At 32.8% G+C, this 72,089-nt stretch overlaps 5 protein-coding genes and 1 pseudogene across 6 annotated transcripts; 3 read left to right on the top strand and 3 right to left on the bottom strand.

The window, feature by feature from the left end:
• The first annotated feature begins 6,115 nt into the window (after positions 1-6,115).
• LOC120159762 lies at positions 6,116-8,016 on the top strand (annotated as a pseudogene).
• A 12,295-nt stretch (positions 8,017-20,311) lies between these two features.
• Positions 20,312-23,529, top strand: LOC120159691 (sulfate transporter 2.1-like). Its single transcript, XM_039170258.1, has 12 exons — positions 20,312-20,689; positions 20,777-20,825; positions 20,908-21,115; positions 21,196-21,370; positions 21,463-21,528; positions 21,608-21,838; positions 21,918-22,044; positions 22,143-22,429; positions 22,670-22,863; positions 22,968-23,056; positions 23,150-23,226; positions 23,332-23,529. Exons 1-12 carry the CDS (start codon positions 20,366-20,368, stop codon positions 23,452-23,454), a joined length of 1,950 nt encoding a protein of 649 aa, XP_039026189.1. The 5' UTR covers positions 20,312-20,365; the 3' UTR covers positions 23,455-23,529.
• A 10,167-nt stretch (positions 23,530-33,696) lies between these two features.
• Positions 33,697-36,498, bottom strand: LOC120159710 (prostatic spermine-binding protein-like). Of its 2 annotated transcripts, none has more exons than XM_039170278.1 (3): positions 36,160-36,498; positions 35,618-35,777; positions 33,697-34,313 (listed from the first exon to the last, which is right to left on the bottom strand). In XM_039170278.1, exons 2-3 carry the CDS (start codon positions 35,714-35,716, stop codon positions 33,855-33,857), a joined length of 558 nt encoding a protein of 185 aa, XP_039026209.1. In that variant the 5' UTR covers positions 35,717-35,777; positions 36,160-36,498; the 3' UTR covers positions 33,697-33,854. The 2 variants fall into 2 exon arrangements, with proteins under 2 accessions (XP_039026209.1, XP_039026208.1); XM_039170277.1 differs by having other exon boundaries at positions 35,618-35,761; positions 36,162-36,498.
• A 16,045-nt stretch (positions 36,499-52,543) lies between these two features.
• LOC120159761 (serine/arginine-rich splicing factor SC35-like) lies at positions 52,544-52,945 on the bottom strand. Its single transcript, XM_039170321.1, has one exon. The coding sequence runs from the start codon at positions 52,943-52,945 to the stop codon at positions 52,544-52,546; it is 402 nt and encodes a 133-aa protein (XP_039026252.1).
• A 5,697-nt stretch (positions 52,946-58,642) lies between these two features.
• Positions 58,643-63,528, top strand: LOC120159654 (transcription factor TGA1-like). Its single transcript, XM_039170224.1, has 9 exons — positions 58,643-58,754; positions 60,023-60,228; positions 60,310-60,384; positions 61,107-61,166; positions 61,259-61,336; positions 61,426-61,489; positions 61,984-62,255; positions 62,597-62,824; positions 63,145-63,528. Exons 2-9 carry the CDS (start codon positions 60,079-60,081, stop codon positions 63,286-63,288), a joined length of 1,071 nt encoding a protein of 356 aa, XP_039026155.1. The 5' UTR covers positions 58,643-58,754; positions 60,023-60,078; the 3' UTR covers positions 63,289-63,528.
• A 781-nt stretch (positions 63,529-64,309) lies between these two features.
• On the bottom strand, positions 64,310-68,730 carry LOC120159780 (alanine--glyoxylate aminotransferase 2 homolog 1, mitochondrial-like). The gene is made up of 9 exons (XM_039170333.1): positions 68,332-68,730; positions 67,996-68,226; positions 67,305-67,475; positions 65,996-66,139; positions 65,726-65,905; positions 65,360-65,585; positions 64,957-65,070; positions 64,666-64,752; positions 64,310-64,354 (listed from the first exon to the last, which is right to left on the bottom strand). The coding sequence occupies exons 1-9, from the start codon at positions 68,608-68,610 to the stop codon at positions 64,311-64,313; spliced, it is 1,476 nt and encodes a 491-aa protein (XP_039026264.1). The 5' UTR covers positions 68,611-68,730; the 3' UTR covers position 64,310.
• Positions 68,731-72,089: the final 3,359 nt, after the last annotated feature.

Below are 72,089 nucleotides of genomic sequence, written 5' to 3'. Positions count from 1 at the left end.
GCCTATTTTTCATTCAATATTCATTTTGCTTTCAAGAACACTACTTGTACTCAATTGTATTCATTCTTGAGTGTTCTTTTCTTTGTTCTAGAATTGTGCAAACACATTTACCTTGTGAGGTTTTTCATTAAGTTTGCAAATTTGTAATCTTCTTTTTGAGAAAGAGTGTTCTCAAGAATTGGGGTATATTCTTTAGAGAATTGTAAGGTTATCTCTTTGGCCTCAAAAGAAAGAACAAATTAGTGATTTTGTTGGAAAATCCTTAGTGTGGATAGCTAAGGTAGTGGACGTAGACTTTGGTTAAGAAAGTCGAACCACTCTAAATCGCTATGCAAATCTTTTCAATTTTCTGCAAAAGCTTCCACCGAATTTTTAATTGCCAATTCACCACCCTCTTGGCCGATTCCATCGATCGATTAACTCAACACACTTATTTTTGTATTAAGCCAAAATATAAACATGGCACGTGTCACTTAATATTTTTTAATGGTCGTTACTACGTAGGCACCTAAAAGTGTAATAGAGAAAACGTTAGGCACCTAAAAGTGTAACATCGGAAATGTTAGACACATATGTTTAATGAAAAATTCTTTAGGCACCTAAAGTTAACTTAGGATATAGTTTTGGCACTTATTTTTGCATTAAACCTTAAAAAATTAACGGTTGTATGAGATGGACGTTAACATGTTAATTAAGATATGATAGTCATTTGAGATTATGAGATCATATTTTATAATATCTCAGTCGAGTGACCATTTTGTAACTTGTAATAGTTAGGGGACTTTGTAAAGCAATATCTTATAATAAGGGGACCGTTTGTGTACTTTACCGAAAAACAATTACATTTCATGACCGTACTATATAAATATCAATAAATCAAACAATATTATTTATTAAAAGTAAGTTTATTTACATTATTCAATATATAAAGCATTCACATAGTGAGTTTCTCATAATCTAACTAATATACAAAGCATCAAATATAAGTTATTTGAAATATTAAATAAATTTTTCACGAACCAGCTTATCTTAGTAGTTAAATGAATCATTGTTGTTCCTGGAGGTTACGGGTTCGAGTACTAGCAACTGCAATAGTGACTGAACATTCATTGTTAAATGGTTGAGAGTACTTAGAACATATACTACTTTGTAATCACATTTAGCTTAATAAAGAAAATATTAAATTACTTTTTATTAAAAAAAAACTCTTATATGTATTGTTTAAAATTTTATTATGCTAAATGGTTAGGTAACTTAGATTTAATAATTTGGGGGGGGGGGAGTAAGTATAGTGTTTCAACCTATTTCTTTACTTTTTATTTGGTATAACTAACAAATTAATAAAACATAAAAAATTAAAAGTTTCTTAGCTACGGCCTTTGACTAGGTCATGGATTAAATTTCAAGGAAAATAAATAAATGATATTCAAATGTTAAATATAAATAAAGGATGCATCCATAATAAGTCAAAAACTTTAACAATATAAGCATTAAAATTTCTACTAAATGTTAAAATAAAATAATATATATAAGGTAATTAAAAATGAAAAATCAGAATAGGTTGGTCTGGACCTGCTATAGGCCCAACCAGAACATGTCCTGGTCCATTTGATTTGGGTTAAGATTAATAAGTTTGTACATGACAATTTTGATAATATTTTGTCACAAGTAAAATTTTAATTGCTTGAATAAAATAATAATGATAAATTTAATTTAAAAATAATTTTTAAAAAAATCTTGAATGAAAGTTTATATAATGAATCCTTTTCAAATTAATGAAAAGTATTAATTTTATTTCAGCAATTTGAATTAAGTTTGAGTAACTGTTAAATTATAGACTAAATAAACATAAAATAAGAGTTAATTGCATCATATGTCCTCAAATTATAATCTTCATTTTCAATTGATCCTTAAACTTTTGAATATTTTAATTTAATCCCCAAACTACGACTCTCATTTTAAATTGGTCCTTAAAGTTTTGAACATTCTAATTTCATCCCTTTACAATGACCCTCTTTCTAAATTGGTCCCCAAACTTTTGAATGTTCCAATTTCATTCATAAATTCATCCAAATATATAATTGGTTTCAACCATAATTTAATCTAAATTTTGTTTTTTTTTCAAACATATAATAATATAACTTGGTCTAACGATTTTATTAACAATGGATGTGATTAATATATACGTATAGTTTGGGATGAAATTGGAATGCTTAAAAAGTTTAGGGACCAATTTAGAATGATGTTTATAGTTTGGGGATGAAATATCCAAACGTTCTTGAACGCTCTTTGTCGCAATATCCAGAATCCGAGTATGAACTAGTAATAATACTTCCATAGCTACATTGGCCGACAAGGGTAAAGAACCTCTCTATTTGATTCATAATTGTCTAGGCCAAGTATTTTTCATTCGAACAACAATTTGTGGATGCCTTCGATTGACTACTACTAATATGACTAGAAATCATCTTTCTTTTAATCTGTGCATGACAGCATGATGTTTAAATCTTATTAAGAAAGTCTCAAATCATGTTGTTCGTTTACCAAGGACAACATTGGAACCATATGAAAGTTGACACTCTTCGACCCTCTAACTCTGAAATTATAATCTTTTAGTACATCGGTTTCCTTCAGACAATACAACTTAACATGTCTTGTTGACTACGTTGGTACGACAATCAATTGATACAACATACCTTATTACAGCCTCACCTGACTTGTTTACGTATCTTAATCCTGATTATATGTCAATCCACTAATACCACATGGTCCAAAAGACACCAAATATATGAGGAACTCCTCATCCCTGCTAAAACTGCCCTCCTCAGAATACTCGGACCTTTTCTTTTTCTTTCTTCTATTCTCTCTTAAACTTAAACCATATAACGTACGGATACACTCTGATTTTATCTCCAACAACTGTAAATTACAATTTTTCGTTAAAAAAAATCGCCGTCCACAACTTTATCATCATCCTCAAATATTGTACATCAACAAAAATCCTAACCGAAAATCCAAAACAAAGTAGTGGCCAATATGAAATATACACATATGTTGTTTTAGATTTGCTTTATGGATTAAGGAAAAAGATAAAACTTTTGTACATTTAGTTTTGAAAAATAATTTTTTTTTTTTTGGATTTGAATCGAGAAAGAATTGTATTTTAACGAAATCTGTTTTTAAAACTCAAAGATTTCCAAACATGATTTATTTTTCGAATGAATTGAAAAAAGCAAAAAAAATATGAAAACTTTAAATTTTAAAGTATAATATTAAAAAATATCTTTAATGTTTGATTAAATAATTATTTTGATCCTAGTTTCAATGTTTTATTTTTTCAAAGAGTACTTTAGCTTTAATGTTCAAAGTAATGATGTGGTACATGTCACATACCTAAAATATTGATGTGGTACATGTTATGTGTCTAAAGTATTAATATGAAACATATCACATACCTAAAGTGATATTATCATATGTATAAAGTGATGATGTAAAATATACAATATTATTATTTTAAACACATAAAATTTATAAGATTTATTGCAACAATAATAAATATTAATCAATATTATGTTTTAGAAAATAAGAGCTTGGAGATGACTATTACGTAAAAGGACATTCACGTCGTTGGGACCACCTTAAAATACCCCTGGCCCTGGTGGACCAAAGACAATGAAGTCTTAACACCGCTACTCTGCCCAAAAGCTTTATTCATTCGGTGTATTCAAATCTAAATTCAAAGGGTGTGTTTGGTTGGGGGAATGTGAGATTCCTATGAAAATGAAATCGATATTCTCCCGTTTAGTTGGCCGGGAATGACAATTACCAATAGTGGATTTTTTGGAGTATATTATCGGGAATGTCATTACTTCCATTTCCTTAAGTATTGTTGGATTACCAACGTTTTGGACTAAAATGCCCTTAAAAAAAATTTCTTTCAAAAATATCTTTATTCTTTCATTGAATTATAAAAATTCTACGAATGTTAAATTACAAGTTTATCCTTAAACTATTTTAGATTTACAAAAAAAAAATCTATAATTAAAATTTTATATGAAGTTCAAGGGTTAAAATAAAATTTTACCATTTCATTAAACCTTTTTATATTTTCAATTTTGTAAAAAAATTATATAAATTTTATGAATTTAATTTTTTTAAAGAAAATATATAAATATTTTCCAACTTGTTAAAAAAATAAATATATAATAAGAACAATTTGGTCAAATATACATTCCAATAATATTTTATTCCTTTAACCAAAACACAGTAATCTTACATTCCTGCTAAACCAACCAAACACAAAATACAACATTCCCAGTAATCATATTCCCTGATAATCTTTTATTCCCACTGGTAATATTACATTCTGTGAACCAAACGCATCCAAAAGATCAAATCCCACACTTAATCTCAAAACCTACCACGTCCTCACTTATCCATTTCCCGCGACAACTTAACGACTTTTCTTGTTGCCAATTATTAAGTGTCACGTCATCTAAATTACTCAGTCCTCTCTATTTCCCCAAGTAAAGAAGACAAACCACCGCCCAAAATCCCTCCTTTTTTTAGGAAATGAATCCAAATCATACTGTCGAGGATGAATCACATCCATCCATCACCACCATGACCCTCCGTATCTAGCGGTTGTCCCTCCATCTGACTCCACTTCCACCCCTTCAACTATCACCCCAGCTCCACATGCTCACATGCGCCAAGGCGGTCAATAAACTCGAGGTTGACAACATAGTATCAAATAGCATTTCGAAAACGCTATAGCGGCCGTGATATTGCGATCGCGCCACCGTCCAAAACCGTTATTCATGGTTTTTGCGGTGGGTCACAGATTCACACCGTTCGCGGTCTGTTGCGCCCGTAATTTAATGAGAAACAGACGATTGTGTCGATCACGAGATGCAATAAGCGTTATTTCAACCGTGATTTCAATTTTCAACGGTAATTTTTTCTTTGTTTCAGAAAATGAGAGATCGGGGAGGAGGAAAGGGGAGTTGAAAATGAAAACAGATTTTTGTTCTGTTTTAGAAAATGAAATCGGGGAGAAAGGGGAGGAGTATAAGAAATTTGAGAGTATCGACCAATATAAGGAAGCGACTCGAAGGAAAGCAACTGAGCTAGACTGCTGATCTTTTGGAGTAATCTTCTCCTGGAAAACATAGTGTAATCGCCGACAAGAATAAATATGCAGGAGAAAGGGGGAAGAGGGAGAGTAAAAACATAAAGGTGAAGGGGGAAGAGGAAGGTGGAGGGTCAAAGAAGAAAGATCGAGGGGAAGGGGTTTAATTTCTTTTTTTTTTAAATAATTTTTAAAATATAATTTTAAATGATATATTTATTTGACATCCTCTAACTTTTAGAATTTATAATTGAATTTCTACATTAAAATGTAAACTTTATTTTTTATTTAATTTAGTCTTAATTTCAGTAATCTAAATTTCTGTAAATTTTACAATTTTATTTTAACTATATTTAATTTAGTCATTTTAGGATAAGTTGTGCGACATTTTAAAAAAATCACAACCGTAATATCCACAATGACATCCGTTATGTCAACAACCGTAATAAATGCGACGCGATCGAAAACATGACCGCGAACGTTATTTAAAACCCGGGTCGACAAAGCCTCTCTCGAGAGCTACATGAGGGGGGGAAAACAGAGAAATACAAGGGAAAATCGTTGAATTTTTCGAGTCAACGCCCGATTTGCAATCCCCGGTTGGGATTTCGTTGGATGAACACAGGGAGCTTTGCATGAGACAGCTTGTTGCTTTGGTTAGAGTAGAAAAGATCAGGCCTTTTAGATACGTCGTTGACGATCCCGCTAAGTATTTCGCCATTACTGAAGTTGTTGGGAGTATTGATGTTTCTTTTTCGAGTTTGGGTATCTGACTTTATCAAGTTCCTTCAAATTTTGGATTGAATTTTAAGTTTCAGAATCTGGGTACTAAAGCTTTTTTGGAGTGGTGATAATGATATTCATCTTTCTGTGATCAAATTTGGTGTCCGTTTTAAGCTCTTTTGGCATCAAAGATACAATCTTGGTCGCTTGTTTTGGTTGAACTTTAAGTTTTGAAATCTGTGTTTATGATTGACAAAGAACATGATGTTAGCCTTTGAACGATGCATAATGATTTATGTTTTCTAGATAAACGATTTATTAGTTTTTGATTTAATGGTGAGTTGACTTTGAATACTTAAAATTATGCAGTCTTTGGGGAGGTTCAGTGCTGAAATTAGGAACCAAGAAGCACAGGGATAAGTATTTTAAGGGAATCGACAATGTGGATTATCCTGGGTGTTGCGCCATGACTGAACTACATCATGGTAAGTTCTCTGTTTCGAGGATCTGAATGCGGACATGTCTGTTTTCTACCGCCTGTTTATTTTAATTGTCAGTGCCGGATAAGATGATTATATTCCCGGTTGGATCAGAGTTGAATGATGATAATACCATACATATTTATGTCCAGAAAACTATCAATTTTTTGTGCTTTTTGAAGTCTCAAATGTTCAAGGTCTTCAAACCACGGCTACATTTGATCCAGTTACAGATGAATTCATCCTTGACACGCCAAATGATGGGGCTATCAAATGGTGGATTGGCAATGCTTCCGTTCACGGTAAGTTCGCAACAGTCTTTGCTAAGTTCGTATTACTGACTCATGACTCTCAAAAGTGTCCGACAAGGGAGTCCATGCCTTCATTGTCCCGATAAGGGATTTAAAAACTCACCAGACGCTTCCCGGAATCGAAATCCAAGATTGTGGCCACAAAATTGGCTTGAATGGGGTTGATAATGGAGCTCTGCGATTTCGTTCAGTTCGATTTCCCAGAGATAATCTTCTTAACAGGTTCGGTGATGTTTCTCGAGATGGAAAATACACAAGTAGTCTCCCTACAATAAACAAACGTTTTGCTGCTATGCTGGGTGAACTTGTAGGTGGGAGGGTTGGTCTTGCGTATTCTTCAGTTGGTTTCCTCAAGATTTCGGTTACTATTGCGGTTTGGTACTCGTTACTACGCCAGCAATTCAGTCCTCCGAAACAGCCTGAAGTCAGCATTCTCGATTATCAATCCCAGCAGCACAAGCTTATGCCGATGCTGGCTTCATCTTATGCATTTCATTTCGCTGCTCAGAATTTGGTAGAGAAATATGCAGAGATGAAGAAAACGCACGATGAACAACTTGTTGCCGATGTCCATGCACTTTCTGCAGGCCTGAAGTCCTACGTAACATCTATAGGTAGCTGTGGATCTATTGAAGCAATACAAAGACAAGTTCCAAGGTGGTAAGCTTTAGGTCATATGTAACTACTTGAGAGAATCTATGAATACATACTTGTCACAGCCGAACCCTATAATCGCTCGATAGGAAAGCACTGATCACTTACGAGACCCTAAATTCCAGTTAGATGCCTTCAGGGTAAGTGTTATATCAGTTATCGTACTTTGAGTTTTTTCGGTGTAAATCGTAAACTAAGATTCATACGATTTCGGTATTCAGTATCGAACCTCGAGACTGCTTCAAAGTGTAGCAGCACGGCTCCAGAAGCACTCAAAAACTCTTGGCAACTTTGGTGCTTGGAATAGATGCCTGAATCACCTTCTAACACTTGCCGAGTCTCACATCGAGTCTGTCATCCTCGCAAGGTTTATCGAAGCTGTACAGAAGTACTTCCTAAACTCCGAACTGAATTTGTTTTCTACTTGTCATATGCATACTTTCCGAGTTTCTAATTGAGCCTGAATATAAACTTCCAGATGTCCTAATGCAAGTAGTCGAGCTGCTCTAAAACTCGTATGCGATCTTTATGCGCTAGATCGGATATGGAACGACATAGGAACTTACCGTAATGTCGATTATGTTGCTCCTAACAAAGCTAAGGTAGATAGTTTTAATCAGAAGTATAGAACATATGTCCTATGTACATATGTTTCATTAATACAACCCTTTGTTATTTCTCCTTTATGCAGGCAATCCACAAGCTTACAGAATTGTAGACACTCATTTTCGTCCATATTTTTTTATTATATAGTTTCTTAAAAACGTTTTGAAAATACGTATAATATATAGTTTTTAAAAAAACATTTTAGAAATTTATATATTATATGTTTTTGAAAATATTTTTATATATAAGTATATTATTATTATTATTTTATATATTATAATTATTTTGCAGGCCTCGGTATATTTGAATGTGTGGCAACCCGAGGTTGTGCGTGGATGGTACAATAACAGATCAGGATTGAGTCATCAAGTCCGGGGAACTCAAGGCCGAAGATCACCCACCTAGGCGAAAACTCAATAACTTTTAATGGATAACTCAAGAAGCCACGTTCCCTTTGCGCAACGGGATTTCTTTCCTGTCATACAAGGACACGTCCCAAAATGGTGCCATGCATGAGGGACCCACGATGAATGGTTACAGGTTAATGAGTCTCTGAATGCTTGGAAAAAAAGGAGTTGGCTCCTAGTTTGTAGGAGAACGTTACTTGCAGTTGAAGACCACGATCCCGAGAATTCTTCTTCTCGTTGCCTTTTTATTTGTTTAAAATCTCCAAACATCAAGGGGAAAAAGGGGGGACGTGAATATTAACTTCTTCTCTCTTTGATTGTAAAAGGCTCTTAGCTTTTAATATCTGAAATGGTCGGGGTCGATGAAAGCGGTGGAAGCGAGAGCGAAGATCAAAGCACCGATTGAAAGATAAGGACGCGGTTTTAGAGGAAGAAAACTGGAAGGGGGCCGATCAAACCGTCGTATGATCAACATATTTCCCGATGGAGTTAGCTCGATCCGCGTATCGGAAGAGAACAATGGCACCGCTCTCATCAAACACCCTCAACACTGCTCGGTCATAACTCGACGACAAAGTTCCCCTTCGACCAGCTTCAACGACTGCCCAAGAAGTCTAAACGAGACACAGAAGCCTCAAAATCTCATTCTCCTTTCTTAGCCCCAACATGCCTCGATCCCTACTACTCACTCGTCGATAAAGTCAGCTTTGATGTGGGATCCAGACCACACTGGTAATATTTCTATTTTTGTTTTGCATGGATGCTGATCTGGATTTTATGACCTCGGTTGTTGGAATTCTCTAGAAACAGTTGAGCAAGAGAACGGACCTGATTTATTTTATGATGTTAAGTATTCCCTGCGCCTTTGCCTCAAGGAAAAATGGATGTGTGCCTGTGTTCATATATATAGCATGATGGCAATGTATGAGGAAGATGTTGCTCTTCCTTTGCAGAATAAATGTTTGCAGATTAAACATGTTATTTGTCCATGTGGCGTATAATGGTGATTGATCCAGAGCTAGTAATGATGATAGAGACTTGAGAAAGAAGCTTTTGACTAATGGTTGCCAAGCATGTCATTGAACAGGAAAAGAGCACTAACAAGGGAATGTTTTAAATTGAATTGCAAATGCAAAGGCTCTTGTACACGTGAAATAAAACAAAACCCCATGTGACCAAGGATTTGGGTAAATTCTCCATATGGTCATTCAATCATTATGTTTTTATTTTATTTTATTACTTTTATTTATTTTATTTTTTATGTTATTTTATTTTTTCCCTTTGATTTTTTTAATATTTATTTAATACTTCTTATCAAATATTTTCGACATTTTTAGAAGAATGTCAACCAATCAAAGATAAGTAATTGGAATCGGGTTTTTAATTTGTAATTTTTAATTTTCGCAATTAAGACAACCGACAAATTAATTGGTACCGAAAGGACGGTTCAAGGGTGCTAATCTTTCCTTGACCGTAACCGACTCCCGAGCCCGACATATTTCTGGTAAGACGCAGATCAGGTAAGAAATAGGGTATCCGATCAACCCATTTATTTTTAAATAAATGATCGGTGGCGACTCCAATCCATTTTCCTAAGTCGAAGCCCAATTCTGGGGCCCAACCCGAAAGACGGTTGCGACAGCTTGGCGACTCCGCTGGGGACAGGTAAGTGAGTCAGGTCGAAATTAATTTTCGGTTGTCTTTTTTAGCGAAAGTTATAAATTTTAATTTTAATTTATTTATTCGATTCTAATTAGTTACCTTTTATTATTTTTCAAGTAAATAGTTGTACTGACGTTTTTTTAATGATCTCAGAATTTTCAAATTTGTCATCTCTAGCTCTATACCCGAGCTCCGAACCCTATTTAAGTGGGGGTAAAAGCGACGTCTTCGTGTGAATTTATTCACCGTGCGGGCCTAGCAAGTAGCCTTCGGGATTCATATACCTTATGTCTTCGTGTGAATTTATTCTCCGTATGGGCATAAGGGAATGTTTCCTCTCGAGTTTAACTTAGTCCACACAAGCCTGTGATGGGTTTAGGACTAAGGGTCTGGTAAGCCTAAGGAGGCACCAGCAAGGAGAACTCGGGTACCGTTTTTTTAGAACCTAACTCGGGAGACTACAAGGAGTTAGAGCCCACCTCAAAACCTCATTTCAAACCCTAGGATGCCGAAATTATTTCCTGCTTTACTTTCTGTTCAAAGCATGCGAACTAGACAAATATGCGGTTAGGATTTGTGTGGAATTAGCATGAGGGATAGAGATCATGTCCGGGTAGGAATTAAAGCTTGCGGGGGTAGATATCATGTGGGGTAGGACTTTTCATTTTCATTTTTTTTATTTATCCTTATCTCACTAACTTTTTTCTCCTTTCATTTTTGTTCTTTTGCATTTTTTATCATTTGCATCATTAAAACGAGGTGTTGATCCACCAAAAACGTGTTTGTTAAACATGAATAATCTGCATTAATGGACAAATGGATTATAATAAAAAAGAGATAAAAAGCTCAGAAGCCCAGCTGTGGTCAAAGAATACTCGGAGGCAAAGGGTACAGGGGCAAGACGAGGAAAATGTTACTGACCCGGAGAGTCCTTTCGAAAACTGCGAGATCAAGATGACGAAACCATAACTAAGCTGGAGATCATTTGATAAATTCTAGAAACAAGTCGACAAACTTCGGATGGAGGGCTCCAATGACACTTTCGTTTGGAACAGACTCGGCACAGAGTGGAAGCCAGAGGTGCAGTCCTTCGAGACTCTTTTTGGGGCAAACAACTCATCATCTGCATAAGTCGGAGCGGTTCGACAGGTTATCCAACCGGTGACAGACGAACACAGAAGACTAGTCAACATGTCAGAAGTTGTCAGAATATTCTTGTCTCTTAAAAGATAAAACACTTTTGTCCCCAATAAGGATTATTTTTAATAACATACACATTTTTGGATCAATGCCTCGAACATTGCATGCATCATGCATTCCTGCATATTTCGCATTATTTTTCTCTTTTTTTATTACATTCACATGTCTCATAAAAAATGAGAACATTTCGATCCTATGACATATAAGGAGCTTTACCAACAGTTGTTTGACGCACATGTGATGTCACCATATCCAGAGAAATCCATGAAGCCCCTGTACCCTAGGTAGTATGATGAGAACATTCATTGTGAATATCATAGCGGTGTCCCAGGGTGCACTATCAAGAACTACTCCACATTCAAGAGAGTCGTACAGAAGATGTGTAACCATAACTGGATCGACTTCAACAACTTGGGGGCATCCAAGTGAGGAAGATCATTTCATCATTTGAGGCATTCTGTTTGAACTTGTTTTTTCTCACTTTTTCAAGTTTTGTAAGAACATTTATGTTATTTTACTGATGACGATCAATGAATCACATTTGCAAACTTGCAATTCTTTGAATATCATTTGAATTAAGAAACTATGTGAATGGTTCAAAGTTACGGATCTTTGACCAAGTAACATGTTTTAAAACAAGGACCTTGACTTTACCCAGAATATACACTCAAACACCGTACCCTGCTCTTGTAATTAACCAATATAACATTTTCCTTTCATAAGGTGCGGACAACATGGGGCATCCTTTTGCATATGACATTATTATACTTTTTATTTAAGACGTTCAGTGATGATAATGATCTTCACAGATGGAATAGTCGAGTAAGTGAATCTAGTTTAGGTCAGTTGCTTGAAAATTGAACTCTAAAGATGAAATTTTTTACTTTCAACAAACACCTAGACTATAACAGGTTCTTCTTGACAATCTTAAGAAATTAAAACCGTAAAGCTGAGCTATTCCACTAAGGTAATTGGTTATAGAGGAAACTTGAAAGCCCTGGTCTTATGAGTAGATTACGTTTAAACCATGACATTGCTCGGACACTTGGCAATTCGGTGTTTGCTCCACTGCTCTTGTCAGGCTGAAGACTCTGTGATGAAATGAACCCTTCAGTGAACTTGATAAAACTGATTATAATGTTAAGTGGTCCCTCTAAAGCAATTGGTTAAACGCCCTGGCTTTATGGATCCAGCTTGCCAGATAACGATAAATTAAATCAAATTTATCTGAGCAAGAAATTTTCGGTAATGTTGAACTAAGGGAGTTAAGGAACACCTGTTATAGTCGACTACACACGAGCACTCAAGAATTTCATTTTTAGACCGATATCTTTCGCACTGCCTTTGTTGGAGGAGCCTACAAAGCTTGAACAAATGGAAGATTTCAGAGGACCGAAATAAAATGTCTAGTAATTGGTCATTCTAGTTGCGTCATTATGTCCGCACCCAAATGAAATGCCAAAGCATATTTCGATATTTAAAAAAACAATGACATTTTGGGTTACCAAAACCTTAGAAAGGAGGCTAACCTAAAGCCAACTCATCCATTTGAACATTTGTCAAAGATTTGTAACTCTGAAAGCATTAAAAGAGCTCTTGATTCCTTTGATATTTTCTGAACTCACATTTACAATTTGATTCAATTGCGAACAATATTTTACAACATTTTTATCATGTCTCTCTCCTAAAACAAGAAAAAGGAGAAAAACATTTTCAAGCAGAACAGTCTCAGATATGAAAGGTCTGTAAAGCCAAAGCTCGGGAAGCAAATGGGGCACGATCCATTCCAAGAACCTGATTGACAGACAAAGCACGAGACTCCATCCAGAAGATAACACATAATTCATTCATATTGCATGCATCTTAAACATCCTTAGGTGCATCACATTCATCATTTTAGCATACACGTTTTTGCAGCTTTTAGAGTCAAGTTTTGACTTCAGGATGAAGGATACTCGATTCTCAAGCGCCTTCAAAGAAGGATGGTGGTTGATTAACTCGGCAGTAAGAAGCTACACCTCAACCGACTTGACATCTTAGAACCAATTTCAGATAGGTTCGAGAACCAGTTCAAAACAAATCCAGTTCGACACAAACTCAACCATGAGCAGTATGTTTCCAGTTAACACTTTCAAGCCATATTTCAATTCCACGACGAAAGATATCCGGCTCACAAAATTTGGCGAAAGGGGCCATTATTCATTTAAAGGAAATTTACAGCACAACTTAAGTCAAGAAAAGTTATCTGTCAACAAATAACTTTCCAATTTCATTCAGAGTCTATTTCAACTTCGCAACGAAGAAAATTGGACTCCAGACAACGCAAGTTCAACTTCACGACGAAGGGACCGCTGGTTGTCAATAAATAATTTTCCAATACTAGAGCCAATTTCAACTTCACAGCGAAGGATAGTGGACTCCAGACAACACAAGTTCAACTTCACGACGAAGGGATCGCTGGTTGTCAATAAACAACTTCCCAATTTCAGAGCCAATTTCAACTTCACAACGAAGGATATTGGACTCAAGACAACGCAAGTTCAACTTCACGACGAAGGGACCGCTGGTTGTCAAAAAAAACTTCCCAATTTCGGAGCCAATTTCAACTTCACAGCGAAGGATATTGGACTCCAGACGACGCAAGTTCAACTTCACGACGAAGGGACCGCTGGTTGTCAACAAACAATTTCCCAATTTCAGAGCCAATTTCAACTTCACAGCAAAGGATATTGGACTCCAGACAACGCAAGTTCAACTTCACGACGAAGGGACCGCTGGTTGTCAACAAACAATTTCCCAATTTCAGAGCCAATTTCAACTTCACATCGAAGGATATTGGACTCCAGACAACGCAAGTTCAACTTCACGACGAAGGGACCGCTGGTTGTCAACAAACAACTTCCCAATTTCAAAGCCAATTTCAACTTCACAGCGAAGGATATTGGACTCGAGACAACACAAGTTCAACTTCACAACGAAGGGACGGCTGGTTGTCAACAAACAATTTCCCGATTCCAGAGCCAATTTCAAATTCACGACAGAGGATATTGGACTCGGAACAATACTACTTACTTGGAAAGATATCCAATTCCAGGCTCAACTTCACGACGAAGGGGCCACCCGCGGTTTCAATTTCACGGCGAAGGGAATCGTGCACACAAGCATCATCCATCTTTAGATTGGATTTCAACCTCGCGACGAAGGATATCCAACTCAAAGAAGGATTATCTGTCAACAAAGACCTTCGAGTTCGACTACGCTCAGCTCCAAGGCACATCATTTACAGCATAACTCAAGGCTAGAAGGGTTATATGCCATCAAAATTGCCGAGTTCAATTACATTCACCTCAGAGGCAAACCAAATTTACAGCATAGCTCAAGGAAAGAAGGGTTATATGTCAATAAAATTGTCAAGTTCGGTTCCATGACACCTCAATCACACTACTGTTCGGCTGCAATCGAGGTTTTCAAGTCGAGAAGAAGACCTGAGTTAACCATGCCTTAGTGACAATAAGCCGTTTTTCCGGTAGCATAGCTTAGATCGAGAAAAGGTATCTGTCAGCGAAGATCTTTCGAGTTCGGTTTCATTCAGCTCGAGGGCCTATCAACCACATGGTGTAGTCAAATAAATATTTTTCCAGTCGAATTTTCAAACCAAGGTCTTTAAACCGAGGAAAAGACCGAGGCGAACTACAACGAAAAGCCACATTCCGATTCAAATTCCGGACTACGGCTTCATGTCATTTCGAGATGGACTCGACTTCGTGACAGAGGAGCCATCCGCAACTCAATTTGACAGGGAGTTATTCTTCAACTCCACCGAACGAAAATTTGTGTCTTTTTATCTTTGTCCTATTTTTCGTTCCACGAAAAGGACAAAGAGGGGCAGTTGTAGACACTCATTTTCGTCCATATTTTTTTATTATATAGTTTCTTAAAAACGTTTTGAAAATACGTATAATATATAGTTTTTAAAAAAACATTTTAGAAATTTATATATTATATGTTTTTGAAAATATTTTTATATATAAGTATATTATTATTATTATTTTATTAATTTATATATTATAATTATTTTACAGGCCTCAGTATATTTGAATGTGTGGCAACCCGAGGTTGTGCGTGGATGGTACAATAACAGATCAGGATTGAGTCATCAAGTCCGGGGAACTCAAGGCCGAAGATCACCCACCTAGGCGAAAACTCAATAACTTTTAATGGATAACTCAAGAAGCCACGTTCCCTTTGCGCAACGGGATTTCTTTCCTGTCATGCAAGGACACGTCCCAAAATGGTGCCATGCATGAGGGACCCACGATGAATGGTTACAGGTTAATGAGTCTCTGAATGCTTGGAAAAAAAGGAGTTGGCTCCTAGTTTGTAGGAGAACGTTACTTGCAGTTGAAGACCACGATCCCGAGAATTCTTCTTCTCGTTGCCTTTTTATTTGTTTAAAATCTCCAAACATCAAGGGGAAAAAGGGGGGACGTGAATATTAACTTCTTCTCTCTTTGATTGTAAAAGGCTCTTAGCTTTTAATATCTGAAATGGTCGGGGTCGATGAAAGCGGTGGAAGCGAGAGCGAAGATCAAAGCACCGATTGAAAGATAAGGACGCGGTTTTAGAGGAAGAAAACTGGAAGGGGGCCGATCAAACCGTCGTATGATCAACATATTTCCCGATGGAGTTAGCTCGATCCGCGTATCGGAAGAGAACAATGGCACCGCTCTCATCAAACACCCTCAACACTGCTCGGTCATAACTCGACGACAAAGTTCCCCTTCGACCAGCTTCAACGACTGCCCAAGAAGTCTAAACGAGACACAGAAACCTCAAAATCTCATTCTCCTTTCTTAGCCCCAACATGCCTCGATCCCTACTACTCACTCGTCGATAAAGTCAGCTTTGATGTGGGATCCAGACCACACTGGTAACATTTCTATTTTTGTTTTGCATGGATGCTGATCTGGATTTTATGACCTCGGTTGTTGGAATTCTCTAGAAACAGTTGAGCAAGAGAACGGACCTGATTTATTTTATGATGTTAAGTATTCCCTGCGCCTTTGCCTCAAGGAAAAATGGATGTGTGCCTGTGTTCATATATATAGCATGATGGCAATGTATGAGGAAGATGTTGCTCTTGCTCTGCAGAATAAATGTTTGCAGATTAAACATGTTATTTGTCCATGTGGCGTATAATGGTGATTGATTCAGAGCTAGTAATGATGATAGAGACTTGAGAAAGAAGCTTTTGACTAATGGTTGCCAAGCATGTCATTGAACAGGAAAAGAGCACTAACAAGGGAATGTTTTAAATTGAATTGCAAATGCAAAGGCTCCTGTACACGTGAAATAAAACAAAACCCCATGTGACCAAGGATTTGGGTAAATTCTCCATATGGTCCTTCAATCATTATGTTTTTATTTTATTTTATTACTTTTATTTATTTTATTTTTTTATGTTATTTTATTTTTTCCCTTTGATTTTTTTTAATATTTATTTAATACTTGTTATCAAATATTTTCGACATTTTTAGAAGAATGTCAACCAATCAAAGATAAGTAATTGGAATCGGGTTTTTAATTTGTAATTTTTAATTTTCGCAATTAAGACAACCGACAAATTAATTGGTACCGAAAGGACGGTTCAAGGGTGCTAATCCTTCCTTGACCGTAACCGACTCCCGAGCCCGACATATTTCTGGTAAGACGCAGATCAGGTAAGAAATAGGGTATCCTATCAACCCATTTATTTTTAAATAAATGATCGGTGGCGACTCCAATCCATTTTCCTAAGTCGAAGCCCAATTCCAGGGCCCAACCCGAAAGACGGTTGCGACAAGAATACATGTGTTTCCAAGTGAGAAACATTGCAGGGAACTTATCGACGCATTTGATATTCCGTCATCGGTTACACGAGCCCCGATCGCGAAGCAGTCGGAAGCATACTCTCAGTACACGCATCATGTTGGGTTCCAATGACTAGAAAATGCCAAAAGAAAATGCAATGTGAATGTCAGTTGTGATTAGCTTACGTAAAAAAATTGAAAGAGTGGTGGTTTCCATAGCTGATATTAATTATAGTGCGAGAAAAGGATAATCTATCAACTTCGAAAATATCTAATTTATATGATTAATATCTAAAATATAATATTTATGTTCCACGAAATTTTCCAAAGTTTTTTATAATTTGACTTCCTTTTATATGATAAATTTAGTAATACTTTTGGTTAAATTCTTTAAATATTAAAGGAGTTAATATTTTTAAAGTTTTCATAGTTTTGCAAAAGAATTCTTTTGTTTTGGAGCGGAATTGTATATGAGAAAGAATAGAGCTGGTGCCTTTTTAGATAGAAAATGTTAACTTTGTAAAAAGTATTATTTGATTTTTTAGGGTAAACTACACAAATGGTCATTAATTTTTGAGTAAATTTTTATTTTCCTCACTCAAATTTTAAAATTAACAAATCAGCCACTAATGTTATTTATTTATAACAAATGGTCGATAGAAAATTGACGTGGCGCATTAACTGCTGACCTGGCACGTTGGCCGTTTGATCTGCTATTTGACTCCGCTCTAACCCCTATTCCTGTCTCTTTCCTTCTTATTGTTTCATCTTCTTTCATTTCTCTTTTCATTGTTAATCAATATGAATTATTAAATGAGGGTTCTTTATTTCTACTGTAGAAAAAGAACGGAAGCAAGAAAGGCGAGGATGGAGAAAAGAAAGAAAAGAGATCCTCAACCCATCATGATGTAATAAATTAGCATCTTCATCCGGTTCATCATCTTCGTGCAGAATTGACGTATGTACTTGGTCTCCTATTCCTAGATTTTGAAGTCATTCTTTAACCTTAAATATAATAATATTCAGTGGGAAAATCACATCGAAATCCCAATCCATTCCGAAACCAAACAGTGATCAATAAACAAGAAATTTTCAAATAACAACGAAATACATGTAAATATTATCGTTATATCTACACAGACTTGTTCTTGCTTCTCATGAATTTCTTCGTTAAACAATCGCTTCTTCAAAACAAAGTGCAAGTAAAAAAAAAATGTGCGAAGCCTTCTTCAATAACCGCCACTTAAACTGAAACGACCAAAAGTAGAAAAAAGTTAATCGAAAAAAATGTAATTTGAATTTCAAAATTTCAAACAAATTTGAGAAATAAGAAAACTGATCAAAAAGGAAAACTTGCATGTTTGTATCGGAATTCGATGGTGTAAGACAAAAGTATGGAGCTGATATCGTCGACGTCGGGTCTAGGGACGAAAACAATGATTGCTTTAGGTTACTCGTCGAAAATACGAGTCGACTCGGGGGGGTTACACCTGAAGTGAACGAGAAGAATTGTGACATCATCGACGGTGCTGACTCATGCTGCTGCATTTGCCGTAGACCACCTTGATCCCGTGATACGACTACATTGAATTGGATTGGTTGGCAAATTAACTAAAGACCCGAGAATTTCTTTATTGTTGTTTTACTTTTTCCTTGTGGATTTGATCTGATAAATTTGAAACTCGAAGAACATGGGAGTATGTGTTGTTGGTCAAGTGATAGAAATAGCTTTCGCTGGGCTTGGCTTTTGTATGCTATTAGTTCTTTCTTCCTTCCTCCCTCCCCTCCCTTTTTTTTTTTTTTTTGATAACTTGCACTAGAGAGGTCATAATATTGTATTAAAATAATCTCTTTTCCTTTTTTTCTCCAACCCCGTTTTTTGTTGCGTCCATTCTTTTTTTCGGTAAAAACAAGGAAGAACCATCATTTAATAATTCATATCGATTAACCATAAAAAGAGAAATAAAAGAAGACGAGACGATAAGAAGGAAAGAGAGGGGAATGAGGTTAGAGAGGAATCAAATGACAAGTCAAACGGTCAACGTGTCAGGTCAACAGTTAACGCGCCACGTCAGTTTTCTATCACTCACAATAACGGCTATTAAAGATGAATGATCAATTTGGTACAAATCGATAACGTTCGTGACATATTTGTTACTTTTGAAACTTCAGTAGGAAAAACAAAAACTTACTCAAACATTAGTGACTTTTTTTATAATTTACCCTTCTCTTTACTATTACAGAAATTAAATGGGCTCATTTAATAGTCTAAGTACTAATTTGAATCAATATTCTCAATAAAGTAGTTAGATTGATTAATCTAATAATAGAATAATTAATTTATCCGTTTCTTATAATAAAAGGACCTAACAAGTACTTTCACCTATTTTTATTTCTTTTCATAAAATAAATACTTGTCTTTTGGCTTAGTTGTTTATTATAAAAGTAATTCGAGATATTAAATTTGCTAAATATAAATATTTATTAACTATTTCTTTTTGAAAAAAGCATTATGTGTGTATACGAATTTTATATCTAAATATTCAAATTTTCTGTTCATACGAATAAAGCATAATTAAATAATAAATATAATTATCTGAGTCAAAGTTGTAACTTATTAAAAAGGTCCGAAAGAACATATTATGCCTTGAGAAATACCTTTGAAAATGGTATCTGTCAGTGTCATCAATATAGTCCACTGCATTTGCCTGCTTTTTCAGGTCTTCCCCTCTAAGTATAGTGCTGCAAGCCCTCCAATCATTTGTTTTTAGGTAAATCTCTAAATTATTACTTTTATTATGTTATAGTATCTATTAAGTTTCTTATAATGAGCATTAAAATAAAATTTAAACTAAATATTATGTATTATATAAAAAAATAAAAATTTAGATATTACTACAGACATAACCACACATATCATATAGATGTAACCTAAATTATTGTCAAAGCACATATACAACCACTAAAACCCAAGAACTCTGAGGAAAATAAAATTTTTTTTACCACTAAGACCATTTGATGAATTCTTATTTTTATAATTTGTGAATGATATATAGGGATGGATTGAGATAGTTCCCTCTAAAAATGTTAAATTATTGTATTTTTTAAATATTTTCTATTAATAATCTATTTTCATCCTCTAAAATTTTAACTATTCTAATCTAGAAATGGCTCTCTTATTTTCTCCACTAATGTGTCATAGGGCAGTGATCTATCATCCCTTTCATTTTGCCATCTATAAATCTATGTCTTATCATGAAGTATAGGCTAAAAGCTAATCTGTTAAACTCCTGAAAATACAGAGGCTTTTTTGGGTTACCCCAAACACTTCAAACAAAAACCAATGGCTTCCCCACTGAATGAAACAACACCAACAACAGTTGATGAAGAAATGACAGACCTTGCGAGACATGACTGTGTCGAAAGGGTCCAGTGGGTGCTCAACACCCCAAAGCCGCCGGGGATTAGTCAAGAGCTCATCGGCACCGCCGTTTCCTGGAGGAACAAAGTCCCATTTCTCAACATGCAGTCCGGGTTCAAAGATGGACTCTTTTCCATGTTGAAAGCAACTTTCCCCATCCTTTCTTGGTGTCAAAACTACAAAGCAAATCAATTCAAGCACGATTTATTTGCTGGTCTAACTCTTGCAAGCCTCTGCATTCCTCAGGTACTTAAAATATCCATGATTTCGGATTATTCGATTCAAGTTCTTTTCGCCTTTCTGTTACTGGAATCATTGTATATTTCCTTACAGAGTATTGGATATGCAACATTGGCGAAACTTGATCCTCAATATGGCCTTTGTAAGCTGCTAGTTGGAATTCTTTTTATTATGTTTTTGGTGTCTGGAATTGGTTAGATCTCATGATTATATCAATGTATCAGACACGAGTGTCGTCCCGCCTCTCATTTATGCTGTGATGGGAACTTCGAGAGAGATTGCGATCGGACCGGTGGCCGTGGTTTCGTTGCTTCTATCATCAATGGTTCAGAAACTTCAGGATCCTATGGCTAATCCCATTGCTTACCAGAAACTTGTGCTCACAGTAACTTTCTTTGCGGGTGCTTTTCAAGCTGCCTTTGGACTCTTCAGGTTTGTCTCACTTTCAAGCTGCCTTTTTTTATTTTCTTTATCAGATGTCATGCATATATACTTGTCGTGAATTTTTACAGGTCAGGTTTCCTTGTCGATTTCCTTTCACATGCTGCTATTGTCGGATTCATGGCAGGCGCCGCCATTGTAATTGGCCTCCAACAACTTAAAGGTTTACTTGGAATCGCCCACTTCACGAACAAGACCGATGTTATCTCTGTCGTGAAAGCCCTTTGGAGTTCCTTCCATCACCCTGTACTGTTAAATTCACTTTACAAACTACAATAACTTCTTTGAATTTATTAAAATTAATTTCCATTTAAAATTCTTTGGCTTTTTTTCTGCAGTGGAATCCCCATAACTTCATACTCGGATGTTCTTTCCTCATTTTCATCTTAATCACAAGGTTTTTGGTAAGAAAATACATTTTCCCCCTCAAATATTTGATCTATTTAAGATAGAAAACAATGTTCAAATAATTTTATATATCAGGGTAAAAGGAACAGAAAACTCTTCTGGTTACCAGCCATTGCTCCTTTGGCATCTGTCGTTCTAGCAACTCTCATAGTTTTCCTTACAAAAGCCGATGAACACGGAGTTAAGATCCTCAAACACATCAAAGGGGGCTTAAATCCAAGTTCAGTTCATCAGTTGCAGTTCAACGGACCACATGTTGGGGAAGTGGCTAAGATTGGTCTGATTGTAGCCATAATTGCACTCACGGTGGGTGACTTGTCCAAATTCAGAACATCTTACATAGTTAGTCTTTACGAATTTTCTCACTTTTTTTTGTCAATCTTAGGAAGCAATCGCAGTTGGTCGATCTTTCGCAGCCATAAAAGGCTACCACCTTGATGGCAACAAAGAAATGGTCGCCATGGGGTTCATGAACATCATCGGTTCTTTCACTTCTTGCTATGTCGCAACCGGTAATTCATCTACGTTAATTTGTACTCGGACTCTTCAGTTTTCTTAAATCAACCCTTGTTAAGTAACGTAAACTCGAGTTCGAGTAAACTAATTGCAGGTTCGTTCTCGCGGACGGCAGTGAATTTCAGTGCTGGTTGTGAAACCGCAGTGTCAAATGTTGTGATGGTGATCACAGTGTTTATATCATTGGAATTGTTTACGAAGCTGTTGTACTACACTCCGGTGGCGATCCTAGCTTCGATCATCCTTTCGGCACTGCCGGGTCTTATCGACGTCAACGAAGCTTATAATATTTGGAAGGTCGATAAGCTAGATTTCCTAGCTTGCATTGGAGCCTTCCTGGGAGTGCTGTTCGCAACTGTGGAGATTGGCCTTCTTGTTGCGGTAATGTTTTACTTTCACATCACTCTAAACCACTCAAATACGATATAATTATAAGAAGCTGTAGGGTCATAAGATAATTCGACCCACAACGCCTTAATTTGACATGAATGGTGTTGAAACCTTTGAAAATGTCATGCCACTAAGCTATGTCATTGCAATGTTTATCCGTACACTATGGATACATTATAGATACGTAAGTGTATTAAACTTGTGGAAGTTTTAATATATGTGTGGTTGCAGGTAACAATTTCATTTGCAAAGATAATTCTGGTATCGATTCGACCAGGCACGGAAACACTTGGAAGGCTTCCTGGAAGTGATATGTTTGGTGATGTGAATCAATATCCAATGGCTGTCAAGACTCCGGGTGTCTTAGTCATGCGTCTCAAATCTGCTCTACTTTGTTTTGCAAACGCCAATTTTGTCAGGGAAAGGTACTTCCATCCCAATAATACTAAATATATTTCAACTTATTGTAATATATATTATGATATGGTAAAATAATGATTATTTTTGGAGTTATGATTTTCTTTCTCAGGATTATGAAATGGGTTATTGAGGAGGAAAAAGACTGCAAGCTGGGAAATGCAGAAAAGACTATCCAAATAGTAATTCTTGACATTTCCAGTAAGACTTTCAGACATCCAAATAGTAACTTTGTTTTGAAGAATATTTCAACAAATTAAATGGATTTTCCATTTTTTTTAATGAATGGTATAGATTTAATGGACATTGATACATCGGGAATCGCTTCGCTGGAGGAACTGCATAACAATCTCGATTCAAACGGCATCAAGGTATCGATATTCTGTTATATATTTAGAGATAATTACAAGATATTTATTAAATATAAAAGTAAATATTAGGACATATTGATATTTTGTACTTGCCCAAAATTGCAGCTGGCTATTGCAAACCCTAGGTGGCAAGTAATTCACAAGTTGAAGTTGGCCAACTTTGTGCCCAAAATTGGAGGAATGGTCTTCCTAAGCATTGGCGAAGCAATGACCTATTTCTCCATCTAAATAAAGCATATATTAAACAAAATCTAATAGTATATTACTTATAAGTTTGGAAAATGCAACTTGTGTTTTCTTTTAGTTGAGTCGTTTGGATTTTATGATGAATTTGATTATGTCTAATTTTGATATAATTAATGTGATGTACAATGATAAGAACGTATGAACTTTATAAAATAAAAGAAGTTTGGACAAACACAGGTTCTAATGTAACCTATTTCATTTTCTTTGATTTAGGGTTTTCAAGATTTAGTGGTGAGTTTTTTATTAAATAAATAAAGAACAAATACAACAAAATTACAATCTCAAAAGAGAAAATATATAAAAATTAGAATAGACTAATCAAATTAATAGGTTATCGTTCCTAAAACTATCAAAAAGTATAAATTAACCACTAAATAATGAAAATAGGAACATAAAACGAAAAAAAAATTATAAAATCTAACCAAACAACTCAAAGAAATAATAGATATAAATTGAGAATTTGACTTTATCACAACTTAAACGTGACATATTTGGGTTGATTGCTAGTACCTATCAATATGAGAGAATCGATTCAAGAGTTCAAAGTAAGATTAGACCAGTAAGATAACAAAATAAGCATCAATCTTGATAAAACAAGAAACATGATATAATAACAAACAAATAATGTGTTACAAGAGCAGACAAAAAAATCAAAAAAAATTATACGAAGATAAAAAATATTTAAACAAAATAAAATAACATAATTCATATATGTAAAATAAAAACATAACAAAAATTATGATAAAACCTACAGAAAGAAGGAATAAGGAAGAATGAAAGAATAAGAAAAGAAAAATTGATCGGCGGCCAGTTTAAAATTAATATCATAGTTAATAATTAAAGGTATAAAAATTAAAATGAAAGAGGCAAAAAAAGAGAGAAATCAGAACCTATCAAATGACCTCAAATGATAAAAATGAATGTTGTTCTTCCTAAAGGTCCTATGTTTGAGCAGTTGCTGCATATACATTATCAATCGGTTAAGAAATGTTAATAAAGTTCTAAAGATATAATCATCACAGAAAATTTTAAAAAAAAGGAAAATGAGAAAAGAGTGACAAACCCTAATCAATTAAAGATTACTTATTTTTTTTCATATATCATGAGAATCATACATACCCACATACTTGTATTTGAATTATTTTCCTGATAAATCCAAAATATTAGTGAAAATAGAGCAACAATTTGAATTTTGTCATTGTCTTCTTTGAACCCTAAGATCTATAGTGTCTAAATCTACCTCCCAAGAGTTGTTATATTTGCCACTCCTTAGAAATAGCATTAGTATTGAGTTGTTCAGAAAAGCGTCTAGGTTCAATGTATCAGGCTGAGTGGAGATCAGTGGGATGAATTAATTTCTGACCAAAGACTAAAGGAACATTGGGAATATTGGCTTTAAAGGTAAGTGCTTCACTTTGGGACATTGCTGTTGGTCCCTTTTCTTCTAGGGTTCATCACAATAACTCCACTTTTCACCTTTTTATTGTTTATTACTTGTTTTACTCCGTTAGCTTCCGAGTTGAGACTTGTCACTTGAGAGACCTAATTTTAGATGACAAACGTGTCCACATTCATTGTATCTTAAACCCAAGCAAATGTCCATGCCATATCAACCCAAATTCCACTTTCATCGCCTCTTTTCTTACTCAACACAACTATAAGGTAGGGTGAAAAATAACAGAACATTTGATGAATCATTCGTATAATGTTTGTTTATGTTCGTTTATTGAGTTAAATAAACAAAAATAAACAAAAATTTTATGTTCATTTAATAAACGAACAAACATGAACACAAGTTTATTCGACTCATTTATGTTTACAAATAAACTCGTTTATCGGTTCTCCTTTTCCTTTTGTTTTTTACATTTTAAATATTAATAAAGATGTGGATTAAATTGAATACATGATAAACATTGGAGCTCAAACGATAAAGCCTAAGGAGTTTAAGGACTAGTGGTGTAATATCACCATTTTTCTTTTTCTTTGTTTAGGTTGAAATGTAAGTTTTATTTAGTTGTATTTGTTTGTTTAGTTAATATTTATGAATGTATAAATTAATGTGTTAGTGGATGCTAAATAAATATGTTGGTGAATGTTAAACAAACATGTAACGTTAAATGAATATATTCACGAATATGTTTACGAACGCTAAACGAATCAAGTACAAACACTTAGAAAATAAACAAATGAATACAATTTTATTTGTTCAAGTTCGTTCATTTACACCCTACAACTAAGTTATTCGACCTTATATATTGGATAAGATCCTATTATACAATGTAAAACTCTAATAGTTTTATATAGATTAAGTATTGTTTGATGAGTGAAAATAGATGGTTGAGAATAACAGCAGGAAATGAGAAACTTTTCAATGAAAAAAAAACAATGAGTTAATCTCAAGCATCTATTTTCACTCATCCAACGGTCATAAATCTATGTAAAACTAAAAGAATTTTACATTGTCTACGTAGGTCCTAACTATATATATATGTAGACTTAGGATCCATTTACATCTAGTTTTACACTTTTTTATGATTGTTGAATTAGAAAAATCAAAGGTTGAGGTTAACGGTAAGAAATGAGAAGATATTCACTGGAAAAAAAAGAATTAATCTCAATCTTTGATTTTTTTCTCATCCAACGGTCATGTAAAAATGTAAAACAAAAAAATTGACATTGTATGTAAGTAGATCCTAACTAACTAACTATATATATATATATATATATATATTCAATTTTCAATTTTCAATTAATATCTCAAGTTAACTATTGTTTAAATAAGGGCAGTGGATGAGTTTGGATAGGAGGGACATATGCTCAGGGTATAAAATTTAGCCCATATAATTAAAAAGCGTAAATTACTAATCAGGCCACTCACTTGTTTACTTTATTTTATTTTGGTCACACAATTATTGTTTTTTTTTTCAAAATCATTAGTATATTAATGGAGAGACTTATATGGAATTTTTTAAATTTTTTCAATTTCAATATAATTATTCTTTTATTAAAAGAAGGTCATGTTTGTTTTGTGCGAGTAGTTTGGTATTTAATAAAATTTTTTGATGTTTTTTATTTAAAATTTAATGTATTTTTTTAGTGATTTCTACATAGGGGAAGAGGAATGGAAATTTTACTCCTAATGGGTATTGAATCCACAATCTAAAAGAGAGGAAATGGGTCAGCTGATAGCATTTAACCCTTGCTTTAGAGATTGTTGATAAAATTTAATGTATTTATTATATAGTTTGTTAACTGTAATAAAAAATTACAATTTACAAGAAAGTTATATTCTTATTCTTACAATTTAATTTTTTTTCAATACTTAGTAGTAGAGGTTTAGTTTCTATGTTTCTCCTAAAGTCACCAAAATCACAGAGTGCTCACTTTATAATTAAAGTTACTCTGATAAAATTCGACCCAAATGATTTTCAAGTACACGTGACTTGTATATACTCAAAGAAACTAAGTTAAAATCGAGTTAATTCAGTTAACCTACATAAGTTAATTCGTTCAGTTAATTTGGTTTCCACCGTTAGTTGATTTAAATATGTTAATTTGATCAATGATAAAAAAACATCATAATCCTAGTCGGATGCGAGGAATTGTTCTTGTAGTAACCGACGTGAATCTTGGAATAAAGATATGTTTCGATGATCTGAGGAATTTGAAGTAAAGCTGAAGTCTCACTATAAGTTTCTCTTTATCACAATCTATTTAGATTATTTATTTAATTATTTTTCTTTTATTTAATTTTTATCTTTTATTTTAAAAACAACTTTTAAAAACCTATTTTTTATCTTTACTATTATTATTTGTTATTTTATTATATTTCCCTTGTATTTTCTTTAAAATTTAACACTTCTTTTTTATTTTATTTTGTTTTATTTTTATATTCTCTTTTAACATTTTTATATTTTATATTTTTCTTTTATGAAATTTAATATTTTTTCATTTATTTTATTTTTTCTTTTAACATTTTTATATAACATTTTTTAAATTTAATATTTCCTTCTTTGATTTTTTTAAAATTTAATTTTTATTTGATATTTCTTTTATTTTATAATTTAACGTTTTTGTTGGGATTTGCGGAAGCTCGAATCGACAATCGAAAGAGTTCGCCAAGATGTGTCGGGACAGTTCTTGTGTTTAGGGAGTAAGGAGATTGAAAGATAGAAAATTTTCACAGCGATTTATAGTGGTTTGATTTCTCAACCAAGTCTACATCCACTACCTTAGCTCCTCACCAATGATTTTCTAACAAATTCACTAATTTGTTCTTTCTTTTTACAGGACAAAGAGATAACCTTTACACCTCCCTAGTTTTTCACGTGCTAAACTAGAACCTTATCCCTAGCTTTTCAATGGCTCAGCTAGAAACTTTCCTTTTACAAAAGGATAAAATAAGTAAACAAGAAAACCTCTCAAAGGTAGGGTGTTTACAAGATTTAAGCTCACATGAACACAATATTTACAAGAGAGATGAAAAATAAGAATGAAAAACTCTTCTATTGTGTTTGATTGCTTTGATAGGTGTTCTCTTGCTTCTTCAAATGTCCTCAGCTTGTATTTATAGATTGGAATGTGTTAGAAGTCATATCTAGCTGTTAGGGATGTTTTGGAGCCGTTTGGGAATTATTTTTCTGCAAAAATAGGCTGCCCATAACATGGGGTATCGGTACACATTCATAGTGTATCGGTACCCTTTATTAAATTCAAATTAAACTAGTCGTTTTTAGACGTTGCAACCAGGGTGTATGGATACACTGCAGAGTGTATCGGTACACTAATTGCATTCGATGTTTGAGCAGTCATAGGTGTATGGATACAATGCAGGGTGTATCGGTACACCAGTGTATGGATACACTGCAGGGTGTATCAATACACTTTAGCATTTTTACTCATCCAAATTTAATGAACTTTGAATTATTTTTGAAACATTTTAAAAAACTTTGAATAAATTCAATTCAATTCCAAAAACATTTTTCCTTAAATTTGTTATATCGAAACATAATTCAACAATCTCCCCCTTTTTGATATAACAAAACATTTGAAAAATTGTTTTTGGCAAACTCCCCCTTAATAAAATGTTTAATGAAAAAGATATCAATTGTTAAAAATATACCAATTGTTGGAAAATATATGAAAATGTTAAGCTCCCCATTTTTCATTAAGAAATTGAATTTTTCAAACTAAACTTCTCCCCCTTTTTGTTATATAAAAAATAATTCAATATTTGAAGTTCAAAATAACTTTGGAGAGTAAGTAGTAAATTTGACATTTAAAAATCATTTGAAAAATCAAAGTTCCCCCTCAATAAATGTATTCCAAACAAAATTAAGCTTTTAGAGTTTGACACTTAAACAAAGTTGAATTTCAACAAAGAATAATAAACATGTTAGTAGCACATGAAATTCAATGTATCCAAGTCTAAAATACTTTATGCAATATCAATTGTTGAAATTAAGTGCATATGCATAAAGCTTTTCAAAAATGTTATGCATTAAAAAAAATGTTGATATCAATTGTTAAAGAGATATCTTATACAATTTTAAGTACATGCATAAGCATTTAAATTTAGGTCAAAAAGTTTAAAATTTAGATATCAATTGTTAGAGATATATCATTTGCATTTAAAATCAAAGTATTTGAAAAGTTGATATCAATTGTTAGAGAGATATCATTTGCATTAAAATCAATTTTGACCAAAATTTTATTATGATGAACTAAAAATTCTGAAAAATCATTAAAACTTTTAAGATGTTCATCATAAAACCTTTTTAACATACATGAGATTAAAACAATAATGCATAATCATTTAAAACAAAAACTCATGCATGATTAAAATCCAAATGAGCAACCAAATAACCAAAATCAAAAGCATTAAGCTTCGAGGTTACTCATTCCTTTTCAATGTGTGACTAGAGCATTTAAGCATCATCACTTTCATCACCATTGCTCCCACATACCTACAAGAGACATTTATTTGGATTTTGGTATCCAAATTGCTTTGGATCCTTGAACGTTAGTTTCAATGCCCCTTGTTCCCTTAGGAATCCATATTTGCCTAATTTTAAAATGTTTTCCTTTCTTCAAATGACAAGTATGTTCCTTGTGACCATGATAATGACAATGTGAGCATTTTGCCATTATTAAACTAGATGAATTATTTAAAATGATTTCTTTTTCTTTTGTTAAACATTCAAGCTTAACTTTTAAATCAAAATTTTCTTTTTCAAAAACTTTCAATTTTCATTTATGAAAGCTCTAAATCCTTTTTCAACATTTCATTTTGATTTTCAAAATCTATTTTTGCTTTCAAAAGAAAATCATTTTCAATTTTAAATTTTGAAATCATTTTCCTATATTTGGAGTTCATGGTCTCAAAATCCAAAAATAATTCATCGTATGCAGCTTGTAACTCATAAAAAGAATATGAATTTAATTCATTTGAGCTAGAAGATACCTCGAGCTCTTCACGAGCCATTAGAGACACCACCTTTGTTGGTTCTTCTTTCTTGTTTCCATGAAGCTTTTCGAGCTTATTCCAAAGCTCCTTGGCACTTGAACAAGAAGAAACTTCTTCATATATATATGGACCAAATGCACAAAACATGTGCATGGCCTTGGCATTAAGTTGAGCTTTCTTCCATTCTTGGCCACTCTACTTCTTCTCCTTTTTCTTTGGAGAATAGTAGCCGTTCTCGATCATCTCCCATGCATCAAGATCATTGAATTGTATGAATAACTTCATTAATTTCTTCCAATGACGGTAGTTTGCTCCATTTAAGTATGGAGGCTTGTCGATCAGTTGGGAGTTTTCCATGTGGAATGAGCCGGAGGTGGAAGCCATGTTCTCGGTTGTATCGGGAATTGGTAGAGCGTCTTCTAGAATCGTCTCAAGGATGTTAAGCTTCTAACGAGTTAAGCTCTGATACCAATTGTTGGGATTTGTGGAAGCTCGAATCGACAACCGAAAGAGTTCGCCAAGATGGGTCGGGACGGTTCTTGTGTTTAGGGAGTAAGGAGATTGAAAGATAGAAAATTTGCACATCGATTTATAGTGGTTTGACTTCTCAACCAAGTCTACATCCACTACCTTAGCTCCTCACCAAGGATTTTCCAACAAATTCACTAATTTGTTCTTTCTTTTTACAGGACAAAGAGATAACCTTTACAACTCCCTAGTTTTTCACGGGCTAAACTAGAACCTTATCACTAGCTTTTCAAGGGCTCAGTTAGAACCTTTCCTTTTACAAAAAGATAAAATAAGTAAACAAGAAAACCTCTCAAATGTAGGGTGTTTACAAGATTTAAGCTCACAAGAACACAATAATTACAAGAAAGATGAAAAATAAGAATGAAAAACTCTTCTCTTGTGTTTGATTGCTTGGATAAGTGTTCTCCTGCTTTTTCAAGTGTCCTCAGCTTGTATTTATATCTTGGAATGTGTTAGAAGTCATATCTAGCCATTGGGGATGTTTTGGAGTCGTTTGGGGATTATTTTCCTGCAAAAATAGGCTGCCCATAACATGGGGTATCGGTACACATTCATAGTGTATCAGTACACCTTCATTAAATTCAAATTAAACTAGTTGTTGCAGCCAGTGTGTATTGATACACTAGAGAGTGTATCGGTACACTAATTGCATTCGATGTTTGAACAGTCATAGGTGTATGGATACACTGCATGGTGTATCGATGCAGTGTATTCAATTCGATGTTTGAGCAGTCATAGGTGTATGGATACACTGCATCGATACACCCTGCAGGGTGTATCGGTACACTTTAACATTTTTGCTCAAATCCGAATTTAACGGACTTTGAATTATTTTTGAAACATTTTTAAAAACTTTGAATAAATTCAATTCAAGTCCAAAAATATTTTGCCTTAAATTTGTTATATCGAAACATAATTCAACAGTTTTTAACTTTTTAGAAGTAATTTCAATCGATCAAAGGTAAGTAATTCGAATCGAGTCTTTAAATTTTAATTTTCGCAATTAAGACAACCGACAAATTAAAAGGGTATCGAAAGGGCGGTTCAAGGGTGTTAATCCTTCATTGACTGTAACTGACTCCCGAATCTGACATATTTATGGTAAAACACAAATTAGGTAAGATGATGTCCGATCAACCTAAATATTTTTAAATGATCAGTGGCGACTCTAACATATTTTATTCAAGTCGAAGCCTAATTCTGAGACCATCCGAAATACGGCCGCGACATATACAAAACTTAATAGTTATATATATATATATATAATTGTGTAATTATAAATAGTTGGTTAAATTGGATTTTTATTTTGAAAATATGTATTAATATGGAAAGCTTAATACTTTTCGACTTAAAATTTTGTATTTCAATTTCCAAAATAGATTTGAATTTATGTTCATAAGATGCTTTTGCTATGTAAATAAAATTATTTAAATGAATATTTATTAAACTAAAATTCAAAGTTAATTAACTATTGAAATAGTCTACATTTGTGTTTAGAACTGTCAAGTATAAATATATTTTGTCAAACATGTCCTTTAAAAACGTGATTAATTAAATATATCTTTTAAAAATACATTTGACTACATATATTTTTATCTTATGTGACAATTCTATCAATAACCAAAAATATTTTATTAATTAAATGAGATAGACGCGATTAATATAGCATGCTTTATGAAACCCTACCCACAAGCAGCAGTTTTACCCTAATTATGAACCACATCATTTCATAGGTACTATTAATGTTTGGGGAAATTTGAATTACACCCCTAAAAATTTTATAAATTTTAATTAGAACCTTAAATTTGTTATAATTTACTATAAAATTTTGATTTTTAAATATTTTTAATTTAGCACCTTAAAATTGTTAAAAGATCTTCATTAAATCTTCTAGAATTTCAAAAAATTTAATTAAATCCTCAATTTTTTTTAAAAGTTCTCATTATATCTCTCAAAATGTTTACAAGTTTAGATTTGATCCCGAAACTAATCCATCATTGCTAAATATAAATTCAAATATGAATTTCGAATTATAATACTCTATACATAAAAAATAACTTTGAAAAAAAATATGAAATATATGTATTTCGAACATGTTCGCAAATCCGGTAGTTAACGCTTGTCAAGTCATACAACATGCAAATCACTACTAAGATGGTCATCGCATGCGAGGACTGAGCCTGCAAAATGAAAAACAAATATCCGTTGATCCAATATCATTGGGGGAATCAATCTTCTCATCCATGGGAGAGACAAGTTTGAACATGATCACGCGCCTCCACCTGATGCCGCCCTCACCCTCTTCTTCAACCGCCTCTTTTGCCCCCCCCCCCCCCAAAAAAAACCACAAAGCACAAGTTTTTAACTTCTACTGAGTCAACTTCTGTGGAAGAAGAACTCGAAAGTCGTAAGTCAAGAATCCGTTGATCTTTGGCACCATAATCGTGCCGGTTTAATTTCCGATCCCGACTTTAAAGACGATGGTTTCCGGAAGAGCATCGACTTCAAATGTGTTGAGCCCTTTGCTTTTCCCTACCGGCCTTCGGTAAAGGGAACCCAGTGAGGCCAAGAATGAAAGAAACCATGATATTGAGAATAATTTTATATCAAGAACAGTTTCCCTGGAAAAATTCGAATGCTGATCTTGGGCTTCGTCAATCTTTATACCTGACCACGACGTTGGTGATGATGATGGAGAGTCTGCCATGAATCACTTCTTTGATCCGCCATTGGAGTTGATCAAAAATCTCACCGACGATGCCGATTTGCCGGTTTCTTCTGCTTTTGTGTTCGATAATAAAGATACGAAAAGATTTTTCAAATAGGGTTCTACTCCAACGGGAGCAACAGGCAAGAAACCCTATGAATCAGATCAACATGTCATGTTGTCTACGGTCAGAAGTTCCGATGGATCATTGTTCAGTCGAGCTTGAATTATTGAAAAAGTCGAAGTAATTAGTATTTAACTTTTTATGTGAATAGCTTTCGTGATTATGAAACAATATCTATTTATAATCTATTTTAGTAGTTGACAACACATATTTTATACACAGCTATTTGAACTACTTGATGAGTTTACACGAACTAGTTATTTAAGCACGATATAATATAGTGATGATATTTGTAAAATCGTGTTAGCAAAACTATCATATCTATTAACTCTTCTGAAAAGTAACCGCTGAAATCATACAAATTGTTTTCAAGTGAATCTTCTGCCGCTGCTCAAATAGTTCCAACAGTACTCTAATTATGCAAAGAAACGAAAGTGATACATATGCATAAAAACATTAACCTTAAACATCCTCCTTCACGCCTAAATAAAATACCATAATGTTAGATGAACAAGTTTACCTAAAATGGAGGCTTCAACTTATCTACTAAGAATTTATTTCTTCCTTTTCTTTGGTGGCTGAAGAGCCTCTTCTTCGTCTTCGTCTTCCTCTCCCCCTTCCCCGTCTTCGTCTTCCACTCCAACATCCTCTTCATCCTCTTCACCTCCATCATCGTCGTCATCTTCATCATTGTCATTGTCATCATCATCGTCCTCTGGGTCTTCACCATCTTCTTCGTTGTCATTGTCTTCATCTTCCCCATTCTGTTCTGCCCCACCTGCGCCACCTTCCGGTCCCTTCTTCGGGTTGTTCTTGTTGCTGTTACCATTGTTGCCGTATTCCCCACCTTCCGATGACAGCTCCTCTTCACCATCTCCAAACTCATCGCCCCCATTGTCGTCGTCATTTTTATCATCGTCATCTTCCCCATCAGTTTCCTTCGGCTTAGGCTGGTTTTGAGACTGGTCGTCCTCGATTCCGAGTTTGTTAGCCAACATCAATGTGAAGGAGTTCTGAAACCAATCCCAAAAGAAATAGTTTGTTTTCACAGCACGGTTTAAAGCAGAAGCTACACTAGCAATTATAACTATGAAAAACATGTTCACCAATCAAACAAATAGTAAAAAAAGCATAGCTAAGGGTCTCAGTTACAAAATAATTATCAGTTGAAGATTAATTAAAACCTGTGCTTTGATTATAAATGCATACTCAGCTCTTTTTACATGCTATCGGTTTATTAATTGAAAAAAATACATTTAATTATATATTTTAGGAGAAATTACATGATTAATAATAGAACTTTCTTATTGTTCCTATTTTTTTTATTGTACTTTAAAAAATTCAATAATCAAATGTAAAAAAAAGGATATATATATATATATATTAAATAAAAAGTGTGACGTGGCACCTATGATTTGACAAGGATAGTATCCAAGGAATATTCGGTTCCATAACAAAGAAATTTGACTGTTAGTGTTTTAGAAAACAAGACAAACGACAAAGTCTATAGCGTCAGATATTTTCTTTAAAGTTAACGTTTTTATTGTTTTATATTCATTATTTATGAAAATTTCAAAAACGTAATTTTAAATATAATTTATAAATTTTAGTGAAACAAAGTATTTAACGTATTATGAATCAAAATAGAAAAAAAAATTCTAAAAAAGTGAACCGAAATAATTTAATTGAAGTTTCACATGCGACAAAACTTAAGCTACCCCCAACAACTACGGGTAATGCTCTCCTCTATCTGCCCATATAAAAGCGTAAGTTAGCAAAATAAAAGATCAAAAAATAATTTCGTTTATAAAAGGATCCATATCAAAAATTAAAATATGCTTCTGTATAAGATAATAATCAATTCTGGTAATTTTTATCAAAAATAAAATCGGGTTATATCGTATTAAAATGAGATTCCAAAATCCCGACGCCATAAAATCTCGGTCCCTAACAACGGCGCATCTTAGTAAAAGCAAATTCTTCTGTGGTGGTGGTGAAGGTGGAATCAGATACTTTTAGCAAGAAAAAGCAAGAAATATATATTTAAAAATATACATATATTTGATATTTGTTCAAAAATATATCTACAGGTTTTTTAAAACATAAAATATATATTTAGTAAAGAGAAAGAGGGGTTCCAAAACATGGAAACCCTACAACGGCTCATTTTAGCTATGGTACTAAGAAAAAAAAACCAAGCAACCCGTAGTGAGAAAAAAAAAAGCATAAAATTATAGGACATGGTTCTGACAACGGCAGACGAGAATTATAAATATATATAGTAGAAAATAAATAAATAAAATCTATGCCAAGTTACCAGAGCTAAAAGGTAGGTTTTGGCAAGAGTCGAAAAGAGGATGGTAGCTAGAGTTTCACCGGCGCATGTTAGCACGACGTGACTAACCGTAACTGCCATTGAACTGAGGTCAGCTTCTCTGTTTCACTACGGCCAAAGATAAATCTGCACAAAAAAAGAATCTCCACCTTTAGATCTAAGCTGAAGTTACATCAGCCGTTAGATCTATCACTTTATTCCTACATATATATAGTACGGCCTAGCAAAAACATAACGAAATTTCAAAATATTAGTAGGATTTTTAAAACAAATAAATATTCCTCTCACGGTGAAAAAAAATAAAAAATAGCGGGAATTATGCTAAAAACGAAGCTTTCTTTAGAAGAAAAAACAGAACAAAGAACCTTCAATTACGAGCCAAACTCGCCGGTGGAAAGTTGATTTTCGTAAAAATAAGCTTTTTGTTTTTGAAAAAAAAGCAGCCAAATTAAAATTAATTAAAGATTATAGAGATTCGAAAACTTTCTGAAATTCGAAAAGAGAAGACAAGAGGAAAGAAACGTACTGAGGAACGGAAATCAGATGGCTGAGAGAGTAGATCTGAGGATTTGCATAGCTAAAAGCAAAGGAAGAGAGCAAAAGAATAAGCGTTGGAGCTAAGCAAAATTAGATCCGAGGGTTTGCAGCACTAAAAGCAAAGGAAACAAACGAAAGGATAAGCGTTCATTGTGGACCGTCGGATTGTGATCAAGGAGAAATGGAGAGGGAAGAAAAGATATAGCAGTGGCAAAAGGGAGGAAGAGAAAGAGAGAGAACTGGGGATGTGGAACGACTGCCCGTCATTTTTCCCAGTTCATAATCGGGCAACACAGGCAGCCTACTCATCAACTCATTGTGTAGAAAGAACTTTCAGTTCGGGCTGCCCGGAAATGAAATTAAGTCTAACGATTAAATTGGTTTAATTGTTTTTCATTTTTGGATGCCATTTAATTAATTATGTTTTAATATTTTTTGGCGTTTTTGTTTGAACTCTCTTACGTGTCCTTTACCTCTCTTGGTCCAAGGTTAGTTGAAACTTGAAAGTAAACTTCAAAATTAATTAATAAATTAATATATATTTTGTGACTATATTTCGATGAAATCCTTACTTTAGATCATTTTATTATTTTTATTAATTTAATCTTTCTATTTTTATTCTATTATCATAATTGTCCTTGGAGTTTTCCTATTTATAAATAATGTGACATAATAAAACACTGTAAAAAATTTAAAAGGTAAAGTATATAAATAGTTTCGATTATAAGATATTATTTTATTTAGTCTAAACTATTAAAAATTACAAAACGATTTATGATTATAGAGAGTTTTTTTGTTAAATCATTCGACTAATAAAAGTTACAAAATTGTCACTTGATTATATTCTAAACTCGTATTTTTTCGTTACAAAAGTTGACGACAGTCTAAGTTGTACGTTAACACGTTGATTGAGAAATGATAAAATATGATCTCGTAATCTCAAATATCTATAATATCTCAGTCAGTATGTTAACGTTCAGTTCAAAAGATCGTTAATTTTTTAACTGAAAATGATAAGTTTGAAACATAAAGAATAATCAGGTGATCATTTTGTAAGTTTTAATAGTCAAGAGAGTCAAGAAAGTAACTCTTTATAATTGATAGATCATTTTATAACTTTTAATAATCGTAAGACTCAATAAAATAATATCTTATAGTGAATAAATCATTTGTATACTTTACCCAGATTAAAAATGGAGAAAATATAAAACTGCAAAAGAATTAAAATGTCACAAACTTTTATTAATTATCGTTTGAGTGATGAAATATTTGAATATAAGACTTTGTGTCCGGTTCAAATCCCAATGAGTAGATTTTAATTGTTTTATTTAACAAAATATGAAAGTGCGAACAAACAAAAATTCCTCTAAAATAATATTTAGGGTTTTATTCTTGGCTAATCATTCTTGGGATCACTCAGTTTGGGGTTTTATTCTTGGGATCACTCAGTTTGGGGTTTTATTCTTGCTGCTGCTCGACGTTTACTCGACTCTCATCCTCGGGTTTTGTCCGCGGGGAATATAATGGTGTTGCTTTTGAATTAGCTCGTTTTATGTCCCTCACTTCAGTTCCTTTGTTTTTCAATTCCAATGTTCCTTCTTGTATTTCACCACTAGTATCTTCTGATGCTCTTTTTACTTGATGAAGTGATCGTTTATATTAAAAAAAAATTATTGATTGAGCTAATGTTACAAAATTTGACATCAATTTTATTAAAAAAATCAATATACTCTTTAAAGTATACTGAATATTACTGTAGGGGAATTTTTATCATGAAATAAAATAACTAAAATATGTGAACAAGACCAAAAACATTTATATATAAATATCTTATCATTTCATCAATAATTATTTACTGAATTGGTGTCACAAAATTCAACACTAATTTAATTCGATAAAAAATCAACATACCCATACTTTAATGTATAATAATAAATATTAGGGTAAAGTATAGTAATGGTCACTGAACATTTCTGAAGCTTGCATTTAGGTCTCCCAACTTTTAAAACTTGCAATACAGTCCCCAAACATTTAATCCGTTTGCAATATGATCCCGCACCTATGAAAATTAGGGTAAATCATATAAATGGTCATTGAACTTTTTAGGCACTTGAATTTAGGTCCCCCAACTTTTAAAACTTACAAAACATTCCTCAATTTCATTATAAATCCCAAATTTCAAAGTAATTCAATTTCATTCTAAACCCTAAATTCCAAAATAATTCAATTACATTCTAAACCCTAAATTCTAAAATACTTCAATTTAAGGAGAAATATAATAGATTATCTTTAAGAACGTGATAGCGTTTTTATTTTTTTACTTTTGTGAAGAAAAAAATACACTCCCTCCTCGTAAATGTAAATTTAGTGATCTTCAATAATTTAAATATAAAAAATGATTATGGAAGAAATTGAATAAAAAAAATACAATCTCTCAATGAAAAAAATTAAGAATCAAAATCCCCAATTGACATCCTTATAATTTTTATTTATTTCAATTATAATTTAATTTTTTTTAATAGTTTGATGTGATTATAAGATAGTATTTATTCAAAAAAATTAATTTATTAACAATATAGATATACCCTACAAACACAATTGTTTGAATTTAAAACTTTTAAAGAAAATAACATTTTTTTACCTATATTAGAAAATTAAAAAATAGATCATGCTAGAACTAAAAGAATACGTGACCATGAAATAGAAAGTTTACGTATGTTACGAAAACATGGCACAAACCCCATCTCTTTTGAGTTGATTGTTATCATCAACTTAGGGTATATTATATTAAATTATTGATTTTTTTATTTTATTTTTGAAGTAGTCAACTTCAGTGTTTATTTTTTTATTGTGTTTTTTTATGATTTTATTAAATAATTTTTCTACAAAAAATATTCGATGTAATAAGTAAATAAATATTTAATTATCATGGTAATATTTATATTTTAATTATAATAGAAATAGTATAAAAATAAAAAAATATTTATACATCATTACTATAATTAACATAACTCGTATATAAAATTTTGACTCTGTTATTTATGTAGTCTTAATATTTATGTGAAAGATATAAAATATATTAACACGTATGATTAGATATAAAAACATACACAAATAATCAGAAATATATTATTTTTAAATAAATGAATTATTATCATATATTCTTACTTTTGAAAAATTTTCATGTCTTTAAATTAATAATAAAAAATTATCATATGTTTTTAAATATAAAAAGTAAATTAATTAATAATTTAGTGACATTGGCGTCGTTTATAAAAAGACAGAAATTGAAGTATTTTAGAATTTGGGTTTTAGAATGTAATTGAATTATTTTGGAATTTAGGGTTTAGAATGAAATTGAATTACTTTGGAATTTGTGGTTTAGAATGAAATTGAGAATTGTTTTGTAATTTTTAAAAGTTGGGGGACCTAAATTTAAGTGCCTGAAAAGTTTAGTGACCATTTATATAATTTACCCTAATATTCATAGGTGCGGGGACCATATTGCAAACGAATTAAATGTTTGGGGACTGTATTACAAGTTTTAAAAGTTGAGGGACCTAAATGCAAGTTTTGGAAATGTTCAGTGACTATTACTATACTTTACCCTTACTTTTTTATCTTTGAATGATGGGTGATGGTATTAATCTTGATGTTGATCGTCTCCGTCGATATTTCTCTTTTTTCTTTTCTTTTTATTATATCATATTTTTTTCTTTTTTCTTTTATTTTTTAATTATTAATAACTATGTCTTTATGATCTGTTTTTCTCTACCTTTTGCTATGTTTTATATCTTCAGCATCAACCGTTTGGTTTTTTTTTTGTTTATCTTTTTTTTCATAGTTAGTTTTAACACCTTCTCTACTGATCAAGATAACATTTGTTTGTTATCATGTTGATCTTCCTTGTTGTGCACTCTAAAATTGAATTTGAATACACTATTTGTGTCCGTTAATAATTTTCTCATGTCTCTCAATTCTAATTTACATTTTTCGGTGATATTTTAGTAATTTAATCTCCTTTTATGCTTTGTTTATCGGTACGATCAAATCTATTCATATCTATCTCTTGTTTGAATTTTTTTTATTAGGATTTTAACATTTTCTTTATATGGTCGTTGTATGATCTTAAATGAATAGTTTTTATGTCAATGATTATAGGAAAATGTCCTTATTATACGTTTAAATTATGATTATAATTGTAAATTTTCATTGTGATTCTGAATTTTTTTTAATAAAGCCGTCGGCTTCTATAAAAAAATAAGGCTTAAGGGTCATTGTTGCCCCTGTAGTAAACTCAATTTATCAATTTTACCCCTATCGTTTTTTTGTACTAATTTAGCCCTCGAAGTTGTTTAGGGTATTTATCTTAGCCCTTGAAATTCGTCGACGTTTTAACTAACAGAACTGTGAGGCTTTTGTGTCTATGGATTAAGTGATTAGGTTAAAATATTTTATTAAACATAATTAGTAGAACAAATTTCCAAAAAATTATTATTTATTTTAGTGAGATTAGATCAAATTTTTGAGGATTTTTTCTAACAATTGTATTTAGTAAATATTTCAAATATTTTATTATTTATTTATTTATTTGAATATATTTCACGTCATCGTCAAGATACGTTTGTAATATTGGATGATTTGAAAATTACTGGTGTTGATAAAAGCAGAAGACTAAAGGACTGTTAGTCAAAACGTATTTCGAGGGCTAGGATAAACATTCTAAACAACTTCGAGGGCTAAATTGATGCAAAAAACAATAGGGACGAAATTGATAAATTGAGTTTATTACAGGGACAACAGTGACCTTAAGCCAACAATTAATAAAGGCATTATAATCATATAAAGAATAATATAGAAAGTGTATTGTATAAAATTTTATTAATAATGATTATTGGTGGGATGGTAAAAAGTTTACTCATAGATCCTATCAAAGTTTCGATCTTAAAAATATAATTTTAGTTATGCATTCAAAGATGATACAAAAGTATAAAAAATATAAATACTATTATAATTATAGTAAGAATAATCTAATAATTTTAATATATATATATATATACATTTAAGAAATAAATTATATTTTAATTTCTTATTTTTTATCCAATTGGACTCATAAATTAAATTCCCTTTTCATTCATATTACAAAATAAAATAATAATAATATTTATTATATTTACATTTGAGTATGAATAAAAATAATTTTTCAAGATTTGAAGAAAAAAATTCGAGTGAGGTGAAATCAAATTCAGATTATGAAAACCTTGTTAAAGACTCCATTGGCATGAGCTAAGTTCTACTTTTGTAGTCTTTTTGAAAGACGAATTTATTCTTACTCATTATTAAAGTGAGTGCACACTCGTATTATCATTTCATATACATGCCATGCTTATATCATAAGGAATTTAGGATCAAGATTTGAGTGGCATAAAGCAAAACAAATAGTATATTATTAATTTAAAAAATATATCCTCTTTTGAGTGGTTGGGGTGTATATATTAAGGGTGAAATACACTTTTAGTACCACAACTATCATTTTTGTTTTACTTTAGTCAATTAACTATTTTTTGTTATCTCTAATGTTATGTTTTGGTTTTATTTTAGTCACTCACTGTTAAAAAACTAACAATGATGTTGATATGTCACATTAAGGTAATACTACGTTCTCATTGAAATTTTCTTTTGAAAATGTCATGTTAGCAGTTCTATTAATTTTTTGATGGTGGATAATCAAAATGAAATTAAAACATAACGTTAGGTATGATTTTTTTAAAAAATAATAATAATAATTGGGTGACCAAAATAAAACAAAAATGATAGTTTAGATACTAAACATGTAGTTTACCCATGCATTAATTGCTTAATTGAGCTTGGAATTTATAAGAATTCAAAGCCCAAGAATTTGGCCCAATTTAATATAATCCCAAAATTTAGAATTCAACTCGAAAATAATAATGTATCAAATGAGTCTTAATTAGCATTATTATTACTATTATATTCTAAAGGTCCTAGATTTACTGTTTGAATAAAAATGTTTAAATTATTTTATTTTTAAATACTTTTTTATAGTTCATTCATATCAGTTCAAATGAAATATTATGTTATGTAAATAACTTAAAGCTAAAAGTATATTTAATTACAAATTATAATAATTTAATAAATATTAAAATTTAATAATTTATTCTCATTTTTTAAATATATATATATATATATATATGATTTTTAGTTCTTATGTTCTTGCAAATTGGTCCTCAATTTAATAGAAAGGAAGAGTCTCCGATCACTATCATAAGGACATCTTTTTGTTCCTTATGATTTACTCCAAATTCAAGCCAATAAGATTTGTTAACATCCAAATTCCATAACCTTAGGTATGAATGTTTAATTAATGTAGAAATAAAATATTATTCATGAAATATCCAAATATATGATTATGTTAAACTAATATTTTTAGTATATACAAGTACAACTAACTAAATTGATGTTATATTTCAATATCCAAATATTTTTTTTGAATAAATAAAATTAATTCGAATAATAAACATAAAAACTTTATATTTGATTCTCTTAGAGCAATTGCATATGATAATTTTAGTATTTAAAATACTTCCTATTATCATTTAAGCTTGGGAGATAAAACTTAGAAGGGCTAAACAAAAAAATAGAAAGAAAAAAAATAGGGTAAACTATATGTTAATTACCCCAACTATCATTCTTGTTCCATTTTGGTCACTCAACTATTTTTTTTAAAACTATACCTAACATTTATTTTTTATTTCATTTTGGTCACCCACTGTTAAAAAATTAACGGCTATGCTGATGTATCACCATAATGTAATGTCACGTTATCATTGAAAGAAAATGGCACATTAGTAGTTTATTAATTTTTAACGATGGGTGACCAAAATGAAATTAAAATGTAACCTTATATATGATTTAAAAATAATAATTGAGTGACCAAAACGAAATAAAAGTGATTGAAACATGTAGCTTACGCTAAAAAGTATAAGGTGTATTGAGATTGGTTAAGTTCCGCCCAAAGCTCCGACCCGAACCCAATTTAATTATGCCATGTTCATGTCAGGAAAACAATCTTTTTCTTCTTATTATTATAGATGAGTATTGATACTTTACTCAGAGAGATTTTTATAAACTTATTTAGGAGTTAAAACTGTTCATTCAAATTCAAAATATACTCTAAAATATAGAAAAACTCGATCCATAATATCAGGCTAGAAAAATAGAATTAGTAAAAGAATTTAAACCTAGTTAAAATGAGTTTTGCTTGAGCTCATACATTCAAATGAAATGTAATAATATATAATAGGTTTAAGGGTTATTTTTGTTCCTGTAGTATACTTAATTTATCATTTTTCATCTATATCATATTTTTGTATCAATTTAGTCATCAAAGTTGTTTAATTGTATCATTCTATAATGTACCCCTGACTTAAAACCTTAAATTGTAACCCTTAACCCTAACCTATAGCCTCTAAACCCTAAACTCTAAACCTTAATCTCTAATTTAAAACTCTCAATTTAGGGTTTTAAGTGAGGGGTAAAGTATAAAATGATGCAATTGAATAACTTCGAGGGCTAAATTGATGCGAAAATACGATAGAGGCGAAAATGATAAATTGAGTCTACTACATGGGCAAAAATTACCCTTTTGCCTATATAATATTATAAGCACTACAACAAAATGGATTTATAACGATATTTTTAGTGTTTTTTGATCAAACGCCGTAAAATGGGTTTTTAGCGGTGCTTAAAAACGCCGCTATATGACTCATAAAATATCTCTAAAAACTTGTTTTGTGTAGTGGAGGTAAGCATGAAAAAAATAATTTAACTTTTTATAAATATTTTTTTAATTGGAAAGAGTGTTCAAATTACATCAGTTTCGGAAATAAGGAGGTCCGTGTGCATTTCTAGCCAGTAACCCTAGAATTATCAGAGGAGCGTGCTCAAGCAGTGAAATACTAGGAGAGCAATCTGAGAGGCCAAGATTTTTGTCTGCAACTTTATTCGCTTCTCTTGGAATCCATTGGACAGATGTTGCCCAACATTTTTGTCGAAGTCTTTGGATGGCACGAATTACGGATAATATGTTCACCTGAATTGGCTTCATCATTCACAAGGTTTAACTGCTTGGAGGCAATCCGATTGGAGTATAACCCTTTCATGACCTTGATCCCATGCAATTTGCAGAGCAGTGAGCATTCCCCAAAGTTCAGTTTGCAAAGGAGAGCAGTGGCCTGTTTGACATGTAAACTCAAGCAACCAGTTTCCTTCACTGTCCCTGATGGAATCTGCTGTAGCACTGTGCGAAGGAGTGCCTGCAACAGCACCATCTGTGTTGACGCAAACGCATCCAGGATCCGATTTATCCCATTGAACTGATTGTTGTTGTAGGAGAGGTGCAAAATTAGAACAAATATCTAAAAAAAATTAAAATAATATAAGCAAATAGAAAATATATTTTAGTTAGTCATTTATTTTTTCAACAATAACAACTTGATTTCATTAAAAAACAATGAAAATAACCAAAATTACAATGCACCGAAACATAGAGAAGAAATGATACAATAGTTGAAAAAATTATACATAAAACAAAAATATAAAACTCAAAGATATGAAGAAAAAAAAACATTTCATTGAGAATAACGTCTAATATCAAAAGAACCAGTAATCTTCATAAAACTCATTATCTTTGTCGAATGAGACGCTTTACAAAATGATACATGAGTGATAAGCGAACTAAATAATTTGGCAAGCTGCTTCGCTACAAAAATCTGATTATATTAGCAAACAACCTTTTACCAAAGAAAGAATCTGACAATATGTGACCACTGACAAATCAATCAGAAAATAAATGTCTTGAGGATCTTTGTGCGAGCACCAACACGACAACATAAGTAAGCGAAAAACATACCAAAAACTATAAGGAACGTGTCGTGAGAGCAAAAAAAAAAAGTGTGCCACAAAAGTAGAGCAAAATATGTTACAATGACAAAGATTCTTATTTAAAATTGAAAAAAATCAAGAAAAAAAAAGAAAAAAATAACATAGTATGACAGAGAACAAGAAAAATAATAACCAATATTAAAATTAATGTCAGTACTGATTAAACAAAAATCAAAATGAAAGAAGAAGACGTCACAAAAATATTAAGAAAAAAATTTAATTAATTAGTCGTTTAAAAATATGAACAAGTTTAGATAAATTTAGAAATTCATATTAATTGTTGGGTTGAACAAACATAAACTATATTATCATCATTAATTGTTGGGTTGAACAAACATAAACTATATTATCATCATATATAAATCTAGTTCAAATTTAACCCGACCTTATTCAAGAAATAGTTCTATTTTTTATTCTTATCGTATGATATTACTACTGTTCCAACTATGACCCGTAGTAGTAGGTTATTAAACAGTGAAATCTATACTTGCATTTGATACATTTTGAGTGTATAATACATTAAATAGTATGATCTCGTTAACTAGAAAATACAAAATTTTAAAGCCCTTTAGAAAATACAAATTAAGAATATACATATTTATAAGGTGGAAAAGATTGATTAACACACAAATCCAAAAGCAATTGGATATAACTTTTAGGTATTCACTTCTCGATTTCAATTAAATTAATCAACTAATTTTAAGAAATTTAATTCGATTAACCGAACTTACCTATTGAACACCCTTAACTATGTCGTGTGCTATATACTTCGGCTCATCCTTCTTGCTTACCTTTGTTTGGAACATGAATGACTTGTATTCTTAAACGCGTCCAACTTCTCAACTCCAATAATATTTTTATGGTAAACTATTTATTTAATCATCCAATTATTATCATATTTATATTTTGGTCACTTAACTTCAACAGGAGTGGGCGTGTTTTGGGCTCAAGCCTGATGGTGGATAAAAGCCCAAGTAAGGGTTGGCCCGAATAGAATTTGGTGCCAACAACGTCAATGGACCAAAGGAAGTATTAAATGAGTAAAATGCACATTTTAATCCCAACAATCATTTTTGTTCCGTTTTGGTCTTCTAACTATTTTTTGTTTTAAAATCATAACTAATGTTATGTTTTGGTTTCATTTGGTCTCCCGCCGTTGAAAAAGTAACAAAACTGATGACATGACATTTAAAAAAATGATGACATGACATTATCTTATGTTGACATATCAGCATCACCGTTAATTTTTTAATAATAGATGACCAAAACATAATGTTAGGTATGATTTTGAAGCAGAATATAGTTTTGTAACAAAAATGATAGTTGGGATACTAAACGTGTAATTTATCCAACTTCTAGGTTTGAGAGGAGACTTTCGGGGCTTTTTGTATAAACTTATCCAAAAATTTAAACGGTGTTAGATATTGGACGACCAAAAAACCCGAACTTCGAAAGTTGAATGGTAAAATTAAATGATCAAAATAAAAATATAATAAACGTTAAGTGACTAAAATACATAGTATACCATTTTTCATCCTGTCAACCTCAAATTTAAAAGTAAACCTAGACAAATTCGTTTTTAATCATAATTAAACACATACAAATATTATCATCATTCCACAAAGAGTCTATTATTAATTATTTTAAAAATAATAATAATGCTTCTTGACGGGTAAAATGATTGAAAGGTTTGCAAAATCAGACACGAAAACGCTCTATTATATTAGCAAATCATCAAACTACATTTTTCTTGGCATTCTATGCAAAAATACGTCATAACTAATATGGTTTATAATATAAATTTTACAAAATGAACTCCACCATTCATTAAATTCGATTTAGGGTAAATATACAAATAATTCCCTAATTATAGAATATTGTTTTGTTGATTCCCTCAATTATTAATATTTTTTTGAAAAGGGGTACTTTGTATTAATCGAAAATTACAAAGTACACTACCTCAAGGACCTCATTAAAAAATCTCCCTATACCTATTTGGAGGAAAAAGAGTGAACCTTGAGGTAGAATAAACAATACAAGCTTGATCAATCATTACACCATAACCAAAAACAACCCACAGACACCTAAAACTGCAAAATCCCTCCCCCTGCCCATACACTCTTCTCGAACATGCATACGAACATAGTAACAAGACATCCCATAACAATACCAATACACCTAAACAGACCATAATCCAATTCCACAAATGCAAAATTTTACATTTGAAAATCATGAAATTCAGACCAGACGACAACATAAACATCAATTGCTAAGGAAAGATTCCAGACTCCGAACAAAATCTTGCACATAGGGTATTAACGATGGCTGAAGAATGCTCACCCATACCCCCACCAGAATTAAAACTTTAGTAAAAATTTGCTCCACTGAGAACACAGTTCCATGGAATCTGGATTCATTTCTACATCGCCAAATAATCCAAATCAGTCCAAAGAAACCAAGTTGCCACACAAACCGAAGTTTTTTCCTAACTCTTTGAGAGAACCAAACTTCTAATAGCTGTTTTATATTCATGGGATCACTAAATTCAATTTCCATACTCTACACCATCGTTGCCATACTTTCCAAACAACCCCACATATACATAAAACATGATTAATCGATTCTGACTCTTGATTACAAAAAAGACATCTCATCTTATCGAGATTCTTAACACCTCTTTTTTCCAGTTCTACCATGACTGGAATTCTTTGATGCACAACTCTCCACAAAAATGATGCTACTTTAGGAGGAGCCCATTTAAACCATACCAGTTTCCATATATGGTCTTTCACCATATTACCGCATGACAGCTTTAAGGAATACGCTTTGGGAGTATACTTCCCATCGACCGCCCCCAACCATTTCAATTTATCAACACCTTGTCTAAGACTCACCGCTTTATTCAGTTATTGGATAAAATTCGACCATACTAATTTTTCCCATTCGAATAGTGGTCTTCTTAGTTCAATCCTCCACAACCATACTCCATTTTCCCATGTTTCAAACTCACTTATCTTGTCGAGCTTTCTAATCGCGATCGCATAAATTCTCGGGAACACCTCTTTGAGCGAAACCTGATCAGTCCAAAAATCAATTTTCCCCATCTCCCATACCACATTTCAACTCCGCAATTAGATCCACCTGAGCAGCACTACCCGGGTTAACAATACTAAACCAAATCCAATAGGAATTTCTTTGATTGACTACCCTCGGAATAATGGAATAAGGATCATATTTATACTTAGCAACAATAATTTTCCTCCACAAGCTATCAATTTCAACACTAAATCTTCAAAACCACTTATTTAACAAGGCACGATTCCTTATTTTAAAGTAAAAAACCCAATCCACCGTGTGATTTCGGACCATAAATATTATTCCATTTAACCCAGTGAATATTCCTATCCAATTTGGACTTCCACAAAAAATTAGCCATATACTTATTAATCTGCTCGATAATTGAAACAGGGATGGGAAATATTGACATGTAATACACTGGAGATTAACCAAGACTGATTTTATCAGAGTGACTCTACCCGCAAAAGATAAAAGTTTACCTTTCCAGCTTTGTAATCAGTTCTTGATTTTTTCCAATACTGGATGCCAAAGATTCTTCGAATTTTTCTTCTGACCAAGCGGCATACCCAAGTACATTGATGGAAAATCTGCCACACCATAATAAATCGAGTTAACCCATCTTTTCACAATGTTGTTCTCCACATTAATCCCATACATCTTTGTCTTTTTCATGTTTAATTTCAAGCCAGCCGCAACTTCGAAGATTTTTAGAACACGATTAAAGTTTAAAATTGACGACTCTTTAGCTTCGGTAAAGATGAGAAGATCATCAGCGAATTGAATGTGAGATAAAATGACACCACCCTCCCCTATTTTAATCCCTCCACAAAGACCAATATCAATTGACCTCTTGAACATAACACTAAGAGCCTCTCCCACGATATTAAATAGGAAAGGCAATTGAATGTGAGATAAAATGTGTATTTACTAGCATCGAAATCAAAGGAGTCGAAATACACATTTTTACCCAACTTCTCCATCTCCTACCAAAACCCATATTCTTAAGGATCAAATCCAAAAAACCCCAATCGACACTATCATACGCTTTACTAAAATCTGCCTTAATCAAAACTGCTCTTTTCTTACTTTTTGGCAGCCCATCAATCACCTCATTTGCTATTAAGATGCATTCCGATATTTTCTTACCAGGCATAAAAGCGAATTGATTCTCCCCGATGACCTCAGAGGCGTAAGAACCCAACCTCTTGGCTAAGACTCTAGATACTATCTTATACAAACTTCCCACCAACGAAATCGGTTTGAAATCCTCCGGATACAAAGCCTCCACCTTCTTCGGAATGAGATGAATAAAAGACTTATTAAAAGATAAATCTTGAAATCTGCCCCAATAAAAATTATGCATGAATGCCATAACTTCCCCTTTTATAAACCCCTAGAACATCTTAAAAAAAATCCTTATTGAACCCATCCGGCCCCGGGGCTTTCGATCAATCAAACCCCTTGATAGATAACCAAACCTCCCCCTCCGAGAATGGACGCTCAATAAAATGCCTAGAAGCAGGTTTCAGCCTCTTCAAAGGTATACCGAATCTTTTAATAAGGACAATAGACACTTCATTATATTCGGAGCTAAAGTACTTGACAAAAGCCTTCTGTATACCCACCCGACTTTTCACCACCGAATTCAATGTCTTAATTTTAGATATCATATTAATTCTACCTCGAGCAATAGCAGAAAGGTGGAAAAATCTTATATTTTTGTCCCCATCTTTAAATCATTTCAATCTAGATTTTTATAACCACTCACGTTCTTTTTTTCTCACCACAGCCCACAACCTTGCATTCAAAGAATATAATTCATTCTGGATTACAGTGTTATTGCCCTCAACAATAACTTTATTTTCTAAAGTATCGATCTTTCTTCCAATCTCTTCCACTAAAAAAGGAAACTTCATCTTTGTTACTCTTTCCCGAGCCTTGGTCGCCTCCTTTACCAACTCTAAAATCTGATTCAGCCATATTCCTCTATTCTTTTCACATAATTCTTTAATTTTTCCAGCAAGCTCAGAATCTTTTGCCCAATGGTTAAACCACTTGAACGATCGATTGAACTTTTTAGCCTTCTTTTCCTTTAAAATAATAGGCCTATGATCGAATAAGCTTCTCGGTAAGGTGGTTTGTATAATCAGGGGGAACAAACTTACTATTTCTGTAGAGACCAATAACCTATCGAGCCTACTTGCCGCCACATTCATACCACCCCTGAACCACGTAAACTGACTACCCACATTTAGAACTTCAATAAGATCCCAATTAGAGATAAATTCCTCAAACATATTAATAACTCCTTGATGATCACAAACCTCTACTCTTTCATCATATACTCTAACAATATTAAAATCACCACCCAATATAATCGAGGAATTCAAGTCAGTGATCACAACATTCAAATTCTCAAAAAATTCCTTCCTCTCACCTTGCACGTTCGGACTATAAACATTCACAAAGCTTATAACCTTATTGAACCTAACTAAACTACCCTTTATAGCTAAAATTCTCCTCAACACAACTTGATCTCTCATATCAAACATATTCGAATCCCACAACAAAATGAGACCACCAGACGCTCATTCAACAGGCGAACACAAAAGATTCTTAGAATTTTTCCCTTTCAATCTTCTTTCTACAAAACCACTAATCATAGAAATTTTTAATTCTTACAACATGACCACATCAGCCTTATTCGATTCAATAACACGAGATACCTCTCGTATTTTTTCTACTCTCCCAACCCTCTCACATTCCAGGATAGCACTTACATAGACTCTTCCATATATATAAAAACGCACACCAAACAAGATACACCAAATAACAAAAGCGGAATCAAGACTTACCCCTCCTCTCAATAGCTTCTAGCCTATCAATCATAACTTCTCTTGAGTCGGAGAATTCCACTCCCAGAGCCTCGACTACTGCCATCGTCATCTCCGCTTCCTTTTCTGTGCACCTACTCTCCCCCCCAAGGATTCTACCTTTATCATCCTTGACTTTCGACCAACTTGGACTCTTCCATTCTTCATGCATTCATTTTTTGCACAATTTCTTCTTTCTAGCCTTTGATAATCTCATGTAAACATCTTTCTTCACTCGATTTGAACCATTCATCTTTGGAATTCGAGTAATTTCCGGCGATATATTACCCTCCGCTTGATTCTGAACTTGAGAAATCCCCTTCATACCCACTTGGGAAACTGCCAGCCGAGCTTCATCCATAAAATTGATAGATGAAACTTCCTTTATTAGAACATCCTGAAGCCTAGAACAATGAGATATGGACTGGTTCTCCCAACTCTGAGATTGATCTCTGTTAATTTCCAAAAGCCCAAAGCTCTCGTCTACAGGCTGAAAAATAGGCCCAATACTGGCCCTGATAGGAATATCATGCAATATCTCTTCTGAATCCCCGAAATAAACAGCTAAATCCACATAGTTGACCTCTACAGCCCCCATTTGGCTCGATTCTATTACCAACACGCCTTCATCCTTTTCAACTCTCTCACTAACAGACTCGACCTGTTTCATCACCTACCCACTTTTCAAAAATTCAGCCTCTGCAACATTGTCTTCTTCGAAAACATGATCTGCTGCCTCATGTTCCATCTCTAGAAACCACTCTGATCCCCCCCGCCATTGACCCATCTATAAAAGTACGCTCCTCCTTATATAGCTTTATACGAATACTGATTTTGAAAATCTTTCCATTTAATATGATGGAGACATTATCATGAATAGAGGACTCAGATTGAACTTCCATCAGAAGCTTTGCAACATCGAATCTCTCCCTGGTTCTGGTTTCATCGTCTACCTTCAGAACTTTCCCCCATGAACAACCTAGATCATTGAAGAACTTCACACTCCAGATCTAAACATGCATATCCTTTAATAGAACCCATACTTTAAAACTGACTTTATTCTTTAACCCTTCCAACAATTCTAGCTCCTCAAACTAGTAACGTATCCAATATTCTCTACTCAACCAACACGACTGACGATCACTTCCGCTTTTGAATTGAATGATAACCAGTAAGTCATGCCATGGACTTACTTTCACCTCTAAACCTTCCGCTCTAAACGCTGTTTGAACAATATCAACATTATAACTATTTTTGATTTTCCCAGCCATACTGCAACCAACCCACGATAAATCTTGTTTAGGAATGATAATATTTGCACTATCTTCAACAACCTTAGAATAAGTATTCATCATTTTCCCATCTACTACACTAACATGAATCACCCCCTTAAAAGAAACTTCTTTCACAGACTGTTTAAACACTTCTGTTCCATGGCTTTTACCATCAGGCATCCTCAACCCCCCAACAAGTCCTTGAATGATCTTGCATCTCTAATGGTTGGTTTCCAAACTTTCTTGACATTATTAACTTGACCCCCTTTCTGATAATCCCCTTTCTGATAATAGCTATCAACCACTTTGTCATGAAAAACCCTAATCTTAAAGCCATCCAATATCCTCCCATCAGCTCTAAGCACTGCATTATTTGCTTTCGATTTCTTTCTATATCTAACAAACGCAAAAGTGGAACTTGCATCTAATCTTTTCCTACTGTTATAAGCGATGAAAACATCTTGGACATCACCATACGCCTGAAACGCATCCTTAAGAGTTGGAACATGAATCCTTTTACTAACATTGCTAACAAAAATCGAAAAGAGATTTAGCTCCTTTCTGGTCTTCCACGCACTTCCCATAGCTCCCAAATACTTTTAAAATGATTCTTAGTCTTAAATACATATAGAGCTTAGACTTTATAATTTGATTGTGACATTATTATTTAATTTCTCTTATCATAGGTTAATGAAATTTTAACATAAAAACATTTTCAATTTCATTCATATCACAACAAACTTAGTGATCTTTATCAATTTATAATGTTAAATTGTTAATAAAAGTCATATGTAAGTAATAATTTACAATGTTTTATTGTTAATAAAAGTAATGCGTAAGTAATAATTTATAATTTTTAAATAATCGATACGATGGTAGAATATTTGAATTTTCGATTTCAATAATCTAAGAGTATTATAATCTATTTTACAAGTTGTATGATCCAAGACCTTTTAAGAACCATTATTCATGATTCTAGTTTGAACCCAATTGTGTATGGTAATGTCAATGAGAAGACGAATGAGGTTTTTGAGGTTAGAATGTTCATAAAATTGTGACGCCAACACAAGCCACCCTTAGTGGAAACCCACTTTAGATTGCACTAAAAACAGAAATAGCAAAATGTCTGGGTGACGTTTCTTTCTCATTTTCTCATCATCCAAACAACTCTACATAGAATTTTAGAAAGAGAAAATCTTTATTAATAATAAGTTGGTCTAATGTAGTGAGATACTAAATTTCTTAAGTAATGTTATAAGTTCGAAATTCGACCTTTGCGAATGGAACAAATTTCGATCTAAAATAATCGATCAATAGATCAGATATAATCTTTATAAAATTTAATCTAAAATAATCAATTGATAAATCATTTTTATAAGTGGTTAAAAGAAAAGGGAAACCACAAAGGTATCAACCAACCATTGGGATGTTGCACCACCCAACCATCATTGCAACTTTACACGCATCTTTTGCCACCATACATAAGTAATAATAATAATAATACTTTGTTTTCCATACACAGCCACTAAAACTTTTTTTCTTTTCATTTTTTTAATTCTAACTATTAAAACAACTAATTGAATTAAAATTTATTAAAACTGATTTAATTAATTAAATACTCGCATAATTGGATTAAAAACTGTCGCATGCTTTATTTTTTCTTTTATCAATTCTAATAAATATATGTGTTACTTTTCTAAAAGTGCTTGTGGCGTATTAAATCGGATCATTTCTCTAATAATAAAAATAATGTAAGCATTTGAACTTATCTAATCTTCCTACGAGATTATCCATACTGCAAATTAATATATAATGGACGTACTATTACTATAATAATTGTTTTTCAATTATTTAGGTCGTGTATGCTTGACCAATAGTTGTTTTAATTGGACACTATAATAATATATGAATTATGGTAGTTGATATTTTTCTTAAAATGTTATATTATACAAAGATATGGATAAAAGCTAAAGTGAGTTCAAATTCTGAAGATGCTTCTATATTCTAATGCATTAAAGATGAGGATTAATTAGTTCAAAGTATGGCTTAAGCCAACTTGCACATTTAACGAACATGCTTATCGAAATGGTATAGATGCTGACCCTATTTCCTACCTAATTACCCATTCCTAAAGACATGTTTCCCTACTGTATTAAACTAAAAGTTTCGTATTAAAAAAGTTAGATTTTATACTTAGATGTTATTAGCACGAATTAAACGACCTCAGTAGTTAAAATGATGATTGTTATACTTAGATGTCTCAGGTTCGGGCACAACATCTACAATGGTGTTTGAACATTTATTGTCAAATGATTAAGAGACTTCCGAACATATATTATCTTGTAATCATTCTAAACTAATAAAAAAATTATGTCATTAGTCCCTATATTATAATTAGTGTTAGATTAAATTCATGTTCTTCAATTTGATTATTTTAAATCATGCAATTTAATCAGGATTGGAAGTCTAAAGTTTAAAAAAGTATATTGACTAAAAATAATCAAATTAAAGTACAAGTATTAGATCCATAATTTATGCATGATACAAGTATTAAGCATAGAATTTGACCTAACAAACTAAAATGAATTATTTTTCCATTTCAACCAAGGGTCAATTCCCCTTTCTTTACACTCGTTGGGTGTACCACTAACTACGAAGAGGCAATCCTCCAAATATATAAAATTACTTATCAAATATATGTTTAATATTCATCCATATCTATAAGATTAAAAAATAGGGAAGAGAAGGATAAAGGAGTACTAATGAATAAATTTAAGCAAAGAGAGAGTGAGACAGCTTTGATGCGTTGAGATCAGCTTTGTCTCTAGGAAGACGTGAAAGGGTGGACTAAAAGATGGATAATAACAAGGGTCAACAATTCATGATTAATTTGGTTCACCAAACTTCTAACCAAATGAAGTGAAATTATAATTAATTTATGTTTTACACACATATTTTTATTTACTTCTTTGATAATAAATTTCTCCCTTTCTCTTTTTTATTAAATTTATAATTTAAATCAAAATTAATTAATTTAATTAGTTGAATATTTATTAATATTTTAATAAAATCAAGAATTAACCCCTGATCACTTGGATTTAAATATATTATACCTTCTCAACAAGTTGTACTTTCACTAATATTTCTCCATCTATCGAAGTCTTTAGAATTTCTCAAAATCTTTAAAGTTTTATATCTTCTGATAAACTATAAACTCCTGATATGATCACTGAGAAGTTCATATGATCAATTAAATCTAATATTTGATAATCAAATCTATTTAGTATGACAACCTATAATAAATATTATCACTCTAAACTTGACAGCCACACTAATAGCATATATATATATATATATATATATATATATATATATATATATATATATATATATATATATATATATATATATATATATATATATATATATATATGAGAAAATAACCTCAGTGACCAAAAATCCTAGATAATATACGGTTTTGATCAACTTTTTTTGGATTTACGAAAATGACTAACAAAATCGCAATGCGATCTCTAATTCGCATTGCGATCTCCACTATCGTAAATTCGCGTTGCGATTTTCCATTTCGCATTGCGATAGTTGAAAATCGCAACGCGATTTTCCATTTCGCGTTGCGATAGTTGAAAATCGCAACGCGATTTTCCATTTCGCGTTGCGATAGTTGAAAATCGCGATTTTTCATTTCGCGTTGCGATTTTCCATTTCGCGTTGCGATAGTCTACAGTTGTTGTTGCGATAGTCTACAGTTGTCGTTGCGATAGTCTACAGTTGTCGTTGCGATTTTCCAAATTCGTTGCGATAGTGAAAAAAAAGATTTTGTTTCTTAAGAATTTTCTCTAAAAAGATAGTATCCGCGCAGACGTGTCGAAGACACGTATTACCACGACCACGACCACGACCACGACCCGACCCGACCCGAGACAAACGGCGGCGGCGCGCGATAGTCCCCATTGTTCTCTATCACTCAACAAGGAAGTGTGAAAGCCACGCCTTAAATATCATTCCCAATAGTATTTCCAATACTATGTGGGATTGAGCATTACCAACACTTGTTTCCAATACAATGTGATTATTCAGGAAACAATTAACAATCGTGCACCTTAAAACAACTGAATTAGCAACCAATTGCATTAGTATTATACGATTAAATATGTCATAATTAAAAGTCAATCTACAATCAATCGCGATTATTGCAATTTTAAGCAAAACATTCAAAAATAATATCACTATTTAAGGCTCAATCACACATAGTATTGGGAACAAGTGTTGGTAATGCTCAAATCCCACATAGTATTGGAAACACTATTGAGAATAGTATTTAAGGCTTGGCTTTCTCACTTCCTTATTGAGTGATAGAGAACAAGGGGGACTCTCGCGCGCCGCCGCCGCCGCCGTCCGTCTCGTCTCGGGTCGTGGTCGTGGTCGTGGTAATACTTAACTATCGCAACGAATTTGGAAAATCGCAACGACAACTGTAGACTATCGCAACGAATTTGGAAAATCGCAACGACAACTGTAGACTATCGCAACGCGAAATGGAAAATCGCAACATGAAATGGAAAATCGCAACGCGAAATGGAAAATCGCAACGCGATTTTCAACTATCGCAACGCGAACTGGAAAATCACAACGCGAAATGAAAAATCGCAACGCGAATTTGCGCTAGTGGAGATCGCAATGCGAATTAGAGATCGCATTGCGATTTTGTTGGTCATTTTCGCAAATCCAAAAAAAATTGGTCAAAATCGTATATTATCTAAAATTTTTGGTCACTGAAAGTATTTTCTCTATATATATAAAAGTATCATGCAAGTATGAAGAAGGGGATTCTCTCCCTCTCACCAGTTCTCTTTCTCTCTGGTTGAACCTCTCTACTTCACTAATTTTCACCGAACCCACTAAACCATTATATGCGAGTTATCATCCAAATCAAAAATAAATAAATAAATAAAAATCATCACGATATTACCTATTCCAATAACATAATTTAATATTATATAAATTATATGTGAACTTTTTAACTAAGTCTAATGTTAACAGAAAAATCTTAAAATTATAGTTACGAATATATATATATATATATATATATATAGGAAAATGGAGAGAATGAGGCTCAAGCGCTGTTTAAGAGCATGAAGTGAAGGGATGAAACAGAAGAGAGGGCCAAAATAGTTCGCCGTAAACTGACGTGAGGAACACGCAAGAAAGGTGTGCGTAGGTTAAAAGGAGGACAGGTGTGTCGGATAATATAATAAGCAGCATAGTGGAAATATGACAATTTAATTATTTATTTCTGAGAAAAGTAATTAATAACTATTTTTTATTGAGAAGAAACATATAATTTTAAATTCTTTCATAAAATGGTTAATCAGTCATTATTGTATAAGTAAGTGTAGCTTAAGATAACTTAAAAGACAACTATAATACTTAATAATTTAAAAGGTAGGTATGGGAGAGAATATTGAATATTGGCATACAAGAGAATCCGGTAAAATTCGTAGTGTAAAGGAGAAAATTTTAGGGTAAAATATCTAATAGGTTACTCAATTATTAATTAAGATTATAAATGAGTCACAAAATTTCAAAAACCTATAAACAGATCATTCAACTATTGATTGTTACACACATGTAACGTTGTCGTTAATTGCGAATCAAGCGTTAACTTTTTCTTTACAATTGAGTGATCTAATTATAGTAATTGATAAATTAAGTGACTCAATTATTATGATCGATAAATTGAATGATTTGTTTGTATCTAAAAATTAGTGATAACTTTCTAAAATTCAATAATCCATTTATAGTCTTACTAATATTTAGATACTGTTGTATTTTACCCTAAATCTTATCCTTATGCTATTTAAATTTGATAAAAATATAATATAAAATTCATTTTCATAAAATTTGAGTTGATTTTAAATTATTTAACAAATCAAATTCAAGTATTTTAATATTTGATAAAAAAAATATTTTTAATCACTGTTGAAAGAAGAGTCCAGTAAAATCAAATAATTCATTTTTTTTATTTTCAATTAAGCTAAAATTTTGAAAATAAAATTCAATGCAATCCAAAATGTGTAGTGAATATTAAAATTTTAAGTCAAACTCCAACTCTGTCGGATCGCATTACAGTAATAATAAAATAAAATAAAAATTAAGGAGAAAAGATGCGATCAGTTTGAAGGGTGATTGGATTGCCGGCAGCATTTGTGTTTGAACATTATGCGACTGTGGGGTTTCGCAGGGAAGAAGAAGCAAGTGCTCATTGGTGTTCAACAGGAGTTTCCTTCTTCTTCTTCCTTTTTTTTTTTTTTTTTGCTGGTTCTGGGGCTCAAATTTTAGCGGGAAACTTGTTCTAAGGACACTTGCTTAAAGGTTCGTTTGTTATTTTTTCTCTTCCTTTTTACTTGTTTGGTAGGTGTTTGGTTGCCGGGAAAGTTGGAGGAGAAACAATACAAAACATAATACTCGAAAGCTTATTTGAATGAAAACAATGAGTCTTCCTTTCCATATATTCGTTTTTTTTACTATTTTATGAGGGAAAAAAAAGTAATCTCTGTTATTTTTGTCTTCCTCATAACAAAGTCTTTTTTGGAGCTAAGATAATGGATTTTCAGTTGAAACTAGTGTTTGGCTGGCTTTCCATTTTTTCCTCCTTCAGTCCATTGTAAGTCTTTTATTTTTTGGCTGATTTGATTAATTCTGAATTGTTTGGAATTTTATTCGGAGGTGAAAACAGCTTAATTACCATCATAATCTTATTTATTTTGTTCCTTTGATTTTCTATTAATATTTGTTTCTTTGAATTTCATGTTTTCAAATCTTCTCATCCAGATTAATAGCTTTTTTCTGGATTTGTTTTTAATTCATCTGTATCGGAAGAAGCTTTTTCCCTCCCTGCAAGTTTTGTTAAACGATTTGTGCTCTTAGAAAAAAGATTAGTACACATGCATGTATCGGATACTTAAAAACATAGCAAATAAGTCTACCATGAAAGCGATGGGAAGAATGGACGGCTTAAGACTGAGCTAGCTGGACGATAATGATATGAAAATAATGTAATGATTGAGTTTTCAATCTTATTTTCACACTTGGATACAAATAAACCATGTTTTTTTGTAAACCACGAAATTCAAGTTGATTTTGATTCATTTATTGCTCTTCCATGTAACTGTAAACAATATGAGCTTGTGAAGTCAGATAGAGTATCTGTGATCGTTTTTTCACTGTTCATTCATTGTCGATGCCAATGTCACCATAGATCAAATTTTAGATGGAAACAATTCTTTTGATTTCATTTTCTTGGTAGTTAGCAGATCAAAATTCTTTAATTCCATGCTTATTTGAGTTCCATGGCAGAACGAATTCACTCTTATTGATTTCATTAATTCTTTTAGTGACGTTTCATGTCGGATTTGTTTGAGAGTTCACTGAGGCTGGTTAAATTTCTTAAAAGAAATCAGTATATGAATTTTTCCAGATTCCTTTTGTTTGTTCATATTTGTCGTTTTTAGTATTGTGAAAGGCTTATCTATTAAATTTTGTAATCATCTTCTCTGTTGCTTACCATATGTTTTCTATAATGCCTGTCCATTGTACTCGTGGAGTAATGCTCATACATGTTCATGCGTTGTTCCTTTCAGACTCCATTTTGACTTCAACTTGTACCAAAGCTGCCTCCATTTTCGATTCAAGAAGCATGGAATCTCAGTTCGTATCTTCAAGAAGGATGGATATCTATGATCCTATCCAACAGATTGGCATGTGGGGAGAAAATTTTGATGCGGAAAGCAATCTGCATGCATCTGTATCAATGTTTGTCGAAATGGATAACAAGATACCGAACACGGTGCGAGTTCCAGACATTTTGTTCTTTGATTATTCGTTTATCTGATTTTGGTCATAAGTAACCTTTGTTATTTGAATTTAGTCTGAAACTACTTCACATGAAATGCTTGCACCTTCTATCAAGTATGATCAAGAAGCCACTAAACCTGTTGAGAAGGTAAATTTTGAATGGTACATGGTGCTGGTTCTTCATTTGTTTTCACGTTTTACTGGATAAAGTATTGTCCTGGATCACATGCTGTATGGTGTTAGATATATTGTATCTATTGGTTTGTTGAAACTATGTTGCTTTGACTCTTTATTTTTCTTAAAGTATCGTGTTCGACACGTATCTGAACATAGTTATGGGATGGATTGATCATATCCGTGTTGGACACATGCCCATTTCCGACACTCACACACGAGTCCAAGTCACATAAATGATATTCTATCTTGGAATTTGAAAAGATGGTACTACTTCCAGTTCTAGACTTCTAGGTTCCATTCCTTTTTCCTTTATCATATGAAGGTCGAAATTTCAGGCAAAGTAATAGTTTGCAGGTAAGGAAAATGTATTGTATATATCGTAGATGTTTCTTCTTGAAGTTAACTACATGAAATAAGTAGATTAAAGCCCAGATAATTTCACTTGTGCAAATTAAGCTTATCTTTCCTGCTAAATTCGTGAAAATTAATGAAGATAAATTGATTTAGGAACAGAGTGAAATAATTCTTTTAATGTAAGGAAGAAGAAATATGCATGCACACCATTATTGTCTTTATTTCCAAATCATTATGATTTAGCTGCAATGTGTCTAAATTTTGTATGTTTGTAGATTATTTGTTTACCTTTAATAAAGGGTCTAATCTCTTTGTGCATTTCACTGTAAATATCTTTAGATACAAAGACGGCTTGCGCAAAACCGTGAGGCTGCTCGTAAAAGCCGATTGCGGAAAAAGGTAAGATAAGATATGGTAATGAATAGCAACAGATAGGCCACAAGACCACATGCGAATTGTTTTAATCAACTTCATATAACATTGTATTTCAGGCTTATGTTCAACAGTTAGAAAATAGTCGTTTAAAGCTGATTCAATTGGAGCAAGAGCTTGCACAAACGAAGCAACAGGTTCTGAATGAGATTAATATCAATCCCATTTTTTTTCATTTTAAAAAATGTTTAAAGCCATTTTAAGCAATAAAATCTTAAAATTGCAGGGTGTTTATATGGGTGGTGGGTTAGTAGGTGGTCATCTTGGATTCTCTGCACCATCAAACTCAGGTTTGTTTGTAAATACACTGATAGTTATTGTTATCACTTGTGAACTCTAATATTAGTTGTTTACTATGTTATACTTGGGCTCGGGTATGATTGTCGGATATAGTATGTGCTTGATAAAAGTTTGTTCAACTATTTCTTAAGTTTCTCGACGAATTTGAAGTCTTCTGAGGGTCATATCCTCATTTATACTCATGTTGAAATATGTTGCGCACATAAATACCAAATATGAATACTTCCAAGAGAAACAAAAAGTTAGACCAACATAAGTTGTCTCAGTTTGTGTGACATTTCAGACTGTATGAATGCTTGTATTTTGAGACTAAAATTTCTTGCTTTTATTTTTTGTGGTAGATTGATGTTTCACCCGAATCTGATGTCACTTTCATGCAGTTGATATTGTGTTATATATGGTTCTTTTTTTTCCTTCTAATTTCAAGTGAATCTCTGTTCTTTTATGTTTTTTAATGACAACTTTCATTTTGGGGATTCTGCAGGGATTGTTGAATTTGATACAGAATACGGACATTGGATGGACGAACAAAGCAAACAAATATGTGCTCTGAGGACTGCTTTGAATGCCCATATAAGTGATGCAGATCTTCGAATGCTTGTGGAAACCGGCATGAATCATTATTCTAAACTTTTTCGCATTAAATCAACTGCTGCAAAGGCTGATGTTTTCTATGTCATGTCTGGCATGTGGAAAACATCGGCTGAGCAATTTTTCTCGTGGATTGGAGGGTTTCGCCCTTCAGAACTTCTTAAGGTGATTCATATCGACTTTTTTATTTTGCCTTAGTATATCTGTATTTGGTACCCGTGTATGAAGCCTGTTCCAAAATGAGCATGGGCATATAACCCTCTGATAATCCTCTGAATACATCAAAACTTAAAAATACTGAAGATATTATCATCTTACACATACCCGTATCGGACACACCTGAATTCAAGAAAAAGGTTAATATATCTGTGTCTGATACATATCTAGATTCAAAATTCATGCTTGAGTCTAAGTATTGTAGATTTCTTGCAACTTTCATTGGAATTCTGGTCCAAGTTCTATTGTTAAATGTTGAGTAATATTTGTTTGTTATGTTGATTTTATAGGTGCTCTTGCCTCAGCTGGATTCCTTGACAGAACAACAATTCTTTGAGGTCTGTAACTTGAAACAATCATGTCAGCAAGCTGAAGATGCGCTTTCACTAGGCATGGAGAAACTGCGGGAAATCGTGTCGGTGACTGTGGCGGATGGTCAGCTGGGAGAAGGTAGTTACAGTTCTCAGGTGAATAGTGCAATTGAGAAGGTAGAAGCTCTAGTCGGCTTTGTGAACCAGGTAAACAATTGCCTCATCCCATGTTCCAGACTTGTAATTTCTGTTGAAGTACACTGTTTGAAGTACTAGTGTCTGATAACCACATCTGACCCTCTTCAATTTATTGAGTTTATTGTTGTGGTGCTCCAATTTTTTATGTTTCTTAAAATACTCGTGTTTGACACATATTTAGACATGGATACGAGGATGTAATTCTTCAAGGACTCATATATATATATATATATATATATATATATATATATATATATAACTTGTAAAAGAATCGACATATCCATGTTCAGTCACACATCCGTATCTGAAACTGGTGTTTTCTTTTGCAGGCAGACCACATTCGGCAGGAAACGCTGCAGCAGATGTCTCGAATCCTAACAATTCGCCAGACAGCACGAGGCTTACTTGCTTTGGGCGAATACTTTGAACGTCTTCGAGCTTTGAGCACACTATGGTCTACTAGCCCTCGTTAACCTGCATAGCTTCAAACAGTTGAGGATCCTGCATACAGGATGTTTGATATCGCTGCAACAACCGTGTTCCTTCAAACGAAGGCGTCTCTTGGCAAATGTCGTTATGAACATAATTGCCTACATTTTTTTTTGAAGCAGAACAGAGATCTGAGATGTTGTACATATGAGTAGTTTATTTAACATAGGGGAAAGTGCTTATTTAATCAATTTTCACTGATGTGTAGTGCATTACATGTACTCTTGAAAGATATAAATATAAGATCTACATTTGAGTTATATATTATGTTATTCGGACTCTTCATTTTTATAAGATCCGAATATGAAAGATATGATCTACTAAAATATATAAAATAAAAACTCAAAAAAGTTGAGTATACTCATAATGAATGTGTATTTGACACGTATCTCGAATCACAATAACAAAATCGAGAAAGTTGCATGATAAACATGGCGAATGCATAATTGTGAAGGTTGCTCATCTTTTGGAATATTCACATTATGTTACCAAAGCTTGCTCCAGTGGCTCCCCGGCGTCAAGACAAGAAATCCTCCAGCTCTGGCATCTTGTATAGTCGGCTTCGTCGGCATCTCTCTATTTTTCTATGCACTTTCTGCATATTGATCTTCTAGAGCTGTAATTTGTAATTTTATTAGACGGTTGTGATTAAATTCATGAGCAATTTCATTGCTTCGTTTATGGAATAACGTTGGGCGTTGAATATTGATTTACAAGCAACTATTTTGCTTGCACATCGAAATCAAACCCGAACCCAAACGCATACCCACAACCTTTCCGTTTGTCACCTATAACTACAATGACTAGCTCATCGAGAAAGAACGAGAATCGAATCAACAAATCTGAATACAGAGAAATATAGAAGATAATTATGCTTGAATTAATGATCCTTTGAGACATCCAAATGCAAAGAAAATGCAGTTTAATTATGAGTATTATTTTTAAACAGAAGAACACGCTTTAACTTAGATGCCTAAGGATCGAGAAGTTACATAAGCGTCTTTGCTCACAACTTTGACATTGCATAATCCAAAGCATCAACAAGAAAATCTGCACAAATACAAAATAACATGTAACTATATTGAAATCAAGTATGAAAATATGGTTCACTTTATATTGGGAAAATGAGATTAATTGATCTTAATTGGACAAAAGTAATTTGATGTTTTTTCCTAAACCGAGCTCAAGCTTTAAAAGTGAAACATGGTTTAGCTTTGCGTTCCAAATTTCAAATCAAGCTCGAACTCGGCTCGGTTTTGACCATACCCCTATTGGAAACCTATTTGTTGAGTGACGGCCCCTGTCGGAAAACTATTTGTTGAGTTTGGCAATAAAATAAATAGAATAAGAGAAAGAAGTACCAGCATCATCTTTGGTGAAACACATCGGCGGCTTTATTCTGAAAACATTTCCGTGTAGTCCACCTTTCCCAAGTAAAACTCCGAGTTCTTCAATCAGAAAAGAGAACAGTTAGCATACATATCTAAATGGTGAAGCAAGAGAAAGCCTATAAGCTTATCATCCTATAGGCTTGAACAGGTTGGTTGGATCATCTAATACATTCCTATGTCCCTTCTGTGTGGCAACACGGGGTTGTAATATAAAATGCCTTTGTTTTCTAATTTTCTATTTTAGAAGTTATTCCTTAATACCTCTCATTTTCTCAAACAGGATGGCAGTTTCTGCCTTGGCCGGTGTCTTCTCCTTCCTGTCAGTAACGATTTCTACACCCACCATTAATCCCCTGCCTCTGACATCTCCAATAACTGAAAAGGGGGGAATTAGTAAAAAATTGTGAACTCAATTTACTTGATAGCACTAACTTCACATTGGAAAAGAACACGAACAAAAATAAACTCGAAGACCAAAAACCACTTTCGTTAAACCACAAAGGACCATTTTAATTCAATTCCTAGTGTCCAAGAACTGAACAATTTTCTGTTCAATGCAATTTAAAATTGCAAAAGAAATGTTGGTGAAATTGCCAATAATACTGTATTTAGAAATGATGCAAAGCAAAGGGGATTTAAAAGTGCCAAGTTGTAGAATAATTACTATCATGTTTGTCCTGTAAAGATCTCAAGCGTCCAATCAAGTGAGAACCGACATCAGCACAATGTGCTTGACGCTTCTCCTTGTCTATAACTCTGAGCACTGCAAGTCCACCAGCAGAACATACAGGATTTCCACCAAAAGTGTTAAACTGAATTTTTTGAGCCATCACACTTGCTATTTCTGGTGTTGTCACCACTGCCCCTAATGGTAATCCATTGCCAATACCCTGTCAAACATGACATGTTACGTAACAGGATGCTACCAATTCTAATAGCAATATCAGAAGATATAGCCAAACTAAATGAGCATTTAAGTTCCAATGTTCAGAGAATTTAGTGTAAGTAACAAAGTTTGATGACTAAAGACCTTTGCCATGGTAACTACGTCGGGAATGACCCCTTGAGTCTCGAAACCCCAATAATGGCTTCCTGTGCGACCAAATCCTGTTTGTACCTCATCTGCAATGCAGACACCACCAGCCTTGCGAACGATGTCATAAACCTGTTTCAAATATCCTGGGGCTAGTTCAACTGCTCCTCCAACTCCCTAATGTTAAAAATAATTTCAATTCTTCAGAACCCAGTTTTGTTGTGAAAAAAATAAAAAATACTTAAAGGAGATGATTATCAATTTAACCTGAATGGTTTCTGCTATAAACCCAGCAACTTTTCCTGAAGTACCATACTCGATGTGATCTTGTACTTCTTTGGCATAACTAGTAGCATCAGAGCCAAAGGCTCCACGAAAAGGATCTGGATTCATGACGTGATGGATTTCACCCTGTCACATGCCATTACAACATTTGGAAATAAGCATATTAGTTTGAATGATCATATCGCTCAAATCAAATTTGAACTTTAGAAATGAAACACAATCTAGCCCTAGTTGAACTTCAAACCTTAGATTCCAAATCAAGCTCAAACTTCCTATAATTTGAGTTCATAATACCCAGTTACACCCCTACCTACTACTGTGCATGAAGAATTTGGCCTTCCTAACATTGCAAACCTACACCAATGTCCTCGTACCAATTTTTTCGATGTCATCTAAAAAATGACATCCTTGTTACACATAATCCAAGTCATAATGAATTCAAAACAAATCATCAAAGAACTAGTATATAGTTGAAAGGGAATTTATAATGGTTGCACAGCTAAAATTATTAAGATAAAGTCTCAGATACAAGTTCAAGGCCTGGAAACTAAGGCAAGTACATTGTTGATGAAAAGCACAGGATAAATATAAGGATAAGGCTGTATACACTCATCTAATACACACAGTTGACACATTCATTTAATACATGCATTGCAACATTCTCTATTATAGACCAAGAACAATTTTGATACTTTTCGCCTCCCTTAGAATAAAGAAATAGATATATGTGAGAGCATCATTTTAGAGAAATATTTTAGTGCACGTAGTACTATCCAATAATAAAAACAATTATTCCACTCCCATGGGATAAGATTGTGAGCTGGAACCCAAAACATTGCTTCACTGTTTCCTATAAACATTAAAATAGTGTTTTCCTTTCTCAAAAAAATGCAATGTATACAATAATAAAAAGGAGCAACTTCGACAGGTAGCAAAATTTGCCCCTTTATCATACTTGCAACAAACATATCATGCGATGACAAATATAACATCTAAGTTTCGCATGCACCAAATATGAGATAAGATTAAATCATCTAATCCTATCCACATTCTTATCTTATAATATCCTCTAAAACTGCATATCAAATCCATTGTTCAACTACATATTGAGCTAACAAGCAATTAGAAAAGAGGAACATCAAAGTTATTTAATTATTTGAATGACAGCACACCACTTCAAGTTTAAAAAGTTTAATGTCAATGGCTGCAGAAACAGAACTTAAACATGAATTTGTAATACAATGCCAAGAAATGTATATAAGAAATACTGCAACATGATAAGTATCCAAACCTCTGGTATTGGGTACTTCCATGTGTTTAACGCAGTGAGTCCAATGGTATTAGAACTTCCACCGTGGTATGCATTTCTCAAGGAAATCATACCAAGACTACCGGTGTATAGTCTGGCCATCAGCATGGCTAACTCGTTCGCCTCACTCCCAGAATTCACGAAATATACAACCTGAAAAGAAGGTTTGATAGAACAATTCATCCCGAGACATAATTTCGTAATCAATTAACCAAGCCTTTCTTTTCCAGTTATCTCCCCCATGAATACCAATAGCCAAACATTCTATGTTTTCTTTATAATGATAAACAATTTTATAAATAACGGTGGTTGAATTGGTATATTGCTTCACCTAAAACTATGAAAAAAAATTCATAATCATTCTTTTAGCTTCTTGTGTTTTTTCATAAATTTATTATTAATAATAAAAATAATAATAAAAGAATGAACAAGCACACAAATTTTAATTAAAATGATCAAACGACTTCAACATAATACTTTCACATTACTGAAAAATTATGAATTTGTTATAGCTGCCTCTTTTTCGTTTTTTCTTTAATCCAAAATTTTCTTTAAACAAACAAGAAAGAAATATTAAGAATCTAATAGTGCTTCACCAGAATAGAAAATAAAATAATAAAAAACATTTGAAAAATGAAAAAACGAAAATTCAGCTAAGGAACACAAAATTAACCTTGAGATTTCCAGGCATTTTGGAAGCTAAAACTTCAGCAAAATCAGCAATCGCATGATGGAGATAAATTGTGGTAGCATGCTGGAGAAGCTTACTTTGCTCTACTATTGCATTCAGAATCTCCGGATGGCAATGACCACACGACACCGTTACGATTCCAGCAAATGCATCCAAATATCTCCTTCCGCTTTCATCAAACAGATATTGCATTTTTCCTTCAACAATATTCAACTGAACGCAATTTTTGGTTTAAAAAATAAGTAATTATAGATGTACGAAACAGGAAAAAGAAACTTTAAGCACTGAAAAGTAAAAAGAAAATAAAAAATCATGTACCGGCTTTTGGTAGTAGTAGAAGAGAGAGGGGCCTAAGAACTTCTTCCGCTTCGCAAGGACTTCATCGGCCGACGGTCCATTGTACGGTTTCGGTTGGTAATCGAAGGGTGGAAGCTGAGGTAGCACATTGTCGGGCGCTTCAGCGGCGGCGGAAGAAGAAGAAGAAGTAACCGTGGAGAAGGAAGCGCCTGGAGAACGTATACGGTTACAATTAAAGTTGAATCTGGCTTTGGCTTCTTCTAAGGTTCTCTTCAAGATTCTTCTCTGTAGCATCGCCATATCTTACCCAACAAATTTCACTGATTCTTTCACTATCGACAGGAAAGGGAAAGGAAGGAACTAATGAACTGTGAGTGTAGTGTTTGTTTGTTTAATTGATTAGAAAAAAGAATTCAGTAGCGTTACGTTAGGAGTGAAGGACAGAAAATGAAAAGGAAAGTGGAAAGGAAAGTAAATTATATATACTCTAGAGTTGTTATCTATGGAAAATTTTACTATCAAATAAATAGTATGCATTTTTAAATAAAAATAATATTCATTTCATCTCATTAAATTTATTCATTTAATATATAATATTAAAAAATTACAAATAATAATATTTATATTTCCTTTTTATCATTTATTATATTATCTTATCAAAATAAATTTATCAATCACTTTTTAACGGTAATTTTATCATTTCTCTCATTTTTAAATGACATGATTTTATATGTAATTAAATTAACTTTTTACATAATTATCATTAATCGATCTTGAATAAAAAATAATAGGACGGCAGAAATATTATTTTTATTTATACTATGAATAATTTATAAGTTTTTCACTAATACAGAACACATTAGGTTTATAAACTAGTATTTTTTATATTTCTAAAAAATAATTAAAAATGTTTTATAATTAATTCATAAATTTAATAGCAAAGGTTATACGTCTTGTGTTTTGTCATTCTCATCGATTAACTTTTTATAGATTAAAAAATTAAAACTTCAATATAAATTTCAAGATATTCTAAAAATCATAACAGAAATTGATTTATTAAGATAAAAAAAACTCTTTAAGAAACATTTTATAATTAAATTAAGAGAACATATTTAGCTATTAAATAATAAATCAGAATGGATTTAAATTTCAAATAACAATAAATGATAAAATTATTTGAATAAATGCTAGCTTTTGAGATTGATATTTACCAATCAAAACTCTATCCATGTTGGATGATTATCTCAAAATTGTAATTAAAATCGAAATGACGTGGGAAAGAGTAGATTCCGACGACCAAAGGATTAAAGTATTGAATTAGATAATTGGATGGGAACTGAGCTGGCAACGATTAATAAAAGCTGGAACAAGACACATTACAGATGTTTGCGCGAATAAAGAATTAAAATTTATTAGATTTTATAATTTAGTCCTTAGAAATTAATATTTTATAATTCTATTGATTCGAAGCTTCAATTGAGTTGAGATTTTGCATGACATTGTTTAGTATGATTTTCAAATAGCATATCAACTCCTCACGTCTATAAAAGAGCTAGTTCGATTCAAAATCAAAGACAAGGAGTTCAATAGACTTAATTATGTAAATTCCAGAATTTGTAATTATTGAAATATTGACTAACCTTTGTGTTTGTACTTATGTTTTTCTTCCAATTGGGAGGATTGTTGTACTTTGAATCTTTTTACTTGGGTAATAAAAACTACTTATCCAAAAACAAGTATGTTATAAAATGATGAATTTACTCTTATAATTTTTATTTTTTTATAAGCAGATTTTCTTCGTATATTATTCAAAGTAACAATAAAGCTGTAAATAATTATAGTGAAGAGATCAACAATGGATCCCCCATTCCCCACATAACCACACATTTACCCTATCCGTTTGATCAATGCAACATTTACTCAACTTTATACTAACAATTTCTTTTATACCAGCCACAATATCATTCACTGTGCGGACTCCCCCCTAAATTGCCTATAATTCCGTTATTCCCAAGTACTATACAAAAACCCACCCAAACTGTCTTAAGAACACAAACAATCAATGATTTCCCTTTTAAACTCTTCACAACTCACTGCACAAAATCATCCCAACACAACAACCGCATATGCTGTAGTTTATACGCCTGCAAAATGTCACCCTAAAAACGACAAGAAAATGAACAAGCAACAAACAGATGTTCTCTAGTTTCCAATTCCTCACCACATAACAAACACATACCATCATTTATCAACCCCATACGAGCCAATCTATCCTTCGTTGGCAACCTGTTCAACAAAACCATCCAAGCAATAATGGAGTGCTTAGGTACGTGCAAGGGAAACCAAATCAGTCTCTCCCACTGCACCCTAGCCCTTCGTTCCCTCAACTTGTCCCAAATCCAACTACAATTGATCAAAGTCCAATTCATATAAGAACCAAACAAACTCCCTACAACAACCCTTAACTTTAACAATTTTCTAATAATCCAATTAAAATGACTTACATTCAACATGCCAATAATCATCCCCTTCAAAAACATATTCACTAATCCATGCAACCTAAAGAGAATCGTCATTAGCCAAAATATTACTAACCAGAAACAAGCTAAACATCTTACTCCGACAAAATAAAATTTTCAACCCTAATCCCCCTCAAACTTAAGAAGACATACATGATGTCAACTTACCCGAACACCCTTCGTAGGAGAGTCATCACCCTTCCAGAAAAAACGCATACATATCTGCACAACCTTTTGAATCACAGCCTTTGGCAAAACTAGTTGCCTACACCAAAAGTTGAAGATGCTAAAAAGAACATCTTTCACAAGTTGTAACATGCTCCCATAACTGAGATTCTTGTGCAACCACTGCCTAATCTTCATCCTAATCTTGTCCAACAAGGGCCTGCAATCCCTCTCAATAAGCGTTTTTGTAACCAAAGGCACATCAAAGTATCTAACAGGAAGCTTACCCTGCCAAAACCCAGTAACCCCATGAATTGCATTACACAAATTATCATTCATACCACAAGCATAAATTTTTGTTTTAGCATCAATAAGTCTTAACCCTGACATCACATAAAATTGATCCAACACACTCACAACCCTACAACAAATTCAATAGACCCATGACAGAAAATGAGCAAGTCTTCAGCAACGTACAAGTGAGTAAAATTAACCTTTCTACACTTGGGGTGAAATCGAAATACCCCATTCTGAGAAACAAGGTCCAATAGTTAAGAGAGAGCATTCATCACCATCATAAAGAGGTACGGTGACAACGGGTCACCATGTCTTACCCCTTTCTTCCCCTCAAAGTAACCCACCCAACTACCATTAAACGACACTGGAAACCGAGGAGAAGTTACAGAAGCACCAATTCACCCCCGAAAAACCATGTTTTAATTGTATTCACTTGTCTGGCCTAATTTTCAAGCATGTTTTAATTAATCGCGTGCTTACTCTTAAGTATTATTTACTTAATAATTGTTAATATGTGTATATTAACTAATTAAACAGAAATATATATGTATGATTTTGAGTTAATTTGGTTACTGGTTGTTCAAAATAAACATGATATGTTGAATCAAAATAGAGTAAAAACTCTAATTGATCGAGAAGAAGAAAAACTCTCTTTAGAATAATCTCACAAAATTGCAAAAGGGAAGAATTCTTAAGAAAGCTTTCAAATGCTTATAATTAAGCTTTTATTGTTGGATGATAAAACTCAAATACAAGTAGGGTATTTATAGGTTACAAGAAACAATCTAAACCACTCAT

The sequence above is a fragment of the Hibiscus syriacus genome, unplaced genomic scaffold (genome assembly GCF_006381635.1).
Source record: "Hibiscus syriacus cultivar Baekdansim isolate YM2019G1 unplaced genomic scaffold, ASM638163v2 tig00111372_pilon, whole genome shotgun sequence".
NCBI lineage: Eukaryota > Viridiplantae > Streptophyta > Magnoliopsida > Malvales > Malvaceae > Hibiscus > Hibiscus syriacus.
Note: the sequence above shows the minus strand (reverse complement) of the source record. Positions and strands in the feature narration are given on the sequence as shown.

What these genes read in the sequence shown, in the direction of transcription:
- LOC120159710 (XM_039170278.1), bottom strand. Translation starts at nt 35,716, where the DNA reads ATGGCAGTTACGGTTAGTCACGTCGTGCTAACATGCGCCGGTGAAACT. An exon ending in AAACCTACCTTTTAGCTCTG is followed by an intron (nt 34,314 to 35,617) that starts GTAACTTGGCAT and finishes GATTGGTTTCAG; the next exon opens with AACTCCTTCACATTGATGTT.
- LOC120159780 (XM_039170333.1), bottom strand. Translation starts at nt 68,610, where the DNA reads ATGGCGATGCTACAGAGAAGAATCTTGAAGAGAACCTTAGAAGAAGCC. An exon ending in AAATGCCTGGAAATCTCAAG is followed by an intron (nt 67,476 to 67,995) that starts GTTAATTTTGTG and finishes CCTTCTTTTCAG; the next exon opens with GTTGTATATTTCGTGAATTC. An exon ending in CCTGTTTGAGAAAATGAGAG is followed by an intron (nt 64,753 to 64,956) that starts GTATTAAGGAAT and finishes TTCTGATTGAAG; the next exon opens with AACTCGGAGTTTTACTTGGG.
- LOC120159761 (XM_039170321.1), bottom strand. Translation starts at nt 52,945, where the DNA reads ATGGGAAGTGCGTGGAAGACCAGAAAGGAGCTAAATCTCTTTTCGATT.
- LOC120159691 (XM_039170258.1), top strand. Translation starts at nt 20,366, where the DNA reads ATGGCTTCCCCACTGAATGAAACAACACCAACAACAGTTGATGAAGAA. An exon ending in AGATTGGCCTTCTTGTTGCG is followed by an intron (nt 22,430 to 22,669) that starts GTAATGTTTTAC and finishes GTGTGGTTGCAG; the next exon opens with GTAACAATTTCATTTGCAAA. An exon ending in GCCAATTTTGTCAGGGAAAG is followed by an intron (nt 22,864 to 22,967) that starts GTACTTCCATCC and finishes TTTCTTTCTCAG; the next exon opens with GATTATGAAATGGGTTATTG.
- LOC120159654 (XM_039170224.1), top strand. Translation starts at nt 60,079, where the DNA reads ATGGAATCTCAGTTCGTATCTTCAAGAAGGATGGATATCTATGATCCT. An exon ending in ATAACAAGATACCGAACACG is followed by an intron (nt 60,229 to 60,309) that starts GTGCGAGTTCCA and finishes ATTTGAATTTAG; the next exon opens with TCTGAAACTACTTCACATGA. An exon ending in CTCTGCACCATCAAACTCAG is followed by an intron (nt 61,490 to 61,983) that starts GTTTGTTTGTAA and finishes GGGATTCTGCAG; the next exon opens with GGATTGTTGAATTTGATACA.